The sequence below is a fragment of the Raphanus sativus genome, chromosome 4, assembly GCF_000801105.2.
Source record: "Raphanus sativus cultivar WK10039 chromosome 4, ASM80110v3, whole genome shotgun sequence".
In the NCBI taxonomy this organism is placed as follows: Eukaryota; Viridiplantae; Streptophyta; class Magnoliopsida; order Brassicales; family Brassicaceae; genus Raphanus; species Raphanus sativus.
Genome location: NC_079514.1, coordinates 30046164 through 30115278, shown reverse-complemented (window position 1 = coordinate 30115278; position 69115 = coordinate 30046164). Strand labels below are relative to the sequence as shown.

General features: G+C 35.0%; 10 protein-coding genes, 2 long non-coding RNA genes, 1 other non-coding gene and 1 pseudogene across 14 annotated transcripts; 8 read left to right on the top strand and 6 right to left on the bottom strand.

Annotated features, from left to right (window-relative positions):
- The first annotated feature begins 2579 nt into the window (after positions 1-2579).
- On the top strand, positions 2580-4133 carry LOC108851944 (NAC domain-containing protein 92). Its single transcript, XM_057007814.1, has 3 exons — positions 2580-3045; positions 3277-3554; positions 3640-4133. The coding sequence occupies exons 1-3, from the start codon at positions 2808-2810 to the stop codon at positions 4024-4026; spliced, it is 903 nt and encodes a 300-aa protein (XP_056863794.1). The 5' UTR covers positions 2580-2807; the 3' UTR covers positions 4027-4133.
- Positions 4134-17733: 13600 nt separating this feature from the next.
- LOC108854936 (uncharacterized) lies at positions 17734-18670 on the top strand. Its single transcript, XM_018628612.2, has 3 exons — positions 17734-17886; positions 18058-18427; positions 18510-18670. The coding sequence occupies exons 2-3, from the start codon at positions 18071-18073 to the stop codon at positions 18537-18539; spliced, it is 387 nt and encodes a 128-aa protein (XP_018484114.1). The 5' UTR covers positions 17734-17886; positions 18058-18070; the 3' UTR covers positions 18540-18670.
- A 592-nt stretch (positions 18671-19262) lies between these two features.
- LOC108854934 (uncharacterized) lies at positions 19263-21856 on the bottom strand. The gene is made up of 7 exons (XM_057009043.1): positions 21585-21856; positions 20747-21355; positions 20493-20680; positions 20163-20401; positions 19871-20070; positions 19645-19770; positions 19263-19561 (listed from the first exon to the last, which is right to left on the bottom strand). The coding sequence occupies exons 1-7, from the start codon at positions 21738-21740 to the stop codon at positions 19463-19465; spliced, it is 1617 nt and encodes a 538-aa protein (XP_056865023.1). The 5' UTR covers positions 21741-21856; the 3' UTR covers positions 19263-19462.
- An 847-nt stretch (positions 21857-22703) lies between these two features.
- Positions 22704-24497, top strand: LOC108831938 (uncharacterized). Its single transcript, XM_057008190.1, has one exon. It carries the CDS (start codon positions 22704-22706, stop codon positions 24495-24497), a length of 1794 nt encoding a protein of 597 aa, XP_056864170.1.
- Positions 24498-28713: 4216 nt separating this feature from the next.
- On the top strand, positions 28714-29765 carry LOC108853081 (uncharacterized). Its single transcript, XR_008944490.1, has 3 exons — positions 28714-29007; positions 29093-29291; positions 29383-29765. It is a non-coding gene; the product is annotated as an uncharacterized LOC108853081 (long non-coding RNA).
- Positions 29766-31438: 1673 nt separating this feature from the next.
- Positions 31439-32236, bottom strand: LOC130510750 (uncharacterized). Its single transcript, XR_008944489.1, has 2 exons — positions 31685-32236; positions 31439-31570 (listed from the first exon to the last, which is right to left on the bottom strand). It is a non-coding gene; the product is annotated as an uncharacterized LOC130510750 (long non-coding RNA).
- Positions 32237-33784: 1548 nt separating this feature from the next.
- LOC108854935 (E3 ubiquitin-protein ligase RSL1-like) lies at positions 33785-35091 on the bottom strand (annotated as a pseudogene).
- Positions 35092-45330: 10239 nt separating this feature from the next.
- Positions 45331-47697, bottom strand: LOC108854933 (uncharacterized). The gene is made up of 2 exons (XM_018628611.2): positions 47482-47697; positions 45331-47398 (listed from the first exon to the last, which is right to left on the bottom strand). The coding sequence occupies exons 1-2, from the start codon at positions 47544-47546 to the stop codon at positions 46963-46965; spliced, it is 501 nt and encodes a 166-aa protein (XP_018484113.1). The 5' UTR covers positions 47547-47697; the 3' UTR covers positions 45331-46962.
- A 112-nt stretch (positions 47698-47809) lies between these two features.
- LOC108854932 (uncharacterized protein At5g39570) lies at positions 47810-49712 on the bottom strand. The gene is made up of 2 exons (XM_018628610.2): positions 48688-49712; positions 47810-48158 (listed from the first exon to the last, which is right to left on the bottom strand). Exons 1-2 carry the CDS (start codon positions 49663-49665, stop codon positions 48063-48065), a joined length of 1074 nt encoding a protein of 357 aa, XP_018484112.1. The 5' UTR covers positions 49666-49712; the 3' UTR covers positions 47810-48062.
- An 802-nt stretch (positions 49713-50514) lies between these two features.
- Positions 50515-51931, top strand: LOC108849827 (uncharacterized). Its single transcript, XM_018623432.2, has 5 exons — positions 50515-50845; positions 50930-51016; positions 51188-51337; positions 51433-51630; positions 51708-51931. The coding sequence occupies exons 1-5, from the start codon at positions 50684-50686 to the stop codon at positions 51825-51827; spliced, it is 717 nt and encodes a 238-aa protein (XP_018478934.1). The 5' UTR covers positions 50515-50683; the 3' UTR covers positions 51828-51931.
- Positions 51068-51139, top strand: TRNAP-AGG (transfer RNA proline (anticodon AGG)). Its single transcript has one exon. It is a non-coding gene; the product is annotated as a tRNA-Pro (tRNA).
- Positions 51932-52623: 692 nt separating the features above from the next.
- LOC108853857 (uncharacterized) lies at positions 52624-54306 on the top strand. Its single transcript, XM_018627307.2, has 5 exons — positions 52624-53072; positions 53162-53248; positions 53331-53480; positions 53798-53995; positions 54083-54306. The coding sequence occupies exons 1-5, from the start codon at positions 52899-52901 to the stop codon at positions 54179-54181; spliced, it is 708 nt and encodes a 235-aa protein (XP_018482809.1). The 5' UTR covers positions 52624-52898; the 3' UTR covers positions 54182-54306.
- Positions 54307-54762: 456 nt separating this feature from the next.
- LOC108851854 (uncharacterized) lies at positions 54763-56053 on the top strand. Its single transcript, XM_018625325.2, has 5 exons — positions 54763-55128; positions 55213-55299; positions 55371-55520; positions 55590-55787; positions 55876-56053. Exons 1-5 carry the CDS (start codon positions 54955-54957, stop codon positions 55972-55974), a joined length of 708 nt encoding a protein of 235 aa, XP_018480827.2. The 5' UTR covers positions 54763-54954; the 3' UTR covers positions 55975-56053.
- On the bottom strand, positions 56033-57800 carry LOC108851855 (vesicle transport v-SNARE 11). 2 transcript variants are annotated; one of them, XM_057009832.1, is made up of 6 exons: positions 57657-57800; positions 57178-57319; positions 57038-57096; positions 56752-56949; positions 56493-56663; positions 56033-56392 (listed from the first exon to the last, which is right to left on the bottom strand). In XM_057009832.1, the coding sequence occupies exons 2-6, from the start codon at positions 57269-57271 to the stop codon at positions 56240-56242; spliced, it is 675 nt and encodes a 224-aa protein (XP_056865812.1). In that variant the 5' UTR covers positions 57272-57319; positions 57657-57800; the 3' UTR covers positions 56033-56239. The 2 variants fall into 2 exon arrangements, with proteins under 2 accessions (XP_056865812.1, XP_056865813.1); XM_057009833.1 differs by having other exon boundaries at positions 57178-57307; positions 57657-57780.
- Between the last annotated feature and the right edge of the window lie 11315 nt (positions 57801-69115).

The following is a 69115-nucleotide window of genomic DNA, read 5'->3' as shown; positions in this document are numbered from 1 at the left end:
CTCTTCGCTCAAACAATTTGAACTGCATTCAACAACCGAGACATGAGATTTTGTGGTGACACCAGTTGATTGAATCTGCTCTCACAAACAAAAACTCATATGCCACTTATATTACTTTGAGTACACTACTCCCTTAGCGACCAGAAATATCCATTCATGTTCTCAAGTTACATGTTTGTACATGTGTACAATCATTATCGTGTACGATTTTTTTTGTTGATGTACATATGTACAAAAGTATTTGGTGTATATATACAATACACTTTTTGCAGATTTCTACTTTTTTTTCTGGTCAACTGGACGATCAGAGTAGTAGCAACCGCCGCTGCTGCTCATGAAAGGCGGTGGTGGAGGTGGAGGCTTGTGTGATGGTGAAGATGGAGGCTTATGTTGCACTCTTCTTTATTACAGTGTACATGTTGCTTTCTTCTTTTAACGCTATTCAGATTAAGTGATAATTCAGAGGAATTGATGTGGCTGTTGTAACATAAACATACTAGCAGTGATAAGGCGTACATCACATAATCCCAACATCTGCTAGAGCAATACTGAAACACGATATCACAACAGGGAGGTCACCAACAATGGAATATAATTCGATAACATCAGAATATGTGAAACAACAATCCTCTTATAACAAGTAACAAATTATATCCAAAACTATACTCCACATATAATATTTGACTACTGTTGAGACTACTCGACTATTAGAAAGTACAGACTCATGAGACTTACTGCCTCGAGATTAAAGCATCAATGCAAAAAAAAATTTGGAACTTTATAACAAATTAAAATTAATCTCATGAAAAAAAAATCAATTCTCTAGCAAGCTAATACATTTAGAATCAGGAAGAGGTTGGAAGGAGCATAGTAAGCATCTTCTTCGATTCTTCTTATAAAGAAGAGAAACCGGAGTCACTATCACAAAAAATGACTCCTCAGATGGCTTTACCAACCACACAACTCCTATTGATAACTTATCTAAAGAAGGAGACGGCGAAGATGGAGTCCGAGAAAATCTTCCCCCGCCGCTTCTTAAAGGATCCCGCAGTGGTCCCGAGATTGAAGGTGGAGGGTTTCGAGTAAGGGATTCAAGGAGTAATAGGTGTTGGAGAAGATGGCTGAGGAGGAGGAAAAGGAAGAAAAACAGAAAACGGAAGAGAAGATATGGGACTAGTGGTTGGCGACTGATTAGTAGAAGAGGTGTGGTTTTTTAGTAGCGTAGAAAAAAACATGTGATTGATCGAACCAGATTGAGTTTTCTTCAAACTCTCATCTTCAATCGGTTTTATGGCTCTGTCTTTTTACCTTATATTCGAGGTATCATGGCGGAAGAAACTAGAAAAGAAAAAAATAATATTAGTTAGATCTAAGGAGAATAATAAAAGGGCAACGATGGTTTTTCACATGTTGACAGATCATGAATAATGCATTGAAAGAGTGAAAAAGTGTGTCGGGAGCCACAAGTGATCTAATATGTTATTATAAACTGTAAAAGTGACTTGTAGTGTAAATCTTTCTAAATAAAAATACTGAGGAAGAAATTTGGCTAGAAAATAATAAAATGCACATGTTGTAGAAGTGACAAATAACAACCTCGTATGCACAAACGCGTGATTCGATCATTAAAAGCAAATAATTCACACATGATAAGGTTGAGGTTTTTCAAAATGTCTTCACATTCTAACAGATTTTCATCATCATAATCCTCATCATCATTGATCATTACCCATCTTCACAAGGAAATCGTTTTTCTTTCCAATTTTTCACTTCACTTTTTAAAAAATCTTGGATATTAGTATTATAATTTCTTATAACGGAAGGAATTGTAATAGGACAAAGAAAAGAGTTCCTTTAATAATAAAGAATCTACTTTCCAAGGTTCATGCATGCATACTCTTTTCATGAGAGGGATAACACTTGTTAAGTTAATAAAACAAAATTATATCCAACCATGGGAAACTCTTTTCTCATAGTTATCTTTAATAACAACACCAATAATAGTGACCCGCGGTAATTTATAATGTTTGAATCATATAACCATATAGTTTTTTTTTCTTTTTTTTTTTGAACTATTATAATCATATAGTTTCAATTGTAAACAGTTTTAACCTATAATCCTAGTATTATACTGATTTTCTTTTTTCCAGCGACTAATAATTAGTTAAAGAATGGACAACACATCAAGATTTAATGTGATAGATTGTTCTTATCACATTAACTAAAACAGGGACAGGGAGCCACAGGTGAAGTGTTCCTGGTCAAATTGAAACTTGGAAATATTAAAGTTCTTGAAATTGAAAGGTTTATTTTTAATGATAAATGATTTTTGAATATTACACATCTTAAGTTGCCTAACAATCGACGCATCTTCTTCTTTTTCTATCCTACTAAGAAAACTAACTACAGTATGTGTGAATGTGTGTGACCCATTTTCTGATTTATAATATGATTTAATGGCCATACAGTGTTTAAATTTGAAAACCCATTTATATACAATAAATCATGAGTCATTTAGAGAGAAGATGAAGTTTTCTTTAGAGTAGGTGAAAACTCTTGAAATTCAATACAACTCATTGTTTAAAAGAACCTGATACACAAAAAAATTGACCAATTATTGGTCAATATTAACAATAATTATATTATTTTCTTACTCTCTAATTCTCTGATGGCAAACTAGTATATAGAGACGAGCTTCGTTGCTCAAATCATTTCCTCTCTCTCTTCAAAACCTCTCTCTCTCTCTCTCTTCAAAACCCCTTTTATTCACTCTTCAGAAACCCTTTTCTCTTTTCTCTTCGCTTTACATGACTTTGATTGTTTCTCAGAAACTTTATCAGGATAAAATGGATTACGATGCATCAAGAATCGGTGAGATAGTAGAAGATGAAGAGCAAATTGATCTGCCACCTGGCTTCAGATTTCACCCTACTGATGAAGAACTCATAACTCACTATCTCAAACCAAAGGTCTTCAACACTTTCTTCTCTGCCACCGCGATTGGCGAAGTTGATCTCAACAAGATCGAGCCTTGGGAGTTACCAAGTAAGTTTCACAACCTTTCCACGAATTAAAAATTGTTTAACTATAAGAAAAGTATATATACATAAATAAAAAAAGAATATAAATGTTAAATAAAAATTCTACAAAACCTTACAAATAGTTTGGGACTGCATGAAGTATCATGCCTTTTCTAAACTTGTTTTCTGTTAGTTATTATTGTTTTGTAATTTATTAGGCTCACAAAAATGTATGTGATGGCTTTTGGTGGAATAGGGAAAGCTAAGATAGGGGAGAAAGAATGGTATTTCTTTTGTGTGCGAGACCGGAAATACCCAACCGGTTTAAGGACAAACCGGGCAACTGAAGCCGGTTACTGGAAAGCCACGGGCAAAGATAAAGGTATTTTCAAGGGGAAATCACTTGTGGGTATGAAGAAGACTCTGGTTTTCTACAAAGGAAGAGCCCCTAAAGGAGTAAGAACCAACTGGGTTATGCATGAATATCGATTAGAAGGCATATATTCTATCCAACATCGTACCCAAACAGCTAAGGTAACATCAAAGACATTTTGTCTTTTTTTTTTGTGTGGAATTGAATTGATATTTTGTGTTTTGTTTTGTTGTCTGTTTAATGTAGAACGATTGGGTTATTTGCCGTGTTTTCCATAAACGTGCCGATGGTACAAAGGTTGATAAGTCCCATTTAATGTTGCTTGATTCACACATTAACCGGATTGAACCGATCGGATTACCTTCGTTGATGGATTGTTCTCAACACGATTCCTTCCCTGGTTCGTCTACTCACGTGACCTGCTTCTCCGACCAAGAAACCGAAGACAAGAGACTCATTCATCACGAGTCCGAAGACGGTTCTGGTCCTCTGTTTTACCCTGATCCTCTGTTTCTGCAAGACAATGATTCGCCAATGAAACTGTTGCTTAACAGTCACGAAACCCAGTTCCCCGGTACTGACCCCTCTGGTTTAGCCGGTATGGGAGAATTGTGTTGCTTTTGGAATTTCTGAGGTGTAATATATGTTGTAGACTTGTAATTCATGTGTTTATGTGAGTTATGAAGATTCTTGTTACATTTTTTGTTTAAAAAAAAAGAAGAAGTCAATTTCTTTTGCGATGTGGTATTAGCATTTTAATAGATCTGTTAGTTAATATATATAATAAATACATTTGTCTTGTGCAATGCTAGACCTAATTTAATTTATAACTAATTTGAATGACTATAAAGTTTATTTAACTCAAAAACGTTTTTCTAATGAGATGCTTCTTTCTCATAATTTACAACCCAGAAACAAAATTTATTAATAATCTTCAATATTTTATCTTGAAACTAGAGAAGTGAGAAACCAATTTTGTTTACTGTTCTTCACAATGACGAAAGACATGTGTTAGGCTACCAACCAAATAGTAATAATATGACTTTTCTTTGAAAAATATAGTAATAATATGACTTATAAACATATTAACAAAGTTTGAAAGATCTAATCAAATATTATATTGTAATGTCAAACTCCAAATGTTTAGGTGATCATCTTGTTTTCATACTACCTGATTTTAAAATGCTTAGATCAGGGTTTTAAAATGATTTTAAATGAGTTAATTTTTTTAGCACTGCCAAATACATAAACAATAGCTGAATCACTATAAACGTTTCAATATCTTAAACCAACTGCAATCACATATTCACTCCGTATCATATTAACGAGTGTTTAAAATTTTTACACAAAGATTAAAAAAATATAAATTTTATGCACTAGCAATAAATTAAATTAATTCAACCAATAAAAAAAGATGTAATATTTTATGGGGAAAAGGACCGAAACATGCCACTGAAAGACTCTACTGAGACAAAGATGGGCTGTCAAAAACGTAGAGGAAGTAGGATGGTCAGTTGGTCAGATCTAGTATGGATCGTACATGGACGGTAGTTGGAGTCGGCGGCTCTCCTAGGGTTCCCTCGTCTGGGATTGATCCCTGGGGAAGAGGATCAAGTTGGCCCTTGCGAACAGCTTGATGCACTATCTCCCTTCAACCCTTTGAGCGAAATGCAGCAAAAGGAAGGAAAATCCATGGACCGACCCCATCGTCTCCACCCCGTAGGAACTACGAGATCACCCCAAGGACGCCTTCGGTATCCAGGGGTCGCGGACCGACCATAGAACCCTGTTCAATAAGTGGAATGCATTAGCTGTCCACTTGCAGGTTGGGCAAAATTTTCTGTGAAAGCATCCAGACGGGAAAAAAGCTAACATTGATGTTATGAGTCAAATTTGGATTTCGTTCCCATCTTATTTTATTTGGGAATTTCGCCATCCATCATAAAGGAGCCGAATGAAACCAAAGTTTCATGTTCGGTTTTGAATTAGAGACGTTAAAAATATAAAACTGATCGATCGACGTCGACTAAAACCCTTAGCCTTCCAAGCTAACGATGCGGGTTCGATTCCCGCTACCCGCTCTAAATTCTAAATTGTCCCCTTTTTATTAGAGGCAATTTTCTCTATTAGAATTGTCTAATAGCAATTGTGTAGTGAATTCACTTCACTACACAATTGCTAAAAAGATTTCGCACATTTAACAATTGGGAAGTTAAAAAAAGCGAAAAGCGTCCATTGTCTAATGGATAGGACATAGGTCTTCTAAACCTTTGGTATAGGTTCAAATCCTATTGGACGCAATATCAATATAGATATAAATATATTGATATTTATCTATTATTTCCATTTCTATATATTAGAAGAATATTTATATTCTGTTTAGAAAAAATATAAAAAATAAATATAATAAGAAATAAATTCTGAATGCTTTAAGATTTAATATTAAACATATACAGATATTAGTTCTATACTTATATATATACTTAACTTAAATATACTTCTATTTTTTATAATTTCTCCTGAAGTAGAAAACGTTCCAGTTGCTCTTTAATACCTTCTTTCAAAAAGCTTTCTGCTTCAGCGGTTAATGTCTTGGTAGAGGCTATTATTTCTGAAATTGTCAAAAATACCACTTTCATGATACCACTTTTCAATTATACACTAACCAACTATACCACCAGATTTTTAATGATCAAAATACCATTATACCCTTAAATAACTAAACCTAACAAAATTTGACGAAGACTACGACTTCATCTTCTTCCTTTCAAACTCCTCCATTGATGCAATCACCGAGCTTCATCTGCGACCATGACCGTTATACATATCTGAGCTCTGGTCGTGTCCTCCGTTCATCCGCCGTAACCACCGCGCCATCTCCTCAGTCCAAGCCGCGTCGTCGTTTTGAGAGCTCACATCGAGCAGTACAGATTCGTCAAGTGAACGGTACAGAAGGCTCGGGTTGAAAGGTTGATGATTGGTGGCCGAGAGCATCAGATTGAGAGGCTCAGGCTTTGTTTCTCGATCGATCTGAGCTCGTCGGGTCGTGAACTGGAGGGCCGGTGTCGTGGGCAACGGATCGAGCAGTCTGCATTCTCAAAGTGGTCACTTTGCTCAGTTCAGTCTAGAACAGAAAGCTATGACATCGAGGTGAATGGATCGAGAAGTCTTTAATTTTAACTTGATTTCTCATAATCAATTTGATTCTGGAAAGGGAGATGAAGTTTTTTGATGAAATTTTGCATTCTCAAATTTATAAGATCTTATAAATATTTATCCATGAAGAATGTTGTGTTTATGCTTAACGTTTTAATATTTTTTTACCCAACATGTGTGATTGTTTTGGTCTTATTGGAATGTTCAAAGAGGGTTTAAGAGTTTCTGACTAAGCAGTGAGGAATGGATTGAATATCGAAGAGAGCCATTGTGTTTCTGGTGGTGACAAAAAAACACCATATATTCTTATAAATGATTTATAGACCATTATAAAAAGTTTCTATATATTCATAAACACCAACATTTTGATACACAATATTGAAATAATAAAACTAAAGAACACGTACATGCTTTGTAAAGAGATGATGATACGTGGCAGATTCTGAAGCACATGCAGACAGCAAGCAAGGCTCCACCGCTTCAGATCCCACCGCCTTCAGCTCCACGAACGAGGAAATATATTTATAATTTTTTTTGGCATCATTTATAAGTTCTTATAAATCCTTGTAAAATGGTTTATACATCCTTTCTACGAGTTATATATATCATTTATAAGAGTTTATTTTATTTATATACACACACATATATATGTGTGTGTGTATATTATAAATTATTTATATACCCTTATAATAAAATTAAATTATTTATGAATGATTTATAAATCTTCATAAATAATTCATAAACATTTATAAACTCAATAACTCATGCCTACAACCTCTTGAAAGCTGTATCTGGGGGTTTTGAATATGGATCAACGTTATTTTTTATAAGCCTCTATAAAACCTTATAAGACTTCATAAAATAATTACCTTTTGATATTCTCCAAATCTTTATAAATGATTTTATAAATCTTTATAAATAACTTTAAATATTCTTATAAATTTAAAGAACATGTGCATGCTTTGTAAAAAGATGATTATACATGGCATTCTGAGGCACATGCGAACAGCAAGTAAGGCTCCACCGCTTCAGAAATTTTACATATCTTTATAAATTGTTTAATAATCTTTTATAAAGGTGTATAAACTTTATAAATTATTTTATAAGGCTTTCTAAATGGTTATAGACTCTTTTAGTTGATTTATAAACCTATAAAACTCTTAAAATACCCCTTATAAATTGAATACAAGCTTCTTAAAGTTTTTTATAAACCTCTATTAATAGTATACATACCCCTTATAAATTATTTATTAACTTATATATTATCTTATAAATTAATAGTATACATACCCCTTATAAATTATTTATTAACTTTCATAAATTTTTAAAAACATTTATAAATGGTTTATAGATTTTATAACTTGTTTTATATGCCTTTATTATTGGTTCTTACAAATAATTTTACATACCCTTATAAAAATTTGTAAAGAGATGATGATACGTGGCAGATTCTGAGGCACTTGCGGACAGCAAGCAAGGCTCCACCGCTTTTCAGAAATTTTATATACTCTTATTAATTGTTTAATAATATTTTATAATGTTGTATAAACTTTATAAATTATTTTTATAAATTATTAATAAATTATTATACAAACCATTATAAATTGTTTTATAATGCTTTCTAAATGGTTATAGATTCTTTTAGTTGATTTATAAACATGTACAACTCTTAAAATACCTTTTATAAATTGAATATAAACTTTCATAAAGTTTTTATAAACCCCTATTAATAGTATACGTACCCCTTATAAATTATTTATAAACTTTCATAACTTTTTTATAAACATTTATAAATGGTTTATAGATTTTATAACTTATTTTATATGCCTTTATTAATGGTTTATATTTTCTTACAAATAATTTTACATACTTTTATAAGGCTTTGTAAAGAGATGATGATATGTGACAGATTTTGAGGCACATGCGGACAAAAAGCAAGATACACCACTTCAAAAATTTTACATATACTTATAAATTGTTTTATAATCCTTTATAAGGGTGTATAAACTTTATAAACTATTTTTATAAATCCTTATAAATTATTTTTTTAGCAGGATAGATATTTTTCGAACAGCTCAAGAAGACCCTATAAACAGTTTTCATACATTTTATAAATTTTTATAAAACCTTTATAAATTTTAAAAGTAAATCCACAAATCCTTGTTCCCATTAGTTTGTTTCTTCATTTTATATCCTTGTTGAACTAATTTTACAACATTGTCAAAATCCATGTCATTAAGATCAAGATGTATTGGGGCCACCAAATGTTTGTATTCATCAGAAAATTCAAACATTGTATTAACCATAAGAGGTAACAAAGAATGAAGAACGTTTTATAAGTCTCTACAAGTCTCTAATTTATAAATTTATAAACCCTTTATAAAACTACATTTATAATCTCTTATAAAGCGCTTCACATTATTGACCAAGACACTGATTGGATAATTACTTTTGGTTGTCTAGTGGTTCTGTTACAGCTTCATAAATTCTCGGAGGTAATCTCAAAGATGTGCAAAACTCATTGCTATCTAACTGCAAAACGAGATAAAAAGATGAAGTTAACTTTTAGTAATGATCTAAATATAAACATCTCAAGACTGTAAATAATAGACACTACATCTCAACACTAGAAGTAATAGACACTACTTATCTATTGCTAAATCGTTCTTCTTTATAAAAGCTTATAAATCGTTGAGTTGTACTTTTAACAATATCCAGAAATCCAGATTTATAAGGGACTATAATTCTGTAAAAAATGCAGTGTTCGCTATTCCAAAATCTCAATCTCAACTTGAACTCCAAATCAACATTGTTTGCCTTTTGGATAAAAGCAAATTTATAAAAATCAAGGATGTTCATCACAGAAACTAGTTTTCTTAGATCTAACCATTCCAATTAGAAGTCTAAACCTATAGTCAACAAATTACAGAGATTAGAAACTTACAAATTGTGAATTTGGAGTCGACATTTCCGATGAATAGCTCGTCGGCTTAGGCGATCGTGTGAGAGAGAGAATCCGTGTGTTAGTTCGTCGGAGATCTCTCTCAACGGAACGACGACGACTTTCGATGACGACGACGACTCTCGATGATGATCCGTAGGAGAGAAACGATGGATCTCGACAGAGATAAGAAAGTCACGACAGAGAGAAAAGTACGATATCTTAGGGATAAGGTAGGGTTAATTTTGTCTTTTACACATTAATAAAAAATGTATTTGTGAAAATGTCCTTCTATTGATGGTATTGTTGAATTGTGGTACCCAACATAGTGTAGTTATGAAATTTCCTCATATTTTATGATCTGTCAAAAATTTCAAATAACAATAAATTGTATGTAGAATTATAAAAACACTAATTATTACTATGAAATAAGATAAAAAATTTTAAACACTACTTCAATTAATACAGAAGGGAGGGAGTAGTATAATCGTAGACAATACTAGGTTTTACTGATATAAAATAAAATAACAGCATAACACAATAGTAAATCAAGTAAAACCTTGTAAATTGAATGAATTAAAAACTCACCTGGAATTAAGGTAGCTCTACCTAAAGCTTCGCAGCTAGTCGGAAAAGTAGAGGGTCAGATCAAGAATGATGGAACAGTCAATTTTTCCTTTGACACTTAGCACCATCTACTTATGGTTTTGGAGAAACAACCCTACACTTATAGAGGGTGGCTGGTTGCTTTGGATAGATGGACCAACAGAGAAAGCCCGACCTTCTTGAGGCAGATCCCTTTCAAAGTTCGTATCCATAAGCTTCCTGATGTCTATAGGAGCCACAATATGGTGGAAGTATTTTGGCTCGAAGTTGGGACATGTTGAAGAGGTTACGAACGTGAAGCTCACTACTGTCAAAGAAGCTGAGTTACTGTCAAGGTCCACTTCGATGTTGATGACCAAATTACTTTGACGAGAGAGGTTGAGCTTATCAAGGGTAAACCTCCGGTGGAGCTTGACTTCCGTTATGAAAGTTTGCAGAAGTTTTGTCTTCTCTGTGGAAGTCTCAAACATTATTTCGATGTGTGTAGTGAATATCCGAAGATGCAACAACGTCAAATTTGAGCTTATGGATATTGGGACTATGCAACAGTTCAAGAGAGAAACGCTGCTATCAGTGAGTATATATTGATAAGGGAGATTGGAGAATCATATGGAACTGCCATTCCTATGCAAACAGAGCATGCTCCTATAGTAGCAGTAACGAGACAGAGGCCACAACAAAGGAATCAAGGCGTAGTCATCAGGAAAGATGAAATTGTCCAATACAAGCTCCCTCACAAGGAGAACCAGTTGCGGCTACTTCGAACCAAGGAACTAAGAGAAAAACTCCAGATGATAGGAAAGACTTAGCTTCAATATCAGCAAAACACATTGAGACAGAACAACCCAACTATGGTTTGGTGGTTTTCCTCAAACCACCTGGTCAACCATGAAGCGTTTGCAATGGAATTGTCAAGGTTTAGGAAGTCCCTTGACAATTCCACATCTAAAAGATATCAGGAAGACCCTTAATCCTGATATAATGTTTCTAGTTGGAACTAAGAACGTAAACAGTGTTGTACAGAGTCTAGCAAAAGACCTAGGATATAAGAATGTAGAAATAGTACCAGCTAGCGGAAGTAGTGGTGGGCGGCCATATTTTGGAATGACAAGGTTGAGTTATCTTTTTCGGGAACCTTTGACTTGTATTGTACTTATACGACTGTAGAAGATGGCACCAATACTTTTTGGTTGACCTATATTTATGGAAATGCTATTGTAAAAGATCGACAAAAGAAATGGTGTGATTTAATAGCATCAGAAAATGCAGGTTTTTTGCAGCATAAACCTCTAATGATGATTGGAGATTTTAATGATATAATAAAAAAAAAGAAGATAAGCAAGGGGGCATACCAAGGTCTGTAGCTTCTTGTTCTCTTTTCTCTTGTATGCTTACTGCACTAGGTGTTCTGAATTAAAGACACTAGGTGGAAAATTTACTTGGCTGGGGAAAAGATCAAAATATTCTATAATTTCTAGGATTGATAGAGCTGTAGCGAACTGCACAGGCTACTGTCTCACTCCTTCCTTGGATAGGGTCGGACCATAGGCCTATGCTGCTTAAAACAAGTGGAAGAAACTGGAAAAAAAATTTCTTTGTTTAGATATGATAGCAGGTGGAGGCTCTATCCCGGATTAAACCGAGCAGTGGAACAAGTTTGGAGCCAAGAAAGTACCAACATATCCAATGGGGATATTCATAGTATCATTCGTCAATGCCGAAAGGCGATATCCCAATGGAGGAGTAAGAAAAATATTAACTCGGGGAAAATCATTCAAGAGCTAAAGAAGGAAATACAAGGTGTATATGATTCTCTCATTATAGATTATTCATTGCTTACTGCTTTAAAGGTAAAATTGCAACTTCAATACAGGCTTGTAAAAGAATTTTGGAGAGCAAAAAGCCGAGTATTGTGGTTGCAAGCAGGAGACAAGAACACCAAGTACTTCCACAACAAAACAAGGCAAAGAAGACACCATAACAGGATATCAGTTATAAAGGATGATCAAGGGAAGTTACTGTCTAAAGCAGTAGATATTAAAAAACATATAGAAAATTATTTTTGTATGTTGTACAAGTTTAATGGGAGTTTATTAGATAAGGATTTGATGAAAGATATTCCTACACCAGTTTCTGATGATATGAACCGGGCACTTACTGCTCCAATAACTGAAAAGGAGGTGAGGGATGTTGTCTTCAAGATGGATCCCGAGAAGGCTCCAGGACCTGACGGAATGACTCCAAGTACTTACAGACAACATTGGGATGCAATCAAATCATGTCTCATTCTTTTATCAATCTTTTCTTTGAGCAAAATATATTGGATCCCAAGGTTAATCAAACCCATATATGTATGATACCAAAGATTGAGAACCCTACCACAATTAAGGACTACATGCCAATTAACTTAGCTAATGTTGCTTATAAAAACATATCTAAGATATTAGCTGAGAGGTTGAAACCATGGCTGAATGACATAATAACTGAAAACCAATCTGCTTTCATTACGGAAAGGCTCATCATGGACAATGTCCTCATTGCATATGAGTTAATGCACCTTTTGCATGCAAAAAATCGTAGCAATAAATTTATGGCTTTGAAGTTAGATATTGCTAAGGCTTTCGATCGGTAGAGTTGAGTGGAAATTTATAGATGCAGTGATGGAAAGGATGGGCTTCTGTCAACAATGGAGAACATGGATCACAAAGTGTATCACAACTGTAAAATATTCAGTATTAATCAATGGAGAGCCTACAAGAATCATAAAACCAACTTGAGCTTCGATAAGGTGATCCAATATCTCCCTATTTATACATAATATGTACTGAAGGCCTTTCCAGATTGATTAAACAGAATATTCAAAATCATAAGATACATGGTTTCTAGGAATCGAAGAGTGGTCCACCTATCTCTCATTTACTTTTTGCAGATGATGGTCTTCTGCAAAGCAACTGAAGAAGAAAGTCATAACCTTTTCGCGTATGCTCAGCATTTACCAAAAGACATCGGGGCAAGAGGTAAATTATGCAAAATCAGCCATTTCTTTTGGAAAATGTACACCTTCTATGATTCAATCAAGTATTTCTAAGATCTTTGGTATCACAAAATTGAAAGATTTGGTCGCTATTTTGGGCTTCCTGAACAAATAAGAAAGAAAAGAAAAGAAAAGAGGCATTCCATTTTATTGTCCATAGAATAAAAAATAAGTTAGATAGTTAGTATTTCAAATTCCTCTTTCCTGCTGGGAAGGAAGTGCTTCTAAAAGCGGTTATCACATCCTTACCATCATAAACTATGTCATGTTTTTTGTTGCCGAAAACATTAATACATGAAATTACAAAAGCGATGAGAAAATTTTGGTGGTCTGCATTTCAGGACAAGCACTCAATTCCGTAGATAGCTTGGAATAAAATTACGGCTTCCAAAAAAGATGGAGGACTAGGAATCAGAGATATGATGGCTTTCAATAAGGCGTTACTTGCAAAAAAAGCCCGGAGATTAGTCACTCGTTCTTTATCTTTGCTTGCACGTATATACAAGGCCAAATATTACAGGAAAATGAGTTTTATGGAAGCACGTACTTATCAAACTTCTAGCTTAGCATGGAGGAGTATCATCCAAACCCAGCCTTTGCTTAAAAGAGGAATGCATTGGGCAGTTGGAAACAGAGAACAAATCGGAGTTTGGAAGGACAGTTGGCTGCTGGGTGATTCAGGAGCGACTCCAACAGGACCGGGTATGCTTATCCATCCCAACCTCCGTGTTAAATATTTATTCTCCTCAGGAACATTCTCATAGAACCAACATCTTCTACATCAACTCTTTCAAATGGAGGATGTTCAACGGATAATGCATCTTCATCCAAGTATAACTGGTTCTCAAGACTTACTGTATTGGAAACTCAGCAAGACATGCTCATATATAGTTAAGCCCGACTACTATGTACAAAGGCAGATGAATGACGAGAATGCACAACAAAATCAGGTTCTACCTTCTCCTTTCTTGCAATTGCGAAATCAAATTAATTATTCATAAGCTATGGACACTAAAATTACCACCTAAGCTCAAAATCTTCTGGTGGAAGGTGCTCCACAATGGTTTGCCAGTTGCAGATAACTTACGGAAAAGAGGATGCAGAATTAATCATGAATGCCAACTATGTGGGGAAGGTATTGAATCAATATCTCACCTGATATATGAATGTCGTATATCCAAAGAAATATGACAGTTGGCTTGTTCAGATTTCTCCCAAAGCTTAGGCCCTGGCATTAATCTCTTGCACTTTTTTCCAAAACGTGATAAATGATAGTAAAGAGAGTCAGAGGGTAGTCTAGCTTGGTTCATAGGGTGGAGAATATGGAAGATGGGGAATATGTTAGTATTTGATAATAACCGTAAACATATTGTACAGGTCATCAAAGCGGCTATCACGGATATGAATTTCTGGGAGGAAGCCATGCTTCAAGATGAATCTGTCATAAAAACTCATGTTAGAACCCAACCGCAATCCATCATTGATATCCTCCCACAAGAGTCAACGCTTTACTGCATTGCAGATGCTTCCTGGAAGTCTGTAAATGAAACAGCAGGAATAGGGTGGTCATTATACAGTCGACAAAGCACTCTCATTATGCAGGGAAGCTCAGCAATTGAACCAACAAATTCAGTATTTGAAGCCGAGGCAATGGAAATGTTGCTAGCTGTTCAACACTTGCATAGACTACACTACAAAGAAGTCTTAATTCTATGAGAGAATGCTCAACTATTTAAAAGTTTGGAGATTCACGCAAAGAACAAGAATGCTCCGTGCAATGAAGCTTCCATGGTGGTGCAAGATATTTTTGATCTTTCCAAGCTAAGCGCTTTCTCTTTTAAACATGTTCCTAGAAATCTAGTACATCATGTTGATTAGTTAGCAAAGAGAGCTAGGAAATCGAACCAACAATATGTAATAACTTGGCTCCCCACTTAAGCCATTGTATTGTTTTTCAAAATTGAATGAAATAAAGTTGTTGACAGAAAAAAACAGAAAATTTTCTTCGTGATTTGCCAAGCAAACAACAAAGCTCGGATTTGAACCGTCCCATGACAGACCCATGACACTAAACCTATATGGCAATGAAGATATGAGATGATGTTTTAGACATTATTATGGTTTTCAGCGGATTGCATTTCCCGTTGAAAATTAGTCATCGCTTTTTTCATAGATTCAGGATATTTTAGATTAATCAAAAATAGAAAAATGTTTTAAAGTAGAAATATAATATAAAAATAAAAGAAATGATTGTTGACCACATAAAGTATTGGTCATCATATTACTAACCATGCAAACTAAATTAATTTATACGTAGACTTGTATACGTAGCTACACAAATTATATGTTATGTGTGACAACATTTTTTAACTTAATGATGTTATATAGTTAATAATACAAATTTGATTTGGATGTCAGAGACCGCTTAAATCTCTCGTTTTATAAATTAAAATATCACATATCTGAAGGTAATCTAACATAAATTATATTTTAATCCGTGTTTTAAAGCGTAAGAATATTTTTAACAAAATCTAAATTAAAAAATCAATACTTTAATAAAATTTTGTTTAATATAAAGTTAATTAAAACAGTTAATTATTTTATTTATATTTTCTTAAACAAAAATTACGTTCAATTAAACTTAGTAAAACTTTCATAACAAATTCATATTCATAGAATATGTTATTCCTAAAAGAATAAAATTAATAATTATATACGCAAGATTATGTTTAGTTTAAGTTGACATCAAATATGTTTTAAACAAATAAAATGTTAAAGTCAATAAATTGACGTCAAATAAGTTTTATAATTAAATATCAAATAAATATAGATCACACAATTAATCAAACAAACTAAATAAATTTTATCAAAATTCATAACAAAACATGTAAAAATAATTGGAAAAAAATAAAATTAAATAATATCTTATATAACTTTCATATTTAACAAAAACAATATAGTTATATAGTTTTAAAATAAAGTAAAATAAAAATGTTAAAACACTACTTATCATAAATGTTAAAACAAATTGATTTTGTAAATTTGATTTTGTTAAAAATATTCTCACGCTTTTAAAAACCGGATTAAAATTTAATTTTAATTAAAATACGGTCGGATTAATCATACTTTAATTGATAAAACATATTAAAAGGTCTCTCATATCCATATCAGTTTTGGATGAATAAAATAACTTGTTGATGTTAATTACATAACATCATTAAGTTGAGAGATGTTGTCAAGCATAAAATATATTTCGTCTAACTGGATGTATATCAATTTAGTTTGAATGGTTATCCATGGGATGGTCAAGACTTCATGTAGTCAACAACCATTTTTCCAATTATATATATCTAGAAATGAGATTGTACTCTGTGAATTCATATTATTTAATTGGTAAAATAATTCAGTGATATAAAAGAGAAACATATTTCCTTTAAAAAATAATAAATAAATAAAATAAACAACTTAATATTACTAAAATAAATGTAACATGAACAAAACTATAAAATTATTGCTAAAATTTGTAATACTCGTTGATCTATACTATTATTTATGAAGTGATTCTACTTATTTGTCAGCTTTTCTATAGAATTAGATGATTTTGATTATTTGTCATTGTATTTATCATATAATAAAATGACGTTATATTTATCATTTAATACAAATTTAAAACTTTCATTTACGTTATATTTTGAATATTTTAAAACAACGTTAAATTATTAAAACTGTTTAATTTTCACATTAAAATTTGTTATTAATGATTTATTTTTCTGCTATAATAATATATAAATAATAATAAAATCATATGAACATGAATTTTGAAAAATCTTCTATTCAATTCTGAGGATTCTAAAGGAGTACGAAGTGATATCGGGTCAGAAAATAAATTTTGAAAAATCATTGATTCAATTCGATCACAAGATTGAAGAATCCATAAGACAGGAACTACGGAGTATTTTAGAGATACATAATCTAGGCATAATGAGATCATAATTTATCTGCTGATCCGATATCACTTTGTACTCCTTTAGAATCCTTAGAATTGAATTGAAGATTTTTCAAAATTCATGTTCATATGATTTTATTATTATTTATATATTGTTATAACAAAAAAATCATTACTAACAAATTTTAATGTAAGAATATTAACAGTTTGAATAATTTAATGTCGTTTTAAAAAAATTAAAATATAACGTATAAGAAAATTTTAAAATTTTGACTATATGGTAAATATAATTGATTAATTTTTTTTAATAATATTAAATTAAACAAAAATGATGAAAGATACAATAATTTTTATCGAAATTTTATTATTAAAAACTACTAATTGTCATATATTGTTAATCATATTAGATAATTTGTACTTTTTATCTAAGAAAAGAAGAATGAAAAATATTATTTGCACGCTACTAGTTAATTTGATAGTTAGTTTTGATAAAAATATAATTTATATTTAGATCGAAACAATCTATTTTTTTTTTATGAATCGTAAGAAAAATTCTATTAACGACATTTGGATAGTTGACAAAAAAAAAAAGACATCTGGATATCTCAAACTGTAAGAATGATTCTCAATTTGTTTTTCTCCAGTAGAAAAACGAACCAAACCGAAGCAAAGGAGGATAAGAGTAAGGGTAGTATCGTCGTTTTACAGTCGAAAGCCCAAAACCCTTTCTTCCGTCTTCTCTCACCTGCATCGCTTTCTTCTGCATTTTCCCTTTAAGCGATTCTCGCCGGAGAGCTCCCGTCGACCTGTGTAAGTCCGAGATCTCCTCTCACCCAAAAATCTTAGTTTCTTATACATAGCAATTTTATTAGGTTTATCACACGAATCATTTGGAACAATTACCAGATTTTTGGTAGAAAACAAATCATCATCTTCAGATCTTCGATTCACGATGATTTGTTATTAATGGTTTTTATTTAGGTTTGAGAAGAGGATGTTGAAGTTCCTATCAAAAGTAAAGATTGAGTTCAACACATTAGATCCAAGACTCGCCTCTTGCGTCGAGTTCTTGGCTCAGTGCAACGCGAGGAAGGCCAAAGAGTCGAACCCTAACTGTCAGGTTCTGGTGAAACGCAGAACAGACGATCAGCCACCGCAGATCAGCGTCACGTTCGTTAACGGTGTTGAGGAAGCTTTCGATGCGGCGGCCACGTCAGCTCAGTCCATCAGGAAGATGATTCTTGACAAAGGGCAGTATCTTGAGACAGAGCAGATGTTCCGTGAAGCCGGGGAGCAGTGGCCTGTCATCATCCCTGAGGAAGAGATTCACCAAGAAGCTCCTGGTGTCAAGGTCCGTTTTGTGTTTGGATTTACATGTCTGTGTACTGAGTTCACTGACCTTTATGTGTTTTGGTTTGGTTGTTTTTTTGCAGCCGAGGAAAGCAGAAGACAAGAAGCAATGATGCTCTCGCTTGATTTGGGTTTACTCTTGTTGTTCTGTTGGCATGTCTAGCTTTGGGAATGTATAACTCTTGATTGGGATAGATACATCTGTATTGTTTCTTTCTTTATGTGAACCTGAAATGTATGAACTTTTTGATCAGAAGCCATGAAGTTTATAATTCATGTCTTTCTTTTCTCAATAAGAGGCTGGTGAGGCTTTGTTTTACAAGAAGATGAGCCAACATACTGGTGCTTCTAGGAATAAACTTAAAGCACATAGAAGTATGCAGACAAGGCTTTGAAAAACCGTAGATGTCCTTGTGATACTTTAGATATTTTGCATCCGATCTGATACATATATTGTTTTAGCGTTGTTCTTGAGCTTAAAAGCGAGAATTCATGTTTGTCAAGTTAATTATCTGATACATATATTGTTTTAATGGAGATTTTGCTTTAATGGAGACTTTTTTATCTGATACATATATTGTTTTAATGGAGATTTTGCTAGTTAATTATGCACTTTGAATAAACTAGTTTGCTGGTCAAGAGCATGTGGATTCAATGTGTAAAAGCATCTCGAACTTTTTGTTTTTCTTCAAAAACAGGGGATGTAGAAACTAGAATTGAGTTTTGTTCCAATGTATACATACATCTATTAATTTAACTCTTTCATTATTTAATAGCAACTTAAACGGATGCTTTAAAACTGTACTCAGTACTAAACCTAGGGTACTGGATCAGAGGAAAAAAAAAAGCATTTTTATTAGTAAATCTCAAATCAACACTCTGCTTCGAGTTTTGGCAACGATAATAGTAATACATAACTTAAGCAAACAGCAAATGAGTTTCTTCACATGTATATTTTTTACAGACAAAACCTCTATTGAGAAAACGTATGTGCATAAATAATACCAAACCAGTATTGGCCCCTCTCACTCATTCATTACCTCTCTTCTCTTGCCGGAGCATTAGGATTCCCCATCATATCCATCATCATTTTCTCAGGTGAATCTTCCCAATTCGTAAACGTCTTCAAATCAATCTGCAGATACATTCAAACAACTTGTCAAACTTGCAAGTCCTTTGCAGCATTTGCATAACAGATCTTATTGCTCTTTTCTTTACCTTTCGACGTTGGTCGGTGAAAAGCTCTTCTCTTTTCTTGTATGCTTCTTGAACTTCCTTAGCTGCTTTTCCACCTAATGCCCATGCTTCAACATCTGACACCAAAGCCTCTACTGGTAAATAACCCTGCAGCGGCAAATAACGTACAACAACACATGTTATTAAAGATCCAAGACCACAGAACTTGAAACACACATATATATATAGACCAGCACTTGTGTGTTACCTGGTTTGGGAAGAGGGAGCCAGGCTGGTAAGTTTTATCAACTGCATGATGACGGATTGTGATCTTAGCAAAGTCTTCGTCTATGAAAATTCTCTCGTTTCCTTGTGTTCCCCCAAAACCAATTCCAACAGGTTTTGGGTTTGCATCATAGACTCTACCAGAGGGATGAAGATGGCTATATGCAAAGTTTTTCTCTTTCCCTGAAGTTGAACACAAAACCATTAAAGACTATACTAATGCAAAACAACTGATCACGCGGATGAGTTTTTTTTTTAAATCTGTGCAGTAGTACCTGAAGATGAGAATGCGTGAAAGACAGGACTAATGGAGAACAAGTTCCCAGAGCTTCCGTAAAATGTATCTCTGTTCTCAAAACCCTGCTGCAGGATTGCACCAATGACCCACTTCCTCTCGCTTGAGGTACCCTCATGATCAACTCCTCCACTTGCAGAAACTATCAATAGTATCGGAGCATGATACCCTTGAACGTTGTCCCACAATCGATTCATGCCTTTCCCATGATGGTATGAGCTGAAAGACAGATGAACATAGAACACCACCTTAAGACTTAAGTACACAATAGAGAGACAAGACTCTCACAGAAGCATGACAGTGGGATTACCGGTAAAGAAGATTTTCATTGGTTTCATCGCTATTGCAGGGAAAGCATGAGCTCAAGATCTCCTCACTTAACGTGTTCTTGGACGTCAAAGAAATCGCCCATGCCCTTCCACATGTGAGAAGAGTGTTTTCACATGACTTGGACGCAGAATCATCTCCAGTGGCAGACTTCGAAGGCCCAGATCCATCCTGTAAATCCACTTTTAGCAAACACCTTATGGTTAAATGAGAAGCAACAAGTAAAGAAAAGAATACCTCTGCATTTAAACAATGTTGAAGTCTCGCGTTGCAGAAGTGAGAAAGACACTCAGTGAGGCTTGGAATCGTCGTCAAAGCCCACGTCAGCAACTTCCCGACAGGAAGCTCGAGTTCCAAACCGAAAACATTAGAATCCCAGACATCCAAACTAGCTCCAGATTCAGTGCAAGACACAAGCGCTGACATAACCAAGTGACTAATATCAGGAAGAAACAAGTCGGTGGTGGATCTACTGCTTCGACCATCCCACGACATTGTCCAACACATCCACAGAAACATAACCAACTCTACAGTCGAAATCGACCCGTTGATCTTACAATCAGCTTCGTCAGATTCGAACTCAAGCTTTGAGGAAAAGCCAGCGTTTTTAGCAGTCAGATGAAACACTCTAAGCAAAGTGTTGTAAGACATGGAGGCAGACATTCTTCCGCAGCATTTGACATAACCTCTAGCAAACTCGACCCAACTCAAACCTCCTCCTTTATCAGGGAGGAAGAACAAATCTACTAAAGATGGTCCTAAATGCTCCAACAAACTCGGAAACGAATCTGGAACTGTCTGCTCTCCTTCACAAGTAGTTGTCTTGAAGCTCAAGGTGAAGCTTTTCTACAATACGAAACAAAACAAAAAAAAAAAACTTGATGAAATTCATCATAAAGCTTAAGCAGAGATCTACAGTACGATCTCAGTCTCAAAACCCTAATTTCATGATCCGATCAAAACCCTAATTCACGATCCAATTTCGACGTTTCGTGAGATCAAAATCCCAAAAATTAGAATCGAGATTCTCTAAGGAACAATCAAAAACCCTAATCGGAAATCGTGAGTTATTTACCTTGAATGATTGGAACGAAACGGTGTTGGTCTGAGCATCGGCGAGCTTGGAAAAAGATCGTTGAAGAAGAGGAAGGGCGCCGGTGGAAGCAGCAAGGCTTTCGATTTCTCGCTTCTCGGATAACTCTTTACTATCTGTAGAGGACGAAGCACCCATTGGTAGTGTGAGAAGAGAGAGGAAATTCAAACGGAGGTTTCAGAGGATATGAATGATGGAAGAGATGGTGTGTCCATGTTTGATCTTATTTGAGATACTTTTGAACAGTTGCTTGGCTCTTTCTCTCACGAATCGCCACATAATGGGATTTTGACCCGGTTCCGGTTATTGATAAATTAGATCCGGATTGTTTTATTCGATTTGTTTTGTTCAGGTCATAGGACTCGCACTTGTTTTGATTTTAAGTTAACAAATACGACTTGTGTAAGCTGTAAGCACATGATGGTCTTTTAAAGAATTTTACACTTATATTTAAGGGGAAATTTTATAAATACACTTTTGATGATACCACTAATCAACTATACCAGACTTGGTGATTGTTTTCTTTCTCAAGGGGGTCCCTTAGTCAAATAAAAAAATTGCAAATAAAAATGTTGATTTTTGGGGTAAAAAACAAGGCATAAATATTCTCTGTCCAAAAACGTGCAAGGAAGAAAACCCTAGCCGCTCCTAAGGTGATCTCAATGGCGATCTGAAGATCCCGGCGTCCTGAAGCAGATCCAGCACCCCGACGGTGCCCGTGCCTGTCTCCTCATCGCCAGGGAGGGTTCCGATCACTCTCTCCGACCCCTCGGCTTCGCTGTCTCTCGGACGATCAGTTGCGTACCCATCAAGCTATAACCTTATAGTTTGATCTGCAGTACGTGTTCCTACATTGAAGCTTCCTTTGAAACTTCGATAGTCTCATCATCAATACGTCCTTTGACGATTGATAATCTCACAACAAGACCTGTTCCCGCACGATCTGATTGCTCTGTACGGGTTCTGCTAGGAAGCTTCACGGTTCATTCTGTTTTGCTTAAGCTCGGTTCATAATCTCTGTTTCCTTTGAAAAGAGATTGCTACGGCGGAACGACGACTTCTCTGTTACAATAATAGACTGTGATTCTAATCTCCGATTATATGGGATCATATGCTCGGTTCAAATCTGCCCATACGGCGGATATCAAGGGCAAAGGAATTTCATATGAAGATGATGATGCTCCGATTCAACTAACGGAACAGGATGAAGCATTTGTTATCAAAGAGTATCGTATGTCTCTTATTGGGAAAGTCTTAAATCCCAAAAAACAAGATGTCGAGAAGCTTCTACAGAAGATGCCTCAACAATGGGGACTTCAGGATAAGATTACTGCCAATGACTTGGGAAATGGCAAGTTCCTTTTCAATTTCACCTGTGAAGATGATCTTAACTTCGTGCTTCGACAGGGGCCATTTCACTATAACTACTGCATGTTCGTGTTGGTACGATGGGAGCCTATTGTCCACGATGACTACCCTTGGATTGTTCCTTTTTGGGTTAGGATTATCGGCATTCCGCTACATCTCTGGACGGACAGGAACCTGAGGAATATAGGAGGAAGACTTGGCCATGTTGATACAATTGACCTTTATGGGGGGAGGTTATTGATAGATATTGACTCAAGACGTCCGTTAAAGTTCTCAAGAAAGGCAGAAAATGCAGAAGGAGAGGAAGTTACCATTGAGTTCAAGTACGAGATGCTGTTCAAGCATTGCACAGAATGTGGTTTCATGACACATGAGAAGGCTCAATGTCCGACTAAGGAGGTAGATCAATCACTCAGTAACCGTGGTGATGTGTTTACTCGAGTTCAATTGCCTGCTGATCAACGAATCACTCAGCCTTTGCTGGGGAATGCAAGGAATAATGATTATCACTTTTCTTATCAACCACTACTGGGAAATCAACAATCGAACACTGATGTGAGGCAGTTTTCGCGAATCCATGATCGGATTCAACGACCATACTCCTACGCTGCGGAGAGTGACCGATATCAGCCTGCTAATGTGGAGAAAAAACGCGGATATGGAGCTAATCAGAGCTCGCATAGAGACCGAATCATCAGGGGAAGAGATGAACGGAAGGAGAGTCATATCAACTACTCTCGCCATGGGGGTAGACCGTATGACCGCAAACCGGAAGGCGTCTGGCGGGAAAAGAAAAACAGGCCTCTACATATGGGAGATAAGAAGAACATGATGCCAGGCGCAAAAGAGGTTGTTCCCTATGAACAATCAGAGACTTCAAGAGCTGATGAAAGACGCCCCAAGTTTAATAAGAGCAAGGACAAGAGACCCATCAATGATCAGAGGAGGGAGGAGGAACCTAAGCCCAAACGCCTAGCGAGTACTATTGTTACGCCAACAGCTACTTCTACTGATCAACTAGCTAATGTTACGATTAGAAGCCTTGCTCGGACTTTAACATTCTCACCAGCTAGTCTTCAGGTGGAGCTTAATGGGTTAGAGAATAATCAAATCATCGGGGCACTAGAGGATATGGAGATTGTTGAGCAGCAGGATGATGGTACGATGGAGTGTGAGATTCAAGATGATGATCTATTGGGGGATGAGCTCATGGCAATAGAGGCGACGGAGACAAACCCGAGGACAGAGGCAAACTCGCGAATCGAAGCTTCTCGTGCCAAGGAGGTCATGAAAACGAACCGAAGTGCCAAGAGTTCTAATCGGCCGAATGCTCCTTTGGGTATTCTGAACAAGAAAGCTGCCTTCCTACGCAGAGGATCCCCGCGTGCACGCTCCAGTAAACCTGCTGTCCATAAGGCAACATATCAGGATAATAAACATCGACATTATTCTAAGTCTGGCAGAAGCAATTCGAGACACAATGATGGTTTGGTGGGTTCCAAAAACTCACCAAAACATTATCAATGAAGACAATCAGTTGGAACTGTCGAGGGATAGGGAACGACCTCACAGTTTGACGCCTTACGGAGATGTGTCAGAAGCATCGCCCAGGACTTGTGTTCCTTTCTGAAACAAAGAACAGAAGGCTGCTGTTGCAGAACATTCAGGCCGACTTAGGATTTGATCGTTTGTTTACCGTTGAGCCACTTGGTCTCAGTGGAGGTTTAGCTCTTTTATTTATGGATGAATTTCAAGTTAATGTTTTATTTTCAAATAACAGAATGATTGACATTGAGGCAGTCATTGATGGAATAAAAGTCTTTATGACGTTTGTTTATGGAGATCCTGTATTAGAACGAAGAGAACAAGTTTGGGAACGTCTTACGCGTTTCGCAACAACGAGAACTGGACCTTGGTTTATGATAGGTGATTTCAATGAAATTACAGGTCATAATGAAAAAGAAGGAGGTAGACAACGTACTGATAGCTCATTTTTACCTTTTAAACAAATGCTAAGTGATTGTGGGATGCTGGAATTTCCATATACTGGTGATATGCTATCATGGGTTGGTAAGAGAGCAGGGAGAGTAACTGTTAGATGTCGTCTTGACAGAGCAGTAGGAAACGCCGATTGGCATGAAAAGTTCCCTCATTCCAAGACTAAGTATATGAGGTTATGGGGTTCGGATCATCGTCCGATACTTGCTGACATTCTCAAAAAGCCATCCAGGAGATCAAGGAAATTTTAAGTTTGACAAAAGATGGTTGGATAATGAAGAACTAAGACAAGTTATTTTGGAGGGATGGAAATCGCCGGATCTTCCCCCCAATGCCACTATAATGGAACATATTTCCAGTTGTAGGAAAGCATTGAGTGAGTGGAGAAGACAAAACAACATTAAACTCTGCAAAACTGGTGGAAGAACTTAAAGAAAAAGTGGAAGGCTTATATGCAGATGATAATGCCACGACTGAGCAAATTGCAGCAGCGTTGAAGGAGCTTTCTGATGCTCTTAAGGCAGAAGAAATGTTCTGGAAACAAAAGAGTCGTGTATTTTGGCTAAGAGAAGGAGATCGCAATACGAAGTTTTTCCATGCCTTGACGAAACAAAGGAGAGCAAGGAACAAGATTACTCAGCTTGTAGATGAAAATGGAAATATTGTGGAGGATGAGGAAGGATTAGTAGCCATTGCTACTAGCTATTTTAGACAAATCTTTGAATCTTCTAATCCGCAGGATATTGAAGAAGCTCTATCTAAAGTTCCTACGACAATAACGGAGCCAATGAACGAAAATCTTACAGCACCGGTAACGGAATGGGAGATTAAATTAGCATTGTTTGCTATGCACCCTGAAAAAGCCCCAGGGCCAGATGGGATGACTGCGCTGTTCTACCAGAAGTTCTGGGATATAGTAAAGGATGACTTAACTCTTATGGTTAATAAGTTCCTCACTGATGGGACAATGCCAGATGGGCTGAACGAAACCAATATCTGCCTCATCCCAAAGACGACAAAACCAAATGATATGGCCCAGTTTCGGCCTATTAGTTTGTGTAACGTAAGTTACAAGATCATCTCTAAGGTCCTATGCCAGAGACTTAAGAAAGTGCTACCAGGATTGATATCGGAAACCCAGTCAGCCTTTGTTGCTGGAAGACAGATATCTGACAATATTATGATTGCTCAAGAGATGTTCCATGCACTCAGGACCAAGCCAAGCGGACGCAACAAAAGAATGGCTATTAAAACAGATATGAGCAAAGCTTATGACAGGATGGAATGGTCATTTATTGAAGCTGTGATGAGAAAGATGGGTTTCTCAGAGACATGGATCACATGGATAATGAGATGTATTACGTCGGTCCAATACAAAGTCCTCATGAATGGGCAACCAAGAGGAAATATCATCCCAGGAAGGGGCCTACGCCAAGGAGATCCTTTATCTCCTTTCATTTTTATTCTATGCACGGAAGCGCTCGTTAGCCTTCTTAATCACGCAGAGAACCAGGGAAAGATAACGGGGATGCGCGTTACCCGCGCGTGTCCATCGATATCTCACCTACTATTTGCTGATGATAGCCTTTTCTTTTGTAAGGCGGAGCCCCGTGAATGTGAAGAAGTAATGAAAGTGATCAGGATCTATGGCAAGGCATCAGGACAATGTATCAACTTTGATAAATCTTCCTTACTCTTTGGTAAGAGGATTAACGCAACCACAAGGCAAGAGATCAAGGATGTACTTGGAATACAGAATGATGGAGGGATGGGAACCTACTTGGGTATTCCAGAAGATATTAGTGGTTCTAAGTGCAAGCTCTTTGCTTTCCTGAAAGACAAATTAATGCATAGAGTGAACGGCTGGACAGGTCGTTGGCTATCGAAAGGAGGGAAAGAAGTATTGATTAAGTCCATATTGCTAGCTCTACCGACGTATGTAATGTCTACTTTTCTACTCCCATTGGAGATATGTGAAAACCTTGCTAGTGCTATTGCCCAATTCTGGTGGAGTTCAAATCCTCCAAAAAGAGGAATACACTGGTCGAAATGGGAGAAAGTCTGCCTCCCGAGAGAAGAAGGAGGGATTGGATTCCGTATGATCCATGAGTTCAACCTGGCATTATTAGCAAAACAATTATGGAGGTTAACACAAAACCCGGATTCGCTGGTTGCTCGTGTCTTAAGAGGAAGGTACTATAGACTAAGCTCGCCTTTGCGAGTAAATTCTGTAAACAGTCCTTCATATGTGTGGACTAGTATCTCCGCTGCGAAGAAGCTTTTGTTGCTGGGGATAAGGCAGAAAATACACTCTGGTTATGAGGTGAAGGTGTGGGAGGATCCCTGGATTCCAAACACTCCAGCTATGCCAGCTATACCTATAGCGCCAGTTATGAATCCAAATATGAGAGTAAGTGATCTTATTAACCAGGAGTTGAAGGAATGGGATGTTGATCTACTGGAACAATATGTTAGCCCTGCTGACATACCACTTATTAGGAGTTTGGCCTTAAGCACAACTCATAGGTCTGACACATTTTGCTGGAACTTCACGAGAAATGGACAATATACGGTTAAGTCTGGATATTGGGTTGCCCAAAACCTTTTGAAGGATGCAGGCGAAAAAGAAGTGGTAGAACCAAGTATCACAAAACTTCAAGCCTTTGCTTGGAAGATAAAGGCGCCGAAGAAAATCTGTCATCTTATATGGCAATTGTTAACTGGTCAAGTGGCAGTAACGAGAAATCTAGTGAGGCGGAATATGAGATGCGATAATTACTGCCCAAGATGTGGTGACCCCGAGGAATCAGCAACACATGCTATTTTTGAATGCCCACCTGCTCTACAGGTCTGGCTTCACTCATCAACTCCGACGAGCCCTGCTGTTTTTCCGGCATCAAGTATATACACGAATATGAACTACCTCTTCTGGGAAAAGAATGGTATACTTGAACCAGATCAAGACAGGGATCCTTATCCCTGGCTGATTTGGTACATCTGGAAGGCTCGAAATGATAAACTCTTTAGGGGCATAGATAGAGACCCTCTGGAACTAGTTCGTTATGCTGAAAGTGAGTGTCAAGCCTGGTTTAATGCCAATGAAACGATACCAGTAGCGGTACAAGGAAACAATGTAGAGGAACCTCAAGTCATAAGCTTGGGTAATATTTGTTTGCTGGATGGATCTTGGACATCTCAGGCTCAATTTAGTGGGTGTGGATGGGTCTGGTTGGACAGTAGGGGAAACACACAACTCATGGGATCACAGAACTTTCCTAGAAGAGAATCAGCTCTGCACTCCGAAGTGGAAGCACTGCGATGGGCGATGGAGAATATGCTTCAACATTCAACTTGTCAGAACTTTGGAACAGACTGCAAGGAATTGATTGCTATGGTCAAGGAACCTCATGCTTGGCCAAGTTTTGCTACGGAGCTGGAGAGGATAGAGACACTGATCATTTGCTTCCCCGACTTCAAGATTTCTTATATTCCTAGAGCGCGTAATCAGATTTCAGACTTTTTAGCTAAGACAGCTAGATCCTTCTATAGGAAGTTACATTTTATTGGTTGTTCTATTCCGGTCTGGTTACCCAGACCACCTCAAGCTTGAGTAATAGAATAGCCGTTTGCCGTCAAAAAAAAAAAAATCAACTATACCACTAATCAAAACACATTTTCAAAAATACCACATTCATTAATATGTGAATTACTAGACTGCCCTTATCTTATTTTTAATTCATCATCGTCTCGAACAAGGAGCAGCTATTCCTTCTCTAATAACAGACCAGCAAGTCCCTCTTCTTCTTCCACTTCCTCTTCTCATCTCAGCAACCGTCACCTCCACCGGCGGCGGAATCGGCTCCCGATCTATGACTACTAGTCACACCTTCTCCGACTATGGGCCAATCGGGTCCGAGAGCTTCGGAACAGGATCCTCTATCCCGTACCCGTCAGAGGAGCTTCTCGGCGAGCCTGTGGAGGAGACTATCAGCTCTGAGCGGGATAGTATCTCCGTCACCGTTCGTTTTCGACCATTGAGGTATATAAAATCGATCTGATCTTCGTAATACCAGATCTATTGGAAGTTCAATTATTGGGATTTCTGAAATTGATTCTGATTGCAGCGATAGATAGTATCAAAGAGGAGATGAAGTTGCTTGGTACCCTGATGGCGATACTATGGTCAGGCACGAGTACAACACTTGTTCACTCTCTCACACTCTGCGAGAGAGGAGGATGCGAGTGAGTGAGAAATGCAGATGCAGATACTGTAAAATGCAGTTACAATATAGGCTGGCGGCAGTATAATGTCAGCTCAATCAGGTTTTGTAGATACAGCCAAGTCTTTCCTCTGTACAGTTTCGAAATGCGGATTGGTCCTTACTGTGTATAGCCACAACATACTCATCAACAGGTTCTGTCTAGCTGGCTCCATCGGAGAAGCTTTGGAGTTAGCTGGTGATATGAATATCAAGCATGGAGTGGAGCCTGATACTGTGACGTACAATATCCTTGCGAAAGGGTGTCATCTCCTCGGTATGATCAAATGGGTTTGGGAGATCATTCAACAGATGCATTGGTACACAGGGGAAGGAATGGACGAGATGGAGTTCACAGAGGCAGAGAGCAACATGAATGATCTTGTCTCAGAGTACCAACAGTACCAAGACACAACTGCAGATGAAGAAGGTGAGTACGAGGATGAGGAAGAAGAAAAATACCAACAAGAGGAGGAGTACTGAGAGTAAGCGTGTGTGAACTACTCCCACCCCCTTATAAAGCCTATCTCTAGTTATCTATATTATTAAAAGAGAAGTACCCATATAAAATACCCCTTAGTTTTCACTTTTAATTACAATGATATGCCACTGACATTAAATAATACTTCCTATTTTAGTGCTGTCTTTTCCACTTAGATTAATGTATTTTCCAAAATTATATTTAAATTAAATACACAATTAAATGACACTTCCTATTTTAATGTTTTGTCTTTTCCACTTAGATTAATGTGTTTTCCAAAATTGAATTTGAATTTAATACACTTCATTAACTTCTCCATTAAATCAATGTCAAATTCAAAAAAAAAATGTTCTTATTAGACAAACAATTCTGGAAATTATAATATCAACTTTTCATTTAAAAAATCTGAACGAAAAAAGTATTAGCAAATTTAAACTGAAACTAGATAATATCTAAACTTGGTATCTAGAGAACCATAACCAAACCTTATCCGAACGAAATATTTTGGATATTCGAATGTATTTAAATCATATTTATATACTTTAATATGGTAGCTATTTTTCGAATTAATATCTAAGATATAAGCTATTTTAAGTTGTTTAAAAATATTTGAAATATAAAAAATAATCAAAAGTTAACATTTAAAGTAGATAAACAATAATCAAAACATCAAAAATACTTAAAATATATATTTATTCTTCATCCAAATATTCAAGTTAAACCTATTTTTAATTTTTAATTTAGGTACTTTGGCTTTAGATTTAGAGAAATTTAAAGATATATTAATTTTGAAAATTTAAAAATAGTTTAAACGGGTTATCAAATCCGCAAAGATCTGAATCAAACCGGAACCAAATGTTATAAATACTCGAATAGAGTTAGAATCTTTAAACTAAAAAAACTCAAATCCGAATAAATTTTAACCGAATTCGAGTGGATACCCAAATATTCAGCCCTACCTTAGTCAATATAAAACGATCAAATATTACAAATATACTATTTAGTATAAATAAATAAAAACTAAAACTAAAAATTAATACCCGTGCGGTCGCACGGATCAAGATCTAGTTTGTTTTTATTAAGGAAGCCTCAACTACGAGTTGCAGGTTTATATTGACAAATTATGGATCTTGCTTGACTTATGGTGTGCTGTTTGTGTACTTTAATTTGAGATTATAAATTTTAACAAGCAATTATTTTCATAGGGATTCTTAGAACATTCCGAGTATGCAGCTGGAAACTTCGTATTCTAACAACTTCCCCATCACTAAGGCTTTATAAGGATTATAAATACTTTATAAATGTTTATAAATCATTTTTAAAGATTTAGAAATCATTTATAAACCTTTTAAAAAACTCTGAAAAACTTTATAAAGAATTATAAAATATTGACAAACTTTATAAAATATATTTAAAGTTGGTTGTTGGCTGTTGTTTATTCTCTCCGAGACTTATAACTTACTCTTTCTGATTATAATATTAGTCTTGAGACTTAGAACTTATAAGAGGTATTTGAAGGCTCTACTTCCTGATTTGAAGTCGCGCATAAGTAATGCGTTGGTTGCTACAGCTAAGGAGCATCAGAGCTATGGTGATTTTACAGAATCCAGTGTCCGTATTTATCAGTTTGGGGTTCATTTACCAAATTCTTTGTTAATAATGACACTGTTATTGACTTTGATAACTGACTGTTTCTTCCTAACGGCATATAAATAAATATATATAAGTGCTTATAAATAACTTTGTAAGGGTTTATAAATAATTTATATTAGATACAAAAGTAAAAAAAAATCATCAAACACTAGAGGGTTAGCTTCAGTCTTCAGAGGTCATCTCCTCTGCTGCTGATCACTCTGGTGATCCTGCAATCGTAAATAAAGATACACGAGTAGATCATCAAGATGATCAGATCAAACATGTTCATGGCTTTACTTCCCATTAAAGTAAACTGTTTCGTGAATAATGACAGAACTCACTATTTCCTATTGCCTTGCAGGCTGCTGCAAGATCATCCAGACCAGAGTATATATAAACTATTATAAATAACTTAGAAACCATTACAAATGATCTACAAATCTTTAGAAATTATTTATAATCCTTTATAAATTAAGGATTTAGGGAAAGGAGCGCCTGGGTGTGGTTCACTGATCGGAAACTCATTTTTGAACTCCAAAAGAGCATCTCTTTGGAGTATAGGAGAAGCAAGAGTATTGAAAATAAGGAAAAGAAAGAAATGAAATAAGATTGGTTCGGAATCATCATCCTTCTTTTTTCTTCTTAAGTTTGTATAGCAAATAAATGAGTTGTGTAATGCTTATGGGGCTCCTTTATAGAGCTTTGGCTTTGCAAGTCTTGCGTCAACTCTTGTCTGACTTTCAGTTGATTTTTTCACGTCGTTTTTGATCAGTGAGTTGTCCCACACTGTCCTCTGCTTGGCTCAAAAGTCTAACCCATCGGCTCATTCCTTTTTCTTAATAAAAAGCATATTAAAACATTACTGATCATAACTCCCCTTTATTTATAAGCGTTCATAAATCAATTCATAGAGGTTTATAAATCAATTCATAGGAGTTTATAAATCAATTTATAAGAGTTTATAAATCAATTTATAAAAGTTTATAAATCATTTTAAGAGTTTTGTAAGAGTTTATAAAACAAAATTAGAAGGGTGTACAAAACCATTCAATTGCTTAAGAAAATTTAAAAGCATCATAGATATATGTGAAGTAGTAAGAGTTTATAAATCATTTTAAAAGATTTATAACATTTTTTAGAACGGAAATTATAAGAGTTTATAAGAGTGATGAATGTTTAATAAATGATACAAATGTTTATGGACTATTTTCAGAATCTTATAAACCTTTTTATAAATCATTTAAGGATTAACTTAATCGTTTATAAGGATTAATAAAATCATTTATAAGGATTAATAAAATCATTTATATGGATTAAAAAGCATATTAAAACATTACTGATCATAATAACTCCCCTTTATTTATAAGAGTTCATAAATCAATTCATATGAGTTTATACAAAAATTTATAAGAGTTTATAATTCAGTTTGTAAGAACTTATAAAATCATTTTAAGAGTTTTGTAAGAGTTTATAAAAAACATTTATAAGATTTTATAAAAACAGTCTATAAGGATATGTATAACAAACTTGAACTTAGTATTCTACAAGGCTTTTATAAGGATTATAAATAATTTATAAACCATTATAACTAATATATAAACAATTTATAAACCATTATAACTAATATATAAACAATTTATAAACCATTATAACTAATATATAAACATTTTATAAAGGTTTATAAAAGTATTTAAAAGGGTTTATAAAACTATTTACAAGAACTTATAAGCTGTGTTTCAAAAAAAAAAGAACTTATAAGCTATTTATAATAGTTTATACATTATTTATAAGTGTTTATAAATTAATTTACAAGGTTATATATCTATTTATAAGAGTTTTTAAATCTGTTTATAAGGATTTATTCCAAAGATTATAAGAATTTAATAATCTTCATAACACAATTTATAAGAGTTTATAAATCAGTTAGAAGAGCTTATAGATCATTTATAAATTCCTACAAAAATTATAAGTAAATCTTTATGAAAGTATTTATAATGTTTATAATTCTCATGTAAATGTTTGTACATTATTTATAATTATTTACAAAATCATTTTCTAACCAAAAGCATCATTATTGTATGTGTAATTATAGAATTAATAAATCATTTTGTAATGATTTATATCATCTTATAATGGTTTATAAGAGATTTTTCGTTTGTGTCGATGGGTTTAGGACATATTTATAAGAGTTGATCAAATATTATTTGAAATATAAATCTATTTATAAGAGTTTATAAATATGTTTATAAATATATTCCAAAGATTATACGAATTTATTAATCTTCATAACACAATTTATAAGTTTATAAATCAATTTATGTGAGTTTATAAATCAATTTAGAAGTGTTTATAAAGGATCATACAAGCCACTCTTTATGACCCTGAAGGCCATCAAGATTCAAGGTTTTGACAGCCACAGTAAGGCCAGTGCCAGGCTTAAAAAAGAGCTAATTTGTTTAGAATTAGTTGAACCTATATACAAGTATCAAAAGTGTTATATAAATAATAGAAAAGACACTCACGAGGGTCTAACAGAAAAGAGCAGTTCGGATACGGACAATAAATCTTGCCACTGTTGGTACCATGCATGCTTGCTTCCTCAGAATGATCTGAAAGATGAGACAGGAAGAAACATTTTGCACTCTGCTGAGGAGAGATGATGGTTGTATTGCAGTTGAGGACACCTGATCGGAACTTCTGAAGACTGTACTTTCCCTTGGACGTATGTTTTCATGCAATGAGAACAGAACTTGTGAGTGCATTTCAGTGTTAGCATCATCTCGGAGAGACGGTCTTCACAGCAGATGGAGCAGTTCTCAGCTTGTTTTTCACAACATCAAGATTACAAATCCCTACCGCTACTTGAGCCAGGCTTAGAGCTTGGTCAAGATCACATAAAGGAGCAAGCTTTAGAACAAACCTATCAAGGTTACTTGTTTCTCCAATACCCTTTCTCTCAGAGCTACCAAGACAGGGATCTCAAGCTTCTTCTCCTCACTAGTTATCTGCAAAGACATTTCATATAAATAACAAAGCTCCAAAGAGGGATAAAGAAACCATTTGAAAAGAGACTTGCCTGATTATAAAGCGATTCTGAGTCCGTTACAGCAACCACAGAGAGGAGATTGTTCTGTAAAGCTACTGTAAGACCATCGATTAAAGCTAAGTAGTTAGCTACAGACTCCCTAGCATAAATTCCAACTTCTTCTGGACCTGAATCAACTCAAAATCTCTTGACCTCTCCAACACAACACCAATTCCTGAATAACCAGAACATGAATCTCTTCTCTTGGTTACTGAAACTCCTTTAAAGAACAATTTAACAGAGAACTCATCATCAAGTTCATCTCTTTTCTCCTCCTCTTCAGCTATAGCTACTTTGGATGTAATATCTTCACTTTCCTTTAACCACATGGTTCCAGTCTGTGTACCGAAAAAGATCGTAACATTCTTCCTCCCATCGTCAACCTCATCTTCCGTCGGCGGCTTGATGACCAAAGGCTTAAGCTGCTCGACGCGTTTCGAGCTCCTGGAACCGCCGGATCTTCAACAGACGAGTATGACGATGCAGCCGATGAGAACAGCTATGGAGGTGGATAGAATCATGGTGAATTGACGATTCTCGATGAGCATGGAGCTCAATTCTCGCTCAATTCGGCGGCGACAGACTCGTAAGCGGAGGCGTTCACCGAACGGAGAAGACGATGGGTTCTCCATCTCCTCTGATCAGTCAGGGTAGAATAGTCTTTTACCTGTTAAAATTTTGATGGTAAAATTGATTAGTGTACAATTGAAAAAGGGTATAAGGAAAATGGTATATGTGACAATTTCTCTATATTTAATTAGTTACGGATTATTTGATTCAAAGCTTTTCGATTATTAGATTCATTATTATCCGTAAATTTGTTCACCGGTAAAAACAAATTCAACTTATTATACTTGTTATTTGTAATTTACACCATCTCCAATCCACTTCTATTTTTATTTTTATAGAAATAGATTTATTTTAATATATAAAGATTTGCTATTTTCATCTTTAAATATAAAAATAAAAACTGGGATTTCTTTTTATTTTCCTCTAAAATATAGACGAATTCTGATATAAAGACATACATTGGAGCAAATCCATTTCAATAATAAAAATTTCTATTTTAAAGAAAAATATAGAAATATACATTGGAAATCCTCTTACATGTCCAACACAACTTGATCACTATATCAAATTGATCTTTTTCTTTTTTTCGACAAACATTGTAACCTCTTTTTCATCTGACCAATAAAATAGTCTTTCAAAATAACACAGTTTTGTTCTGTGTGGGTGAATGAATGAATCCTTGAATACTTCTTTGTATCTTTTATGATTAGCCACGTAAAAGAGTTTGACTGTTTGAGTAAACTGATGATTGATCCGGTTCTGGTTAGAAACAGAATTATACCCAACTTATACTGTCTGTGATGCAGAATCCGATTTTATATAGTTGGGGTCAAAATATAAATAACTATGAGTTGGTGTAGACAAAGTAAAAATAAAATTTTAAAAATTTGGGATGTCTCGTTTATCAAAAATGTATTTAGAATATTAGAATAGGAATGTTATGTTGATAAAAAAAAGAATAGGAATGTTATAAAAAAAAGAATATTAGAAAGGATTTTCAAGCTCATGACATTGGGGGAAAAATAGACCAGTTAATTTAATTAATAGAAGTTCACCATCTTCGCATAACGACAAAAGTTGCAGAGGAGAAGAAATTTTGTAACTTGTATGGGGATGGCCTTTAGGATGAGAAGCTCAGAGACATTTGATCCTCTTTCAAGTGGCATCAATCAGAAGGTTGTGTTCATTTATGTTTTTTTTCTAATCTGAATCACTATATAAGTAGTTGTAATAACAAATCATTTCCTTGATTCTATTGTTGATGGGGGAGAAATCAAGGAATTTCATCAACCTCAGTTCCATTTCTTCAATAATAAGAGTAAGGTTGCTTATTTTATTGGAACATAGAATATTAAGGTAAATGTGTTGATAGGTTGATTAACTGTTTTATTGCAAGATTATGTTGGATGAAATTATGTTTGTATTGCAAGATTTATCTGAATATTAGGAGCTTTTCTTACTTCTTGTATTATTCATGATGTAGGAATAAGCATAGAAAATGTTTGGCATTGGCATTTGGATCCTTGGGTTGGGGGTTCGAATCAGTTTTTTTCTGGTTTGAGTTTTTCCGTTCTTAAACATTTGGACACAATTAAGTATTTGAAATAAGTGGGTTACATTAAGAGTCTTTTCGGATCTGAAAGACCAACCCGTAAACGAAACAAAAGGAAGAGTAATCGGTGCATCGAGCAAGCTAAAAGCATAAAGCTATAAGCTAAGGTTATTAAAAATAGGAATATTAGAATAGGAATGTTATGTTGACAAAGAAATAAGAATAGGAATGTTATAAAAAAAGAATATTAGAAAGGATTTTTAAGCTCATGATATTGGGGGAAAAAATAGACCAGTTAATTTAATTAATAGAAGTTCACCATCTTCGCATAACGACAAAAGTTGCAGAGGAGAAGAAATTTTGTAACTTGTATGGGGATGGCCTTTAGGATGAGAAGCTCAGAGACATTTGATCCTCTTTCATGTGGCATCAATCAAAAGGTTGTTTTCATTTATGTTTTTTTTTTCTAATCTGAATCACTATATAAGTAGTTGTAATAGCAAATCATTTCCTTGATTCTATTGTTGATGGGAGAGAAATCAAGGAATTTCATCATCCTCAGTTCCATTTCTTCAATAATCAGAGTAAGGTTGCTTATTTTATTGGAACATAGAATATTAAGGTAAATGTGTTGATAGGTTGATTAACTGTTTTATTGAAGACTAGTTTCAAGAACTTAGAAATCTTCGTTTTGGGTCATGAAAGTCATAGAAAGAAGGTTACACTTGTAATAACAAGATTCTACAAATGAGACATAAATAAAGACATATAGTTATTCATAACAAGAGAAAGTCGTGGCGTTTAAGTATAGATATGTGATTAAGTGTGTAAAAGCTTTTAGTGGGTTTCATAAAAGCAAATCAAGTTTTATTAAATAGTTGATACATTGATTTGATTAGAAGCATGTACTGTAAACCTTTAGTTTTATTTTTCTCAGGAAAGCCGGTCAGTATGTCTTCTAAGAAAGAGATGACTGAGAATGAAGAAAAGATTTGAGTTACAAAGTTTGTACACTTTATTAGTTTATTGTAAGATCCTTTGGAGGCTCTTTATAAATAAAGAGCAAGAGAACTTAACAAATTTGTGTTGACCATTGGTGGCCTAACCATAGTGGCTTCCTTCTCAAGTCCACCTGGTGGACTCGATTTACATGGTTACATTCGCTTTAGATACAAGCCTTGTTACACTGCCTAACTCATACTCAGCAACATTGGTTTCGTGGTGACGTACTTCAACTTGGCACAGCTTTACAAGCCATTCGAAGAACAAGCCAACAAAATAAAGACACTGAGGAGAATATTTTCCAACATTTTTTATGTAATATTCGCAGTCCTTAAAAATAGGATTGTAATGGTAACTGAATGTTGACTTTATTTGGCAATGCTCCAGAAGCCACTTGAAGAACAAGACAAAGCAGAGACATTGAAGAGGAGACTCACCGTTGGATGGATGGTGTTCTGGGTTACTGTGGCACTGTTCTTTGGGACCTTTACAGCTGGGTATTGGCTTGTGTATCCAGCCACTGATCAGACCATCTGGCCAATGTGGTTTGTACTTGCAATCTCGGTCTCGAAAGTGGTTGTATCTTTGGTGTATGTCTTTGGCAAGAAGCTAGCTGGTTTCTAGATTAAATGGTTTTGTGTGGTCAAATAAGTGGTTTTAACCACAAAATAGTTTTCTTTTTCTCTGTAATGACTTTTCATATTTGATATGGACAAAAGAAAAACAGTAAGAAAAAGTTTCATAAATCAAAAACGAAACAGGGAGTCGCAAATGTTCACATGATGATGACCTAAAGTCAATTCAAGGTCTTTATCATGAACCAGAAACAATCTCAGACACAGACTCGGCTATATCTTTTGGTGCAGAGATGAATAACGTTAAGCCAAAATTGTAGTCAAGGAAGGATGTCTCTATTAACGGTCACAATAAGAATGGAGAGAGATATTACACTACAAGAAAAATGGGTTTTACTAGCGGACGAAAAACGCTATTTATCGATATAACAGCGGTTTATGAAACGCTGTATCATCGCCCGTGATAGTAGGTCATGTACAATAGATAGCGGTTTTTGGAGTTGCTATCATTTATTGAGATTCGATACCGCTTTTTGTTTTGCAATAAAATAATATTTCATAGCGTGTCATTAATGCTATTTAATATAATAATAATAGCGTTTTCGTTTAGTTATTGATAATACTATTATAGCAGTTCAGTATTTTGCTATATATATTTGTTTACAATTATAGCATCTAATTGTTTCTGCAATATATATATTATATATAGATATTTGAAATATATATATATATATATATATATATATATATATATATATATTTTTATATATATTTTATTTATTTATATAATAGTTTTTCTTCCATTATATTATGAAACATTAACTTCATTAAACATAAAATATCCTTGTCATATATTACACAAAAGCATTAAAGCAAAGCACACAAGTAGTGCAAAGTACAACCGCAAAGCATTAGTTAAACGTACTAGCATAACAAGTTCAAAAGCAACCGATCTGTCTTACAGTGGAACAATCTTATCATTTGGCCAAGCCACAATGCTTCCCACCGCATCACCTATGAATTCAATTTCAGAGTTTGGCCTCCACACTGGTGCCCCATCGAACTCGGAAACCTCTATCCAGACCTTAGAAGCATTAGGCCCCAAAGGAACGAAATGCACCTTCTCTGCTGGATCAGTTGAGAACACACGACCTAAAGCAACTCTTTGTCCAGAGTTGTTATAATCCATGAGAGCGCACTTCTGTTTACCACCTTTGCTGCTACAACCACTGCTGTTACTTGCACTCTAAAACCAAAAAAAAATAACAAACGCATTCATCACAATATCATCGTTGAATCCAAGTATCAGCAAAACAGAAATATCATCTAAGAAATAAGATGTTAGATAAAATACCTGATTCGAATTCTTGGTTGATTCTTTAGGTGACTCTTGAAATGGTACCCGTATCTTATCGAGAGGCCAGGCAATTGTCTCATGTAGGGTATCACCCATCTTCGTCATTTCAGGCGTAGGTCTCCAGATGAAGGCATTAGATTTCATAACCTTTTCAACTCTCAGAATTGCAGCGTTCGGTCCAAGCGGTACTTTGTTGACGAGTTCACTTGGTTCAGTCGAAATCAAAAACACCCTCAGCAATCAATTCATCTTCTGCTTTCCAGTAATCGAAGATTTGAACTTTTCCAAAAGAAGTATCAGTAGGCTGAATCATTAAAAAGATGAATCAGTTGGGTGAATCCTTCTGTTTTCTTTAAAAAGACACAATTTAAATGTTTACCTCTGATTCGTTGATGTTGCCATTGTTTGCTAAGTCAATATCATCGTCCAAGATTAGCTTCTCAGCTGGCCATGCAATTTTCACTCCTACCGCCTGACCAAGATTAGCACAAGTTGTTGTAGGTCTCCATATAGAAGCTGTTACGACTGTAACAGACTTCACAACTACAGCAGCCGCATTTGGACCCAATGGAATACGACCAATCTTATAACTGGGTTCACTAGAGTGAAACTCTCCTTCAGCAACAACCACATCATCATTCGAAACCCAATTAAGAAGCTGGCACCTTATTCCTCCCTTGCTAATATCGCTTAACTCAGAAGTAGAAAGACTATCGGATTTTTTCTAACAAACAAACATAAGAAACATATTACAATCTTCATCCTTCTGAAGCGAACAAGTTATAATAACTAAACATAATAAAAGAGTTTACCTTTTTACCGGCTAAGTCAGAAACCACATTTTTCAAATCTTCAATCTTATTCAAGAGTTCTGCTTGAGTATCTTGAAGCTTCTGTACATGGGAGTCTCTAGCATGTAAGAATGCCAACTTGGTTGCAGTAACCCCTCGGCCCATCCCCCTAACTCTTCCAGATTTATCCTTTCCTAGAACCTGACTGACAGCATCTTCACCTATATTATCTGCGGAACTTGAACCCATTCCACTGTCAATTCTCTTAATCTTCTCCTGCATTAAAAAAAAATTCACCACATTTGAGTATCTTGAAGCTTCTTTACATGGGAGTCTCTAGCATGTAAAGTGTCCAATACAAGCAAACAATCTTATTCAGTTGTAGTAAGAACTAAAATAACTTACTATTGTTTCTGCAAATTCTTGACTCACGGGTCTTCCATCAGAATGTGTATGACCAGCTACCCAGACCTTAGTTCTAGTAACTTTTGAAGGATCAGTACTATTTTTCCTCTACAAGGTAAATTAAAATGTTGTCAACAGTTGAATTTAAGCATATATCGAAAGTACTAACATTAATTACATACCATCTCATCTGCAAGTCTAATCATGCCTTTACGGCTAGTTGTGTGAGGTATTTGCCCCTTCCTGAGCTCCCTGTATTTATCACTTTGTTCCTACACAAACAGAACTCACAAACATAATATCAGTACATAAAAATAATTATAATATCAGTACACTATTTATGTAAGTAATCCACAGTTATATAACCTTGAAAGATGTAGTACATCTTCCTTTAACCCAATTATTCCACGCTGTAGAAGATTGTATGTTGCTGGGCTTTATTTTCTGCAGTTGAGACTTATTTTTTGTTGCTCGAACTTTCGATGAAAGTCTGGATTTAGATGCCCTCCACAAACAACCCATCTGCTTAAAGACTCCATCTTTTTGTCATTCTAGCTCTAAGAGTAAAACTCTCATTTTTAAAGGAATCATAGACTTCCATACCTTCTGTCCACAAACTCTTCAAGTCATCTACCAGTGGCTGTAGATACACATCAATGTTGTTCCCAGGTGCAGATGGTCCTGGTATCAGCATTGTCAACATGATGTTCTCGGATTTCATGCACTGTGTGGGAGCCATGTTGTAGTTGACTAAGAAAACAGGCCATGTGCTGTGGTTGGTGCTCTGGATAGAGAACGGATTCATGCCATCTGTAGAGATACCAAGTCGTAGGTTTCTTGCTTCAGCAGCGAACTCCGGCCATTTGTTGTTTGTCTGAACCCATGTCAGTGAATCTACTGGATGTCGCATACTTCCATCTTCAGAAGCATTAGTAGAGTGCCAACGCAAGTCCTCCGCTAAACGCTTTGATCTAAACATTCTTCTGAACCTGTCTTTGATCGGAAAATACCTGAGGACCTTGGCCGGAATCCCTTTCTTCTCCTCACCAGTATGCTTATCCTTCTCCCATCTTGATTCACTGCATCTTGGACAGCTCACCGCATCTTCATACTGGTTTCTATACAAGATACAGTCATTCTTGCAGGCGTGAATGACATCGTAGCCAAAACCAAACTGCTTCAGAAACTTCTTCATCTCATCAGTAGACTTAGGTAGAACATTGTCTCCGGGAAGCATGTCATGAACTAATGACAAAAGCTGATCAAAAAAGCTCTCAGACATCCCACTTTTGACTTTTATCCGGTAAAGACCCATGATTGCAGCCACCTTGGTGTAGTTTGAACACTTCGAGTACAATGGGGTTTCTGCATCCTCCAACTTTTTCCTGAAATCAGCTTCTGCTGGGCTTTCACTTCCCTCAAACGCTTCTGCATTCTCTTGATGAGCTGCTGGATAATCTTCACTTGGCATGAAAGCTGTTCTCAACAACTCGTACGCTTCATTTTCAGACGAGTTGATATCAGATGGCTTATCAGGCCTTGTATCTCCGTGTTTAGACCAGAATCTACAAATCTTGTACTTTGGATCCATCCCTCTAATCACCAGATGCTCCAAAACTTTCTCAGCAGACTGATGGCAGACATTGCGGCAATCAACACAAGGACAGAAAATTTCAGCTGGACCACCTAAACGGCTTGATGCAGCAGACACAAACTCACTTGCTCCTTTTTCATACTCAAGGCTATTCCTGTCGGATTAGAACAAGTGATATATAATCTTCCAGAATTACAAAACAAGTGATATGTAAAATTACAGTAAAGTGAAGTCCATACCTTGGCAACCATACCCATGATTTATCCATGTTTCAGCTCCGACAAAGTTTACATACAAGAGATTCACGGAATCAAGCCACAACAAGATAACCGAAAGAATTTTCTAAATTTTAGTATCTATTATTACTTTTTTTACCTTGTAAATCTCTTCAACTTGCGGTTTGAGTAATCTACAAAAGAAAAGAACGGTGTTAATAAACCCTAAAAATTAAGAGAAAAGAGAAACCCAGAAAATCAGATCGAGTAAAACCTGAAAATCATAGAACAAAAACGAATCAATTTAACATGTAATAACCCAATATCACAACTACGAAACATAATTGCGTAATACAATCGATAAAACCCGAGTTAACCTTCGAAATTGATTTCAATCGGAGGAGGTAGCAAAGTGATAAAACCCGAGAATAAGTAAGGAGCTTCGGGATTGAGAATGAAATATGATGTGAGCGAGATTCGTAGAAAGTCGAGATTCAGTTTGAGTGTATCGATCAAAATGGAGGAGAGAGTTTCTAAATGTGAAGAATGAAGAACCCTAGAAATTTGGGGGTTTTTACTTTAGTCGTTTAGTGTAAATGTTTTGAGGAGGCAAAAATTTTCTAAGTCTCGCGGGCACTACCACCAATGTCAAAGATAACACTTTTTAATTGTTTTTGCTATAATACAGAGGCACCCCCTTCAAAACCGTACGCTGAATTTTATTTTTTTAATTCAACATTCTAACATAGCGTTCCAAAATATCCAAACACTATCTAAAAAACACGGGTATCACAAACATAGCATAACCGTTAAAAACGCTATCCTCGTGTGCTATTAAAACCCTTTTTTCTTGTAGTGTTATGTAACTAAGATCTTCAAATCTCATACATGATGTCTAATTCAATCAAGATTACCCGCCAAATGTACCGCTAGACATAACCAAAGTCGTCGAGCTTAACATGGTAGTAGATACAGACACAACTCTAAATATCTCACTTTTTTGTTCCTTTTAAACGGTTAACTTTCAGATGAAACGGGAGCTTCAAAGGGTCCTAAAACGGGAGCTTCAAGGCTCATTCTTGGAGTTAAGGGAGCCTTGTACCCAGACCGAGGCGGAAGCCACACAAGGCTCAAAGGTCGATGAGAGATGAACATAAGCTTCGTGCTTCCATCTGTTCTTGCGTTTGTAGGCGTAAGATGTTAGGAGAAATGTTGCCAATGCGGTTAGAAACCATTTCCTATATGCGTTTGAGAATTCAAAAAGCGCTATATTCCAGGTTTAGACATGATCTTCTATTTTGATTTGCTTTCTACAGATTTTGACTGGTTTGGTGGATAGCATGAAGCGTAAGGTTATTGAGAGCTTGCTCGCTGAATATAATACGTTCAAGATATAGAATCACAATGAATGAATCACAATTAGGTTTAATAATATAGTCTAGGGGATGTAAAATTTCATAATTCTCAAAAATGAAAATTAAAAAATATTTATAAAATCTGTAGATATATATAAGAAACTAATGATTTTACGATTTAATTTGATTTTATGATTTAATTTTTATATTTTTCTAAAAATATGTATATATTTTTGAAATATTTTTAATTTAAATGATATTTTGAAATTTAAAATACCATAATTATCTATACTATTAAAACAGAATCCCTCATAGAATTCTGCCCTTATAGTTCTATCAATATTACTACTTTTGCCATTCCTATATTTAAGTAACAACATTAATTTTTTGCTTAAAAACTATATATCGTTTTGTTGCCAAATCTAATTATAATATTTCATATATACTTGCTAAAGGAAGATTTTGTTACCATAAATTTTAAAAGATTTTATACATGATTTTTTGTATTTTTTAAATGGGTAGAATATTTATATTCAAAACAAATTATATGACAGAGACTATATAATGTTTATCCATACATCCATTTCATAACATAATTATTTTCTACTCCAAAACGTTATTAATTTTTCAACAGTTCGTTTACATATTTGCCAAAATATATATCAAAGAAACCATTCACGTTTTTATTAAAAAAAACATTCACTATCTACATATACAATGTTAACACTAATAAATATTTGTTTTCTATTTATTACAAAAATCTAACTTTAGGTATGTTTAAAATAATGAATTTGTTCCAATTTGTTATATTAAGATTTCGAGGATTAGTAGTAATATACTGACTTAATTATAATAAATAAGATCGGTAATTCTTGATTTGGTTTGTTAAATTAATAAATATATAGACAAAAAAAATTAGTGCATACAGAGAAAATTATATAGGTTACAAAATGGACAAAAAATAGGTAACAGAACATTCTCCAAGATATCAAATGATTTAAATCTATTAACTACAAAAATATACATCCAAATTTTTAACAAAACATATTCATATTTAATCATTTTGGGCTACTTTGATATTTTACAATTTTGAATAAAACATTAATATTTACACTATGCTGTTATAAAACATTTCTAAAAAATAATAATAGTATATTATTATAGGCATAAAATAGTAACCATCAATAAAATAAATAATAATAATTCTATCTAAATGGTAACAAACACATATTTATATATGATAAATGGTAAAATACGGGCCACCCATTTAGTTAACTAATCAAAATTGAGTTATAATAGTTTAAATTAAGGGAAAATTTGGATAAATGCACTTCAATAAGATTATAATTTGAAAAATACACCTTTGTTTAAGTTTTTGAAAAAATACACTTATTTATATATAAATTTACTAATTTGTCCAATCTTAATATTTCTCAATTTGTATTAAACATTTTTTAAAGAATTGTTTGAAAACACCGTTAGAGAATCTACATAATATCTTTTTTTAAGATTTCTTGCAGTACAAGATGCACTTGATCAAAAACTTGATGAATTATACAAGAAGCATGTTCATCTATGTATAAATATATACAAACCTCTGCTATGTATGTTCGTTATTTCTATTATTTGTTTTGGTAAAACCAATAGCATCATCATCCTTTTGTTCATCCTCCGGAACTCTTGATTAAGTTTCAGGGATCTCGTCTTCATTCCCGAGAAAATGATTTATGTGGATGGAAACTATGAGATTCTCTCCCTATCTTGAACCCATCTCCAGGCTTATCATTGTCAATCATCTCTAATATCAACCCTCTGTTTTCTCTGTCCTCAAGAGTTTTGCCCCAAACAGATAACTTGACAAGCAAGTAACTAGGGTAGTGTCTTTCTCCTAAGCGCTTCTAGCAACAAGAGCAGAACCCCAAAACTAATATCGCTTCTCTCCTCTCGGTCCGAACACTCTGAGCACAAGCTCGCCGACTGAGTTTTGCAAAAAACTGAAACTCGCTATCTCCGCCATGTGGTTTGGACTTAGCAGCTCTCGTTGGTGGAAGATACGATCTAACTTCGGACAGAGGAGGCAGATTTTTTTGAGGCCGAAGAAAGATGCGAACTTGGCGATAAAGAAAGTGAAAAGGGAGTTGAGGAAGATGAACAACATGAGATCATGTGATTCTGTTCGTGTTTATGCTTAGGGATCTTGGAGCATTAAAGATGGCCAGCACAAATCAGTAAGGACGCAGTGGAGCAACGGGGTCTTCTTTTGTTCATGTGCGTCTCGTTGAGGCTAACGTGGGGGAGGATGTCTCACGTATGTCTCAACGCTTAGAGCTTGGTTTCTGATTGAGAAGGGAAAGAGGCTGAGAGCCCTTTGACACAGGGTTATGCAATCAGAATGGATCAAGCAACCCTAAGACTCAAATCTCAGGGACGTATTGTCAAGTTATAGCTGCACTCACAATGTAACATCGTGTGATGTATCTCATGGTTGGTGATTCTCAAAGAACTGGAAACTGGTTACAACATAAGGGCGGCATACTGGTTTTGCACAAGGACATAGATAGCCAAAGCTGTACTGGGTTCAAGTTGTTTTCTTTGGTTAAATTCTGGTGTAAAAGGATTTACATGTCGCTGGGAGGAAGGAAGCTACGGCACGAGAAACAGTTGATATGAATATACATCCGTCAAGGGCAACAGCAGAGGAGCTTTGCTTGGAAAGATTGGCAGAGAGATCGCAGTATTGGCGCCCATATCCATTAAAGACCTCACTCATTGTTCCAAAAGATAAATGATCACTAACCCCAAATTACATTAAGCAGGAACAAAGCAAGACTAGGTACTCTAATTTTCTTGGTGATTGATGTCTAAAAGCAATCCGTAAACCCTAATTAATAATATCTTGTTAGATCGTGAAACACATGTCAACACTAGGTTTATGGATAGATACAGTAGAAGCAAAATTCACCGATCACAAGAGAAAAAAGTTGAGAAAAATTGACTAGATTCACTTGATAAGCTATTGATCGAAGCACAAAATTAGGAATTAATTTTTTTTAGTAATAATAATTGTCTAAAATTCTCATCATGGAATAGAAGATCAAAAATTGTGTAGTCTTAAAAGTTAAACAATATCTACTGTGGGTTGTGGTTTCTTCACAAAGTTCCACCAAGCTGGCTCTCCTCTCCATAGACAGGGACAACACGGTGCAAACATGGCTGGTACGAACCATAGTAAACAAAGTAGAGCAACGTACATAGCCAAGTGAGAAATAGAATAAAGGAGGCAGAGGAATGTACAAAAGCCTAACGTGTGACCGAGGCGTCCATTGGTGTAAAGTGCACGTAAATACTCTTCATCCTCGCTTGCTACAACCCAATACATGTAATTAATCATGGTGACAACCGCGTACCAAAAAGCAAACGTCAATAAAAGTCCCATAACGATGTCATCAACGGGAATCTTGTGGGCTCTCAGAGTCATATGTAAGATCGCATCAGTAATGAGGATTATAATGATGGTGTTCATCGCAATGTCGTATCGTAACTGCCCGTCCATCCTGCAACCAACCAGAAAATTCGTTTCAGTATAACGTTTATAATCATCTTATGTTACATAACAATATATTTAGTGGAATCTCACCTCCATGTACTCCTGGGGTTAGGAATGCTAGATTCATCGAGGACTGTAGCTGTAGCGCTTGACATTGCTTCTGTTAGAATTGTTTGGTTGTAAATTTCTGATGTTGAAGCAAAAAGATGTGTAATGTATATACAGTATAGGTCTCTGATTAACCCATTCCTATTACAAAACCGATTAGGTTTCTTTTTTTTTGTTTTTAATTATAAAATACTCAATAAAAAACAATCGAATCTGGCTTTTAACACAAAATATTTTTCCTTCTCGGCGATGACTTTTGATTTTTAATATTAATATCGACAAAACCAAAACAACAGAAGCCATAAAACTATTAAACTCTAAAAGAGGAAAGTTCCATAACATAAAAACGAAACACAGAGTACCAACAGTTTACATGATGATGATGACCCGATACCAGTTCAAGATCTTATTATAAACCAGAAACAAAGTCAGACACAGGCTCTGCTGTATCTAAAGAGAATCAAACACACACAACAGCAACATCCAAAGATAAATGCCTTAGCTTTTTTTATTTAGTAAGATAAAGCTAAGCAGGACAAGACTCTCCAGCATGGGAGAGTGTTTTAGTCATCGTCTTCATCACGACGCCTCTGGTGGTGGTGATGCTGGTAACGATGCTGTTTCTTCTCCTCATCATCATCATCAGAGTTATTTCCACCCTACAAAATTTTGATGGAGTTACAGGGAATGAAAGACAAACACTTTTGTTCAACATAGAGACTATTCTACACTATGATCAACAATGGGACATGTTCAAAAGTTGTCCAAATTGAAACAAACACTGAACTAGAAACGTTATTATAGGAAAGTTGAACATAGTTTTCAAATTAAGTAAAACCACATTTTAGGATGGGAAGACGAGTTACACCGCTACACTGTGATCAACAACGGGATTAAAAGCTAGATGCAAATAACGGCAATGTTAAGTTGTGTACTATGATCTTGATACCCTACAAGATGTCCAGTTTAAATCAAATACTGAACCAATGAAGTTAAAGGGGGTAACAGAAGCAACTTCTTGTTCAAGCAAACCCAAAATCGGGATGTGAGAGAACTGTTGACATTCACTAGAACTATAATCTTTAGTTTCAATGTTGAGATCAGTTCATCAACAAAAGGGTTTTATGTTAAATCAATCAAACTTATTTTCCACACAATCTAGATGCAAAAATTGACGTTATAACTTACATATTTCTTGCGGCCATAGCTCCCTTCCTCATCATCACCAGAACGGTTCCTACGCTCCCCATCATCATCATCATCATCATTGCGACGGCCATAGCTAGGCTTCCTGTAACTCCCTTCCTCCTGTTCCTCAGATCTTCCATAGCTAGGCTTCCTATAGCCTCCCTCTTCCTCTTCCTCAGATCTTCCATAGCTGCTAGGCTTTATGTAGCTGTCAACCTGATCCTCAGATCTCCCATAGCTAGGCTTCCTGTAACCTCCTTCCTCTTCCTCCTCAGACCTCCCATAGCTAGGCTTACGCTCATACTCGGTCTCCGTCTCCGATCTCCCACCATATCCGGATTCAGGCCTCCTGCCATACTCAACCTCCGTTCTTCCACCGTAACCACCAGACTCAGACTCCGATCTGCCACCGTAACCGCCAGATTCGACCTCCGATCTCCCACCGTATCCAGATTCAGGTCTCCGGCCATACTCAACCTCCGTTCTTCCACCGTAACCACCAGATTCAACCTCCGATCTACCTCCATAGCCACCAGATCCGTAACTCTGCTCAGGTCTCCGGCCATACTCCGTCTCCGTCGCTCCGCCGTACCCCGATTCAGGTCTCCTGCCGTACTCAGCCTCCGTCTGACCACCGTAACCGGATCCGTAACCGGGATCGGGCCTTTCGCCCTGGACGTGGCCGCCTCCGGCTGAACCGGGGCGAAATCCGGGGCGGGGCTTGGGGCGGGAGTAGCTGCTGTACTCGGTCTGGAGAGCCTCTTCGGCGTAGGCGGAAGGATCGTGGTACGAGGTGAATTCAGGTCTCTCGTACTCGAAATCCCCGTCGGCTGCGGAGGAGAGAGGGTAGCAAGTGTCGTCGCTTGGAGGGATCGGACGGCCGTAGATCACTGTGATGTCGTAACCGCCGCTGTACGGCGTCGGATCGAACTCGTCGAAATCGTCGACTTCATCCTCGTCTCTGGTGTAGTACGGCATCGTTTCAAGATCTTCTTAGTTTCTCTCTTGGATCTGACAAAAAAATGACGAAAGGAGAAGGAGATTTAAAACGCGGAGAGGGAAGGGGAAACGCTGCGTTTCGTGATGATGATGATTTGTTGGTCCTACTACTCTTAGTTAATTTGCGTGGGGCCCTGTTTTCCCGCTGTTTACATGCCGACCACTACGAGTCTACGATCCGTGTAAACTGTGCCACGTGCCTTATTATGATTTGCTGACGTACAGATTGCCGACTAGTTTAACCAAAAACCATCATTCTATTCTATTCTTTCTACCGACAGATCGTACAGATTGCCGATGGGACTCGAAATTTAAATTAAAAAATAAAATTGAGGCCCATTTAGCAAATGAAGAAAGCCCATAACTGTGTAAACTGTTAAGACTTTTGAGGTTCTTGACCTGATCTAACAGAGAAGTAGAGGACTTCGAATTCACAAAAACTTATTTCAATGAAATCTTATGTCAATCGTGTCGTCTACACTCCACATATGAGAAGTGCTTTGGTAAGAAGAAAAAAATCGTTGATAGGGACAAACAGTGATTTTACAAACCATGATTTTAATTAAACTCATTAATATTACGGGAACAAATGCTAACGACAGAGATCGTGTAAGATCAGAATCAGATGTAGAAACCTCTGTCTCAGACAGAGGTTTCTTTCAGGTTTTTTTCTCATCCAGGAATGCGAAGGGGAAAGGAGTTTGGAAATCATAGAGGGGCCCTACAGATTCCAAATTGTGAAGACGTGGATAGTCTCTTGATATGCCACCTCGACATAGAAGGCCGAAAGACAGATATCACCTTATCCCTCCAAAATCTCCACCAAAAAGCAACTTCACACACACCTCTACGGAAATCAAAAGTTGCTCACAGAGTCTTAACTTTCAGAGAAAAAAAAATTCAAAAACGCAATCTTTACTCACAGATTCAACAGAGAGATGTGGAAAATATTGAATTTCTAATCTAAAAGAGAGGGCGAGAGAGGGAACTCGGTGAAATGGCGGTTTTATCTTCGGCCACGTTCGGAACCTACCGGCCGATGAAGACGGAGCTTAGACCAATTACACGGTGGAGAGTGAAGTGTCAGGTGTCATCCATAAAACCCGCCACGTATTCGTCAAGACTCTCCACAGATATTCCTCTCCACGAGGCTCCTCAGGTCTCCTTCTCTCTCTCTATAACACGAATCAGTTTGAATTGTGCTTGGTGCGTTTCTTAACTGTGACTCTGAGGAACGTTTCAGGCGTTGTTCGATGACTATTTGGAGAATACATCGAGAGTGTTCGAAGCAATGTTCCCTGATAAACCCAGAAGCCATAAACTCAACGAGGTACTTCCACTAATATATCTAATTTTAATTTATTAAACAGAAGTTCAAAACGGGCGTTTGGTCTAGTGGTATGATTCTCGCTTAGGGTGCGAGAGGTCCCGAGTTCAATTCTCGGAACGCCCCCTTTTTCACAATTTTAAGTTTTTACTTGGATAAATTGAATTTTTGCAGGAAGAGTGGAGGATACAGATGTTACCAATTAACTTCCTCTTCCTCACTGTGTGGCCTGTGGTGGATATGCGTTTGAGTTGCAAATCCAACGGTCAGGATTACCCCGCAGACGTACCTTTAGACATAACCAAAGTTGTTGAGCTCAACATGGTAATAACTAAAAAAACAAACAAACTAATAGCTTGTCTCTCTCTTTGTTTTCTTCATCTTCCATTATTCAAACATTTTGCATTGCTTCTTTTCAGACGAGATGGCAGCTTAAAGGGCTTGACCGAGTGATGGAACCGTCCGACTTTAGTTTGGGAGTCAAAGGAGCATTGTACCCAGACCGGAGAGGAAAGCACACAAGGCTCAGAGGTCAGCTAGAGATGAACATAAGCTTTGTTCTTCCTCCGGTTCTTGAATTGGTACCTGAAGACGTTAGGAGAAACGTGGCCAATGCGGTATAGAAAACCTTATTTGACTATCTTCTTTAGACTCTTGTGATTTACACATGATCTGATTTGGACCCATTTTACAGGTTTTGACCGGTTTAGTGGATAATATGAAGCATAAGGTTAATGGCAGTTTGCTCGCTGATTATGGCAGGTTCAAGAATGAGAGAAGACTACACAAGTTATCTACTAAAGCCGAGTTTTAATGTCAATGCTCAACCATTTATAGCTTCTCAATCCAACATGAACAAATCGTTTATGAGTACAGTCAACGTAACATACTATATAAGATTTTGATTGTTTTAATTTACTTTGCCAGTCTGAAATACAAGTCTGAGATACAAAGAATATAAAGTTAAAAGAGTTACATACAAGAGTTCTTTGCTTATTGCTTACTCTAAAGTTAGAGCACCCTTATTGGTGTATCTAGAAAAGTATCTAGATATTAAACAAACTGAAAACAGGCAGGCGAACCTCAACAAAAAATAACAGATACTCCTTTCATACGTATAGTTCTATCATTTCTGTTTTTATGATTTAAAATTTAATTATAAATTCATTTATCTTATAACTAATAACATTTTAACAACTAAATACTCTTTATTGCTCTTATAAAGTCAAAGTTAGTAATCCATATTCCTAGCCTCCTAGGCGCCTAAGTGAATCGGTTTCTTAGTATTCGGTCCGAGTTTGTCGGTTTCGAAAGCAATTTTTTATTTCAAAACCTCTGCGTGTCGTAGAAGTTATTCTACAGATTCTTCTCAACGTTCAATGTTCTCGTGTCTTTCTCATCAACAATTGCGTGACAGACGAGGCTTTACATTATCACCACGTAGACGGCAAAATAAATGGGTAACCTCTTAAGTCTTAACTAAACCGAACCAAACTAAATAAAATCGACTTAATTTCTGTGCTAGTTCAGACGGACAGACAGACACTATATTTCATACAAAACCAGAAAAAAACCCAAAACCTGAAAAAATAAACCAAACCGAAAACGTACTCGGTTAGTCGGTTACTATAGAAGTTGAAAAGTAATGTTTCAACAAAAATGTCTCGAACGAAATCCACTATCTTCCAAATGTGTACCGTGAGAATTTCACTCTCTGTCCCTGTTTTCTTTAACAAAACTCTCAAAACGTATTGAAGAGAAAAAAAACAAGACGCAACCTTTCCTCAGAAGATATATATATATATAGAGAGAGCGAGAGAAAAGTGGGAAAGATCAAAGATCATCCAATCTTGAAGACCAAAATAGAGAGAGTAAGACTGGTAATATGTCTTTAAGCTCAACGGTTTTGTCGTGTCCGAAGATGCTCGGAAGACGCCGGTCGGTGGCGTTGGAGATGAGAACAATACGGTGGGGCGTGAAGTGCCAGTTGTCACCCGTAAAACCCTCCAAATATTCATCTAAAATCACTACCGATGTTCAACTGCACGAGTCTCCCCTGGTCTCATTCTCAACTCCCACTCTCTATAATGTTCTATATGTATGCATCAGTGTAAAACCGTTTTGTGTTGTAATGCTTTGAAATTTCAGGCGTTGTTCGATGAGTATTTGGAGGATAAGTCTAGGGTTTTCAAAGCGATGTTTCCTGATAAACCCAAAAGCTATAGGCTTAACGAGGTAACATCCATGTTCCATTTATGTAAGTGGAGTTGTTGCATTCGTCGGTTACTCCAACGAGAAGACCGACATGATTGTGCAGGAAGAGTGGAGGATCCAAATGTTGCCAATAAAATTTCTCTTCCTCACTGCGTGGCCTGTCGTGGACATGCGGATTCGATGCAGATCCAACGGTCAGGGTTACCCGCCCGATGTACCTCTAGAGATAACGAAGGTCCTTGAGCTTAACATGGTACTGTACTACTCTCTCTCTTCCACAAAAATAAAATTAAAGTTTTGAGATTTTTTATTTGTTTCAAAAGATTAAAAATTTGTGTATTTAATGTATCTTTTTAACTTGTTTAGCTTTTTATTCATCATGGTAATTAAGACAATACTATTGAAATAAATTGATTTTTTTTTGTCAAAACTTTGATTTTTAAAAAAATTATGGTATTAAGTTATTTTGGAATTGAAATTTATTCTTATTTGTGTGAAAAATCCCAAACAGTAAACACCCACACGTTTATATACCTCAGTCTTTGGTTCCCTTCGAACGGTTTATTTCAGATGAAATGGGAGCTTCAAGGGCTTGACCGGGTCATGGAACCGTCTGATTTCACTCTTGGAGTTCAAGGGGCATTGTACCCAGACAGAGGCGGAAGTCACACAAGGCTCAAAGGTCGATTAGAGATGAACGTAAGCTTCGTGCTTCCTTCCGTTCTCATGCTTGTACCGGAGGATGTCAGGAGAAACGTTGCTAATGCGGTTAGAAAAAAATGCATTTGCGAACTCAAAACACTGTATTCCAAGTTTATATATTAATTATCTTATGTTTTTATTTGCTTTCTACAGGTTTTAAATGGTTTGGTGGATAATATGAAGCATCAAGTTATTGAGAGTTTGCTCGCTGATTATAACAGGTTTAAGAACGAAAGAAGAACACACAAGTAATTTTTAATTTCAAGGGTTAAGCTTTAATTGTTTGAATGTAATTTATGCGTTCATGTTTGTCGTATATGTTTGTATTAAACAAGGTGGACTGTTAGTTTTTGGTTCATTGAATCATGTCAATTTTACGCAGTTGAAGTATTAGTTAGGAAACTATGTGAAAACTATATTGAAGCTGTCAATTGTAAATATTTTGAGAAAAAACAACATTCAAGAAATCACCAGGTGGTGCCTAAGCGATAGATAAACGTTTTACCGAAAATTATTAACTAGGTGGATGTAAACGTTTTATCGAAAATTATTAATTTGGTGGATGTTTAGACCAATTTTGTAAACATCTAAATGATTTTAGAAAAAAACTAATCTAAAAAAATATTTCACTTAATTAAGCCTGCTTTGGCGCGTAGGCAAATGCCTATATGTCATCTAAACCAATTTTTAGATGACTGTAAAAAGAGACTCATTTACTGTTAATGACTTGATTTAACAGTAAAAGGAAAGAGACTTTGTTTTCACAGCAGAGAGCGGGAGAAAAATACAGAGAGAAAGAGATTCAGACTTCTTATTAAAGAGAAAAAAACGTGACTAAAGGAGTAAATCAAAGAGGGTCCTACGAAGACAAAATGTCGATGAGGTGGATAGTCCCCTGATATACCACGTCTACATACAAGGCCGAAAGACGTAGATCACCTTATCTTTTCAACATGTGGGAAAGATCAAACATCATCCAATCTTAAAGACCTGTAGAGAGAGAGAGGGAGTGAAAGACTACTAGCATGGCTGTAAGCTCAGCAGTTTTGTCGTGTCCGACAATGCAGGGAATACGCAGGTCAATGGCGGCGGAGATGAGAACATTACGGTGGGGAGCCAACTGCCAGTTGTCAACTGTAAAACCCTCCAAGTATTCATCTAAATTCTCTACCGACGTTCTCTTGCACGAGTCTCCTCAGGTCTCATTCTCACTGCCATTCTCTAGTGTTATATATATCCACCAGTGCACAACTTTGTGTTTGATGCGTTTTGGGAAACTTCAGGCGTTGTTCGATGAGTATTTGGAGGATAAACCGAGGGTTTTCAAAGCAATTTTTCCTGATAAACCGAAAAGTTATAGGCTTAACGAGGTAACATCCATTTGCCTTTAATGTTTAGTGGGCTTGGATTCGTTACCCAAAACGATACTTTATTTGTGCAGGAAGAATGGAGAATCCACATGTCACCTAAAAATTTCCTCTTCCTCACTGCATGGCCAGTGGTGGACATGCGGATTAGATGCAAATCCAACGGTCAAGATTATCCACCGGATGTACCTCTAAACATAACCAAAGTTCTTGAGCTTAACATGGTAATAGAAACAAACACAACCCCTTGACGTATCACACACTTTTGTTTCCTTCTAACGGTTAACTTTCAGATGAAATGGGAGCTTCAAGGGCTTGGCCAGGTCATGGAACAGTCTGACTTCGTTCTTGGAGTCAAAGGAGCATTGTACCCAGACCGAGGCGGAAGCCACACAAGGCTCAAAGGTCGATTAGAGATGAACATAAGCTTCGTCCTTCCTTCGGTTCTTGGGTTTGTGCCCGAAGATGTTAAGAAAAGCGTAGCCAATGCGGTTAGAAACGGTCTCTTATATGCGTTTGAGAATTCAAAAAATGCTATATTTTATACATGGTCTTTGTTTTTTGATTTGCTTTCTACAGATTTTGACTGGTTTGGTGGATAGCATGAAGCATAAGGTTATTGAGAGCTTGCTCGCTGATTATAACAGGTTCAAGAATGAAAGAAAAACACACAACTAGTTCTTATTCTCAAGGCTTTAAGCTAAATGTAATTTACGCTTGCGTTTAATAAAAATAATAAACAAAACAATTTGCATCATTTAGTATAAAAATACACAGCTGTAAACGCAAACAAGAGAACATGATAGATAATACAAAAGGTAGCAAAGACATACTATATAACTTTTATCACACAGAAAGCCAGAAACGGATAAATAAAACATTCACACCATTCGTTCATCAGGGACAAAGATTTGGTCGTCGAGTTTAATAGATACAGAGAGGATTACTTGGTGAGTTTGAAGTACAAGATGAGGAAAATAGCGGCGACCAAAGCGGTGATAATGGCTCCAATGGTCCATTTGTTCCTGTTCATCCTCCTCGTCATGCCCGTCAAGATTTTCTTGCTCTTTCCGACATTATCGTCTACTCCACTAAGCTGTATGTATACACTATTGGTTAAAAAGAGATAGCAATCACACGTAGTAGATAGATAAAACGTAGTCTTCTTCATGATGAAGAGAGGGAGACATACATACCGTGTCGCCAGTGCGAAGGAGAGACTGTCTCTGACTGTGCAAGTCTTGGAGGACAGAGACGCCAAGCTCTTCAGTCTCAATCATCATTCTTCGACTGTCCTTGATTCTGTCAGTGGTACGACCCAATCGATCAGTTGACATCATCAATCTGGCTCTTTGATCAGCTGAAGCCTGGCCTCCCTCCTCAAATCAAAAGGATGTTAAGAGTAGCAAAGATAGAGATGATTATTATACTAGTGAGTTTGTCTTTATTACATACCGTCTTAGTGTCAGCGAGGCCAGCTTCGAGCAAGTCGTCACGAGCAGCAGCAGCAGCGTTCAAGTTAGCAGAGGTGGTGATGGTCTTGAGTTCGCTTTTGAAGTTGTTGAGATCAGACTTGAACTCTCTTAATTTGACAAGGAGGGTGGTCTTAACGCTCGGTGGGAGGCTCCTCGCCTCAACATCCATTTTCCTAATCTGGTGAATAAGAAGAAAAATATATATATATAATAAAAAAGGAGGCTGCTGCTGCTGCTATATTCGAGTCACACACGCATATACATACCAAAGCTTCAGCATTATCGAGGCCAGACCTTATTTCAGAGAGCTTCTGCTTCTTTTGCTCTGCAATTCAATCAGTAAAGAAAGGTGTATCATCATCATCTTTCTACATAATGATATGATGATGATGATGATGATGATTACCTCCGTGGAGGGCAATAGCAGAGGAGCATTTCTTGGAAAGATTGGCGGAGAGGTCGCAGTATTGACGCTCGTAACCGTTAAACACCTCGCTCATTGTTGATTGATTGATACTCTCTCTCTCTCTCTCTCTCTCTCTCTCTCTCTGCAGCATTCAGAATCAAGCACACAATTAATTTATGATTAATCAAAAATGATAAAAATGAAATCCAATTCCTTCCTCTAGGATCAAATTAGGAACTGCAACGGATATCAAAAGAGGATTGATCTCTAAAACAATCCGTAAACCCTAATAATAATAATAATAATAATATTATTTGTTTAGATCGCCAACACACATATCAACACGAGGTTTATGCAAAAAGGAAGAAGCCAAGTGAAGAATAATTGAGGAGATTCTTCATGTGATCGAAGCGCGATTAAAGCACCAAAAAAAAAATAGGAATTAGAAAAAGGGAGCAAATGAGAAAGGAAGAGGAGACCTGATAACACGAAGAACCCTCGGAATCGGAAGATAGAGAGATCCAAAGGTAAGGTAAGGAAAGGAAAGGAAAGACGACGGCGATGAATTTGATGATGGATTCAATATTATTATTATTATTATTATTATTATTATTATTATTATTATTATTCTTTTTCTTTCTGGGGATGGTCGGAAATATATGTTCAACGGGGGATTAGGTGATTTTATATGCTACATCCACATTCACTCTTTCTTTCCTACACCACCACACACTTTTCTTTTCTTTTATGTTTATTATGTTTATTTTATTTTCAATTGATTTTTAAAATATTTTAAAACTACAACTTTTATTCTATAGATGAAAAAACTATACATATATATATATATATATATATATATATATACTGTCAGAAAAATAAAAAGTATATAATGAATCTATCTATTTTATTTTACATCCATTAAGTTCTATAAATCTTGAAATCAAAATTTAAATTGTTTTATGAGTCTTAATGAATCAATGATTAATTAGTAGATTAAATCAAAGTCAAAACTGTCATATAGTTTTTTTTTTTAGAAAAAATTGTCAAAATAGTTTGAGTAGTTTATGGAGGTTAGAAAAACTTGGTTTGAAAAAAAAAAATAGCTAACAAAACATTTAAAAGAGTTTTTATTGTTATTATTATGACATAGAATGGCGAAACAATATAATAACTGATAAGTAATCTCTTATATATTAAAAAATCACTTTAACATTTTTTGTAGCTACGTATCATCATCACAATCATTTTTAAAATTCGTAGAAAAATATGTTGGTTCATCTAAATATATAATAAGTTTTTTATTTAACTAACCATAAATTAATTATTAATGTTCTTCATTGTTTCTTTATATAAAAATCATGGAATTGCGTAATTTGGCGCTGTATATATGACAATAATGATTTTGAATAATAAAATTTGATAAAAATTATATTCTATATTAAAATTGTAACTTTTAAAAATAAATTAAACAACCACATAAATATATAACAAAAATTTAGATTTTTCTGTTTATGTTATATTTTGAAATTTAAAAAAAAACTATAAATAACTAAAGTTGTTAAATCTCACATTGAAATTTTTGTGATTCATGATTTAAAATTTCGGTTATAGCAAGATACAAATGATTACCAAATTATATAAGTAGAAAGTTTTATTTAATAAATACTAATATATATATATATATTAGTATGTATTAAATAAATTATATACCATATAAAAATACGTAATTATTTTTATTTCGAAATTTGCTTTGATTTGTTTTGAGAAATTTTTTAAACAAATATTGACAACTTAATATGTACATTTTAAACTTTTCATTGAATCTTTTAAAAATTATAAATTACTAAAACTATTAAACATCCCACAAAAGAAATTTGTTATCAGTGATTTTAATTTTTTTCAAAATACAAATGATCAAAAATAGAAAAGTGTTTGTTTGGATTAATAAAATTTATTTATATGTTTTCACCAATTTAATTATATATGTAGCAGTTATTAATTTTAAATTATTCAATATATATTTATTATATCATAATAAGTAAAAGGGCATATAATACATAACAATAGTTATATATAATATTCATAATGCGCAAGATGCATGTTTTAACCTAGTAAAATAGTAATATAATATTTATATATTTATTATTTCATAATAAGTAAAAGCCATATAATACATAAAAATAGTTATATATAATATTCATCATGCGCAAGATGCATGTTTTAACCTAGTAAAATAGTAAAATATAATTTTTGTGAGGGAAAATATTTTAATATAGAGAGACAAAGGTATATTTCAAGATAATATTTGTGAGGAGCTTCCAATTTTCTATAATATATGTGATACCTTTTTTTAGTTGATAAAATAATTTGAATTGAGTCATTCTGAAAATATTTTTAGTTGATAAAATGTTTTTTATTGAGTCAGTGTAAACTTTTTTCTTAAACCATTGAAAATTATTAAGGTTTTGTAATTGTGGTAGGTAGCTTGGGGTGGAAAATTTATCCTACTATGCGCACGATAATATGCGAATTTTAATAAAGTTTGGTTCTTCAAAATTACTAATTAACATGATTGCGGCATATGCTAATTTTATATTTCAGATTGTACATGTGTTAATCTATCTCATAACTAAAATATCTTATTATATAAGATAATAAAAAAAGGAAATTTTGTTAGAAAGTAATTATTAATCGTAATTTTTCCATTTTTAAAATCAAAAAGAAAAGATCATTGCAAATAGTAATTTTCCTTCTAATATTGTTACATTTTTTAAATATATATAATGAATTAAAATACATATACTTAGATAATATAAACGAATTTTGATTTTTTTTAAAAAAATTATATTTAATAATAAAAATTATTTAATAGTAATTTTATTCAGAAAAAATTCCTTTTTCAAAATCCTAAACAAAAAAATGATTCGAAAATAATTTATTTAATACTAATTTTCCTTTTTGATCAAAAATCTGAATAAAAATATAATTATAAAAGATTATATTAAGTTTGATTCTTCAAAGTTACTAACTAATATGATCGTGACACTTGATAATATATATTTAAAACTGTGATATGTGTTAAACTATCATATAATTAAAAATATATATACTACGGTAATAACAAATGATTTTTGTTAAAATTAATAATAGATGTAATTTTCCATTTTAAATCTTAAAACATATAATTACAAAATATTATTTGATTGCAGTTTTCTTTTTATATATTTTGACATACTTGTTACAATATCTCATGATTAAAAATATATATACTAAGAAAATTAAAAATTTTCTTTTGGAAAAAACAATTTCCAAAACTATTTGATGGTAAAAATAAAAATTTAAAAATGATTTAATAGTAAATTTACTAGAAATTTTCTTTTTTTTTTAAATCCTAACGAAAAAATATTTGTAAGATAATGTATTTAATATTAATTTTCCTTTTCTAAAATACTAAAGAAACAATATTGTAAATATTATTTGATAGTTACTTTCCTTTTAAAATTTTAACACGAGTTAAAATATCTCATAATTAATAAATTATATAATCAGATAATAATTTTTAAAAAGAATTTAAAATTATTTAATATTAATTTTCTAATTTTTCATTTTTAAATGATTTATCAAACATTTTATTTAATACTAATTTTCCTTTTCTAAAATTCAAAAGATAATATAACTGTAAAAAATATATAATAGTAATTATCCTTCTTTTATAACCTTAAACATAAAAATGTAAAGGACTGTTAATAATAGTTTTACTTTCTCCAAATGCAAATTAAAAATATTTTTAGAATATTATTCAAATTATTTTTATAAATAAAAAATTTTCCTGTTTAAATAGTTAAGTTTTTGGTTTGAAAATCATTAACTTTAAAGCTGCTAATTATCATGATCGCGACATATGAAAATTATATATTTAAGATTGTGCCATGTGTTAATTTATCTCATAATTAAAAATATATATGATAAGATAATGAAAATAATTTTTTAAGAAAGTAATCACTAATAGTAATTTTTCCATTTTTAAAATCCTAAAGAAAAGATAATTGTAAAGCATTATATATATATACTTAGATAATAAAAACGAATTGTGAAAAAACAAATTTTAAAATTATTTAAAAATAACAAATATTTTAAAAATGATTTAATAGTAGTTTTGTTTAGTAACTTCCCTTTATCAAAACCCTGTTCAAAAAGAAGTTTTGAATTTTTTTATCCAATATTAATTTCCTTTTAGATGAAAAATCTGAATGAAAATATAATTATAAAATATTATATTAAGCTTTGTTTGGTAAATTTGCTAATTAACATGATTGTCACACTTGACATTTGTATATTTAAAATTCTTATATGAGTTAACTTATCTCATTTTTAGAATATATACAATACGATAATAACAATTTTTTTTGGTTAAAAATTAATTATAAATATTATTTATAGTCATTTTAATTTTTTAAAATATTAAATAAAATATAATTGCAAAGTATTATTTGATAATAATTTTCTTTCAATATTTTGACAAATGTTAGAATATCTCATGATTAAAAATATATCAACAAGAAAAAAAAATTAAATTATTTAATAGTAAAAATAATTTAATAGTAATTTTTTACTAGAAAGTTATTTTTAAAAATAATCCTAAAGAACAACATATTTGTAAAATAAATTATTTAATATTATTTTTTTCTTTTCTAAAATACTAAATAATTTTGAAAGATTATTTGATTGTAATTTTCCTCTTAAAATTTTCATATGAGTTAAAATATCACATGAGTAATAAAATAAATAATAAGATAATAAAAAAATCTTAAAAAGGAATTTAAAGTAATTTAATATTATTTTCTCTACATTTTTATTTTTAAAATTTCAACAAAAAATATTTGTCAAAAAATTATTTTATACTAATTTTCCTTTTCTAAAATTCAGATGCAAATATAATTTTTAAAAAAATTATTTGATAGTATTTGTCCTTTCTTTTAATCGTAAATATAAGAAAATTTTAAAAGAGTGTTTAATAGTAGTTTTCCTTACTTCCAATCCAAATCAAAAAAAATTATTTGTAGGATAATTATTTCCAATATTTTTATAAATAATCGACTTTCCTATTTAGATAGTTATTTTTTAAAAAAAAATCATAAACCAAAAAGAACTACAACTATTCACATCTTTCTATATAAATGATTAAGCTCTCTCATATTTCATCACTTCTCGTATTTTGATACCAAACAGAATAAGAGATACCTGAAAATATCAGCGCATTTTTGCATGTTCTTTCACATCTTCACATTTCTTTTTTGGTGTCATATGTTAAAAAAATAACTAAAAATATATATCATGATCTTAACATTAAACTGATGTTGATTTTTTTTTAAAAAAAGATTTATAATTTTCCTGATGCCGTACATTATTTATTGCGATAATTATATTCTGACCTTTGTACATATAGATGTTATATTGTACTACGTAAGTTAATGGAGAAAGCTAATGTGACTATTATGCTTAGGTATGATTATGTTTATGTGTGTTTGTTTTTATCCACAAATAAAATTGGTTATGGTATTATAGGTCATGCTACAAAAGAATTTAATCAAAAAGAATGATTTGGCAATGGATAAAGTTACGAATTATTGAATTAGAAATCGCAATCAGAAGTTATGTAGAAAAATGAATTTCTCCATGCTACTAAGAAAATTGGTTATGTTGTTGTAGGTCATGCCACTAAAAAATTAAATCAAAGAGAAGACATAGACAACATGATTAATGAAAATAATTTATTTAATACTAATTTTTCTTTTCGATCAAAAATCTGAATGAAAATATAATTACAAAAATTTATTTTAAGTTTGGTTATTAAAAATTGCTAATTTATATGATTGTGATACATGAAACTTATATACTTAAAACTGTGATATGTGTTAAACTATCACATAATCAAAAATATATATACTATGGTAATAACAAATGATTTTGGTTAAAAATAAATAATAAATATTATTTAAAATTACTTTTTCATTTTAAAATATTAAAATATTAAAAATATAATTGCAAAATATTTTTTGATAGTAATTTTCTTTTTAATGTTTTGACATATGTGTTAAAATATCTCATTATTAAAATATATACTACGAAAATCAAAATATTTTTTTTTTGGAAAAAAAAACAATTTCCAAAACTATTTGATAGTAAAAAAATTTAAAATGATTTAATAATTATTTTTCATTGTTGCTCAAAAAAAAATAGTAATTTTTCGCTTAAAATTTTGACACGAGTTAAAATATCTCATGATTAATAATATATATAATAAGAAAATCAAAACAAAATTTGAAAACAAAAATATTTTCAAAATTATGTAATAGTAAAAATGATTTAATAGTAAATGTACTAGAAAGTTCTTTTAAAAAAAATTCTAAAGAAAAAATATTTGTAAAATAATTTATTAAATACTTTTTTTTTCTTTTCTAAAATCCCTAATGAAAAAAATATTGTGAAAGATTATTTGATAGTAATTTTCCTCTTAAAATTTTGATACCAGTTAAAATATTGCATAACTAATAAAATATATAATAAGATAATAAAAAAATTTAAAAAGGAATTCTAAAGTAATTTAATAATAATTTGTCTATTTTTTTAAAAAAAAATTAACAGAAAAAATTTGTCAAAAAATATAATTGTAAAACATTATTTGATAGTAATTTCCCTTTTTTATAATCTTAAACATAAGAAAATGGTACAAAGAGTGTTTAATAGTAGTTTTCGTTACTTCCAATCCAAATTAAAAAAAAATATTTGTAGGTCAATTTTTTTGTAAATAAACAACTTTCGTATTTTAATAGTTAATTTTCTTTTTAAAAATCATAAACCCAAAGGACTTACAACTATTTACATCTAACTATATATATATATATATATATATATATATATATATATATATGATTAAGTTCTCTTATATTTTGTCACTTCTCATATTTTGATAACAAACATAATAGAGTTATTAACATGGAAAATTAGATGAGTATTTCTGCATGTTCTTTCACATCTTCATGTATATATATATTATTTTTTTTGTTGGGTGTCACATGTTGAAGAAATAAATATATATAAATATATACATCATGATCTTAACATTAAGCTAATGTTGATTTTTTTAAAAAAGATTAATAATTGTCATGAAGTTGTACGTCAGTTCACAGTTCTATTTGTTCTATTTAACTATAAATAATATTATTTTGAAAATAATTAAAAATGAAGTATTTGTTAGAAAAACAAAAAAACTTATATACTATTTAAAATTATGTGATTATTGAAATAAAAATGCTAATCAAAATTTATGGAAAAAACAGATTATTATTATTAAAATAAGCCGCCAGTATATATTGAAAAATTTAAGAACTAATGTGAATTTTTTTTATGTGTTCGTAAAATTAAAAATTAAATAAAATCTGTGTAACGCACGGATCCGTATCTAGTTTTAGTAAATAAACAACTATAATTTGTAAAGCTATATAAAATTATTATCTTTGAATTCGACATGCATATTTTTAACATTAACATTATTCTATCTTTTCGTCAAAAAAAAACATTATTCTATCTTTTTTTTTTAATAAAAACTTTTCTATTTAAAATGCAGGAGAACAAAATGTTACAAGCAAGGAGCTAGTGGGCCAAGTGGCCCATACACACTAAAAAGCCCAATCTGATTACATCATGAAGTTAAAACGGATGAGTCAATCGATACCACCAAAGCGATTACTGATTTGAGAACCATAGTTGCAGGAGATCAGAGGAGAGTGACGGGTTTTCCAGGCGAAAAGAAGCAAGCTTCCTCCTGATGGTGCGATCAATTTCTGAGATGATCGAGTTTGGAGATCGTGACGTGTTCCGGTGGAGTCTGTTGTTCCTCTCCGACCAGATGAAATAGATTGTCCCTTGCCACGCGAGAAGTAGAAGTTTCCTTGAGTGTTTGTTGCCTCTATAAGCTTGGAGATCCCGTAGAGTTCCTTCCCAGTCCCTAGTTGGTGAGAAACCACAGCGGCGCGCTATTTCAGTCCATACATCCCAAGAGAAGCCACAGTCAAAGAAGAGATGAGATCGGGTCTCAGGGCAGGAGTTGCACAGTAGGCAGTGATCGTCTGTCTGGAGTCCCCAATGAAGGATACGATCCCTAGTGGGGCTGCGATTTAGTACCATTAGCCAGGTTCTGACCTTATGCTTGGGTATACCACCGCTGAACCAGACTTCTTTGTGCCAGGTGACCGATGGTTCCGTGTTGCACAAGCGATCATACATCTTTCTGGTTGAGTAGTTGGACTCCGATTTGCCCTCAGGTGACCAGAGTAGTTCATCGGCGTGATCGTTGATCTGAAGCGATGTGAGGAAGGAGTAGATTTGAACCTGTTTCTCCGATCTTGCTGGTGGCAGGATCCAGTGGTCAGTGTCCCATAGCTCCGCTAGCGTGGATGAGGAACTGATTCCCATTGATACGGTGTTCTCTTCTCTCAAGTAGTCCCTGATCTTTCCAAAGGGAGACCAATTCGATGTCCAGAATTAAGTGGTCTCACCATTGCCCACCACATGCTTGATGAAGTTGTAAGCATTATCCCTTAGTAGTAAGAGCTTGTTAGCTAACCAAGAGTTTTTCTGTTTCGTGTTGATGACCCAGAAATTGCTCGGGTCCCCATCCAAGACTTCTGTTATGTACCAGTTGGACCATATCGAATGTTGTTTGAAGAAAAGGATCCAGACTAGCTTGAGAATAGAGGCTATGTTCCAAATCCCCAGCTTTCGTAATCCAAGCCCGCCCTGCTCGCGTGGAGTTGTGACATTTTCCCATGATACCTTTGCTGCTGTTGGTCCCTCAGTTTTACCCTTCCAAAGAAACTTGCCACAGATGGAGTCTATCTCGTCAATACAGGCTTGGGGTAGGATAAACGCACAAGACCAAAAGTTGGTAATTCCAGCAATCACCGTGGAGAGTAATTGGAGTCTGCCAGCAAGAGAAAGCGACTTCACTGTCCAGGTGTGTAACCTGGACTTGATTGAGAGGAGAAGGGGAGCGCAGTGGAGCATAGTGAGCTTCTTGGTGCAGAGAGGGACTCCTAGATATCTCACCGGGAGTATGCCAAGAGACAAACCAGTAGCATTTTTTAGCTGATCCAATTCATGAGGCTTCAATCCTGCCGCATAGAGAGATGTTTTTTCCATGCTGATTCCAAGACCCGATCGCGCCTCAAAGTCACGAAGAACCCCCAAGATGTTGTTTACCGAGTGCGCAGAGCCATCTAAAAAAATTAGGAGGTCATCTGCAAAAGAAAGGTGTGTTAGTTCTGTTCTTTTGCATTTGAAATGGTAGCTGAATTTTCCGTCATTTGCTGCCTTATTTAGGGAATGAGAGAGGCAGTTCATAGCTAGGACGAAAAGGTACGGGGAGAGGGGATCTCCCTGTCTCAAGCCCCTTGATCCCTTGAAATAGCCGTGAGACGATCCGTTGAAACCCAGAGAGAAAGTAGCTGAGCAGACGCAAGCCTCTATCCATCGGATCAAAAGTTTCGAGACAGAGATACTTCTCAGGCACTGGAAGATGAATTCCCATCGGATTGTATCAAACGCCTTTGCGATGTCCACTTTAATGGTAACCCTCGGTGGCCCACCTTCCTTGTGGTATCCTTGAACTATCTCCGATGCAAGTAGTGTGTTTTCTATTAGCAGGCGACCTTGAACGAAAGCCGTTTGATTGGGGAGAATCACCTCAGGTAAGATTACTTTGAGGCGTTTAACCAATATTTTTGAGATTGCTTTGTAAGTTGTGTTGCAACAACTGATCGGCCTGTAATCTGTGATCTTTGAAGCTCCTGGCCGCTTGGGAACTAGGGTGAGGAGAGTTGCATTGGTGGAGGAGGGGAGGAAACCTGATATGAAGAAGTTTTGAATTGAGTTTGTTGTTTCCTCTCCAACAAGAGACCAAGCAGCTTTGAAAAATGATGATGTGAATCCGTCGGGACCAGGCGCTTTGTTGGGATTTAGTTTGAGCAAAGTGCGTGTGATCTCCAAGCTGTCTGGCAAAATAGCTAGTTGTTGTTGCTGGGCGGCGGAACATCTAAATGGGAGCAGATCAAGGAACCACTGGAAAGGTGACACCAGCTGGGGCAGGGACTCCGGAGAGAGGACACTCTGAAAATGCGCCAGAGCAATTTCACACAGCTCTACTGAATCAGTTACAAGGAGACCGCAGGGGAGCTGTAGAGAGCGGATGGAGTTGTAGGAGTTACGGGAAGCCGCGATTCTCATGAAGAATAGAGTGTTCTGATCACCAAGCCGCAACCAATTTATCCTCGATTTTTGCTTGAAAAAAGCTTCCTCTACCCCTCTCAAGAACGTCCAGTGAGATAGTAAGTCCCTTTCTGCTTGAAAATTTTCTTCAGTAGCTTCATTCAAACATTTAACCTGCACATCTTTCAACAAACTGTTAGTAGAAAACACTCTCTTTTGGATATCTGAATAATTTTCTCTCGCAAGTGTTTTTAACGCTCTTTTTAGTGATTTGATTTTAAAACCCAAGGTTGAAAGATTTGTCGCAATTCTTCCACTCTGAATCCATGAACTCTCAACCACTTGCAGGAATGAGGGGTGCTGGGCTAGGAAGTTTTGGAACTTGAAAGGTCTAGTACCGGCTTGGGGGAGAGGGCTGGCTAAATCAATGAGGCAAGGGAATGGTCAGAAAACTCATGGGCTAAGAAGGAGGCTACACTGTGGGGGAAAGTTTCAAGCCACATGTCATTGATAAGCGCACGGTCAAGCTTCTTTGTTACAGGTGCAGAGGGGCACTTGTTTGTCCATGTGTGATCGCAACCTTGAAATCTAAGATCAGAGACACCTATCTGGTTTAGGTTGTCCCTCAGCTCCAGCATATCAGGTGTCAGGTGGTCCACCGTAGATGACGAGTGCTCTTGGTGGTGCAGTATTTGGTTTAGATCACCTCCAATCAACCAGCTTTTGTTTTCGAGGAATAAGGTTGTCTGCACCTCCAACAGGTCATCCCATAGAGTTTTCCTTTCCTCTCTCAGATTTGAGGCATACACGGCAGTGAAGGTGAACTTTTTCCCACCTGGAAGGGAGATATTGCACGTCAATGATTGGCGGGTTTGGTGCAGCACCTCCACTCTCGCCGGGAATTTCCAGATGATGATTATTCTCCCATCAAAATCAGTATCGTGGTTAGAAACATAGCTCCATCCGGGACAGAGACGACTCATGATAGAGGGTAGATTGGGTTCTTTTATGTGTGTTTCCAAAAGGGCTCCTAATAGTGGCTTATGAGTAGCTAGCCAATTACAAAAAGGTCTGAACTTGTCCTGCTCATTAATACCGCGGACGTTCCAAAAAAAGATGTTTGTACACATGGTTAAGATTGGGGTTGAGTCTCACCAGAAGGGGAAGACTCGGGATTAGGTGCTACATGAGGAGTTTGGGGAGACAGAACAGGGATAGGGGAGGTATCAGGGGTAGGGCTGATGACATGGAAGGGGTTTAAGGAAAGGATAGATGGTGATTTGGCAGGGGGATCGCTGGTTGAGATAAGGATAGGACGGTCTTTGAAAACAGCTGGCAGGGCAAGGATTAGAGTTTCAGGTTCACCATCGGAACAAACAAAGCTGGGATCTTTAGGTTGAGGGGAGGTATCTATTTCCATTGAGCCTTGGTCAGAGCCAGCATCAATCGGAGGGGTTAAGGAGGGAGGGGTGATGGAGGATGAGGGAGCTTCACCGGAAACGGCGGGAGGAAGGGGGGGTTGAGGTAGGGAGGGTTGAGGTTGAGAAGAGCTAAGGGGAGGAGGAGAAAAAGGTGTGACAGAGGAGGGGTTAGATGAGGTAGACGGATGCGATATTTGCCTATTGACCAGAGTCCAATCCTCAGGGCCTTTTGGGCAGTTGTTCATTAGGTG

Excerpts from the sequence above, each read along its gene's own strand:
- LOC108854934 (XM_057009043.1), bottom strand. The coding sequence starts at position 21,740 with ATGGGTGCTTCGTCCTCTACAGATAGTAAAGAGTTATCCGAGAAGCGA. Across the intron at positions 20,071-20,162 it reads TCACGCATTCTCATCTTCAG|GGAAAGAGAAAAACTTTGCA; the intron begins GTACTACTGCAC and ends GTTCAACTTCAG. Across the intron at positions 19,771-19,870 it reads GCTCCCTCTTCCCAAACCAG|GGTTATTTACCAGTAGAGGC; the intron begins GTAACACACAAG and ends TTGCCGCTGCAG.
- LOC108851944 (XM_057007814.1), top strand. The coding sequence starts at position 2,808 with ATGACTTTGATTGTTTCTCAGAAACTTTATCAGGATAAAATGGATTAC. Across the intron at positions 3,046-3,276 it reads CGAGCCTTGGGAGTTACCAA|GGAAAGCTAAGATAGGGGAG; the intron begins GTAAGTTTCACA and ends TTGGTGGAATAG. Across the intron at positions 3,555-3,639 it reads ATCGTACCCAAACAGCTAAG|AACGATTGGGTTATTTGCCG; the intron begins GTAACATCAAAG and ends TGTTTAATGTAG.
- LOC108851854 (XM_018625325.2), top strand. The coding sequence starts at position 54,955 with ATGGCTGTAAGCTCAGCAGTTTTGTCGTGTCCGACAATGCAGGGAATA. Across the intron at positions 55,300-55,370 it reads AAAGTTATAGGCTTAACGAG|GAAGAATGGAGAATCCACAT; the intron begins GTAACATCCATT and ends TTATTTGTGCAG. Across the intron at positions 55,788-55,875 it reads AGAAAAGCGTAGCCAATGCG|ATTTTGACTGGTTTGGTGGA; the intron begins GTTAGAAACGGT and ends TGCTTTCTACAG.
- LOC108854932 (XM_018628610.2), bottom strand. The coding sequence starts at position 49,665 with ATGCCGTACTACACCAGAGACGAGGATGAAGTCGACGATTTCGACGAG. Across the intron at positions 48,159-48,687 it reads GCTATGGCCGCAAGAAATAT|GGTGGAAATAACTCTGATGA; the intron begins GTAAGTTATAAC and ends AAAATTTTGTAG.
- LOC108854936 (XM_018628612.2), top strand. The coding sequence starts at position 18,071 with ATGTTGAAGTTCCTATCAAAAGTAAAGATTGAGTTCAACACATTAGAT. Across the intron at positions 18,428-18,509 it reads AAGAAGCTCCTGGTGTCAAG|CCGAGGAAAGCAGAAGACAA; the intron begins GTCCGTTTTGTG and ends GTTTTTTTGCAG.
- LOC108854933 (XM_018628611.2), bottom strand. The coding sequence starts at position 47,546 with ATGTCAAGCGCTACAGCTACAGTCCTCGATGAATCTAGCATTCCTAAC. Across the intron at positions 47,399-47,481 it reads AACCCCAGGAGTACATGGAG|GATGGACGGGCAGTTACGAT; the intron begins GTGAGATTCCAC and ends GGTTGGTTGCAG.
- LOC108849827 (XM_018623432.2), top strand. The coding sequence starts at position 50,684 with ATGGCGGTTTTATCTTCGGCCACGTTCGGAACCTACCGGCCGATGAAG. Across the intron at positions 51,017-51,187 it reads GAAGCCATAAACTCAACGAG|GAAGAGTGGAGGATACAGAT; the intron begins GTACTTCCACTA and ends GAATTTTTGCAG. Across the intron at positions 51,631-51,707 it reads GGAGAAACGTGGCCAATGCG|GTTTTGACCGGTTTAGTGGA; the intron begins GTATAGAAAACC and ends CCCATTTTACAG.
- LOC108831938 (XM_057008190.1), top strand. The coding sequence starts at position 22,704 with ATGGGATCATATGCTCGGTTCAAATCTGCCCATACGGCGGATATCAAG.
- LOC108853857 (XM_018627307.2), top strand. The coding sequence starts at position 52,899 with ATGTCTTTAAGCTCAACGGTTTTGTCGTGTCCGAAGATGCTCGGAAGA. Across the intron at positions 53,249-53,330 it reads AAAGCTATAGGCTTAACGAG|GAAGAGTGGAGGATCCAAAT; the intron begins GTAACATCCATG and ends ATGATTGTGCAG. Across the intron at positions 53,481-53,797 it reads AGGTCCTTGAGCTTAACATG|ATGAAATGGGAGCTTCAAGG; the intron begins GTACTGTACTAC and ends GGTTTATTTCAG.
- LOC108851855 (XM_057009832.1), bottom strand. The coding sequence starts at position 57,271 with ATGAGCGAGGTGTTTAACGGTTACGAGCGTCAATACTGCGACCTCTCC. Across the intron at positions 56,950-57,037 it reads TCGATAATGCTGAAGCTTTG|ATTAGGAAAATGGATGTTGA; the intron begins GTATGTATATGC and ends CTTATTCACCAG. Across the intron at positions 56,393-56,492 it reads TCCTTCGCACTGGCGACACG|CTTAGTGGAGTAGACGATAA; the intron begins GTATGTATGTCT and ends GTATACATACAG.